The 72,089-nt window shown below is 40.5% G+C and overlaps 1 protein-coding gene across 1 annotated transcript; it reads left to right on the top strand.

The window, feature by feature from the left end:
- The first annotated feature begins 9,766 nt into the window (after positions 1-9,766).
- LOC122784483 (lysine-specific demethylase phf2) lies at positions 9,767-44,966 on the top strand. The gene is made up of 23 exons (XM_044049779.1): positions 9,767-10,366; positions 11,317-11,408; positions 25,761-25,846; positions 28,840-28,954; positions 29,350-29,510; positions 30,527-30,668; positions 30,766-30,952; positions 31,184-31,346; positions 32,441-32,528; positions 32,836-32,942; positions 35,239-35,330; positions 35,429-35,518; positions 36,351-36,701; positions 36,887-37,003; positions 38,570-38,685; positions 38,881-39,059; positions 39,447-39,514; positions 39,907-40,073; positions 40,896-41,221; positions 41,877-41,972; positions 42,064-42,173; positions 42,667-42,982; positions 43,790-44,966. Exons 1-23 carry the CDS (start codon positions 9,767-9,769, stop codon positions 43,876-43,878), a joined length of 3,858 nt encoding a protein of 1,285 aa, XP_043905714.1. The 3' UTR covers positions 43,879-44,966.
- The last annotated feature ends 27,123 nt before the right edge of the window (positions 44,967-72,089 follow it).

The raw sequence follows: 72,089 nt of genomic DNA on the forward strand, positions 1-72,089 counted from the left end.
TGTTGGACAAAACTGAATTATTACAAAACTACTAATGTGATTGGGAGGCAAATTACTCTTGCATGTACACATTGAACATGATTTTTGAACTAGTAGACAAGGAGATCACATTTATACTGTGCCAGTTCAAAAAATGCTTTAGTTAAATGACATAGTTAATACAAACGTAGCTCGTCTTTATTGTGCATGGAAAGATACTGTTTTTTGTTTGTTTTTTTTTGTCCTGATTGTAATGAGCGGTTTTCTATTAAGGGCAGTCTCAGCACTTTGGACAGTGGATGAGTCTCAAAGCTACAATTTTACCATTAATATATGTTCAGCTTCAGTTAAGAATTCAAATTTTACAGTCTTCCAATTACTGTAAACTCCCTTTCCACACATGTAAAAATGTGTTGTGCATCTCTAATAGTCACATGATACAAAAACAGCAGAGCTAAACTTGTGCAGTTGTGGGGAGGATAAAGATTATGAATTATGGCTGTAGTTGAACCCCCTTCACAGACTAGGGAACTGTGGGTCAGTGGTGTGTGAGCATTACTCCCTCTGGACCACTTACAAGGCTTCTTACAAAGCTCAACATGAAACCCAAGTCAGAAATCTCAGTGTCATTATGTAGTCAGACTTAAACACTAACTCCCACATCGGGTCTTCTACAAAATCGGGATCTTATGATCTTACCAATACAACAAGGCTAACACATTCAGTATAATCATATAGGGTTCTTTTCGAACTTGACCTGAAGCTGTCAGACATTCTATTATTTCTGAGCCCCTTTGCAGCTGTACTGAGTCTGACACACACCTGTTACCTTGGTGATTGCTTATTTCCCTGTTTGCAGACACAAGTCTGTAACTGTAAGTGATGATTGTTAATTGCTGCAAACCACAGATCAGTGTGAGCTCATATTTGTGAGCCAAAAAATACATTACTTATTGGAGGTGCATAACAATGTTAGCGTGTTTCAACCATTTGAGACAACATGAATTATACATTATAGAAATGATTGTCAGGAAAGAAATAATGATTCATTGAGTAACCTGTAGTTATGTGACACCTGGTTAAGGCTCATAGCATCACGACAGTCTCTCTTTGATAACACATTGGAACTTCTAAATGTTCTAAATGCTGACGTCAAAAGGAGTTCTTCTGCATGATCTCTCCACCTATCTCACAACTACCAAAACTCTCCTTCTCCACATGAGTAGATATACAAAAAGTAGAAATAGTTTTTTGGTTTGCAGGGTGAGTGTAACCAGAAAGTTACAATTTATTGACTAGCCAACAGTAGGCAATACTGCTAGGTGAAAAATCTGACTTTCAATGGAAAATGTGCCTACTTTTCTGGTAGTTGACATAACCCCATTATGCAACACTCAGAACCAAATCAATGCCATTTTGGCAGGAAGTGGTGCTGTTCACATCCATAGACATATAAAACATTATACTGAACCAGGCAATATGTCAGTATCTTGTCATTTCAGTGGCTTTTGTTTGAATGTCAGGATGTCAAAACAGTTGGGGACACAGCATTTGATAGCAGAGGTGATCGCTGCTACAAAACATCATCAAAGCAGACCAAGTGATGTAAACCCAGATTCCATGACAATGGCCTGGAATAATATCTGCTCTGACTGTTTCTATACTCATGAAAAGGATCAAATGTACTCAGTCTATCCGGTTCTGTGATATACCTTACTGTTGGATCTACATGGATTCCAAATGTTACAGCTTTAAACCAGTACCGGTGCCGCTCACGTTTTGAGAAAATGTTCCAGCCAATATGGCCGTGTAAGCAACCTGAGAAACGCTCTATTGATTACGATCATCAGCAAACCTTTTCTTGAGGAATCAATGGTCTTAATCGTGGCAGGTTTTCTTCAATAGAACATAATGACACCGTTTTAAAGAGGAAAAAAGACGATAATGCATCTATCTACTTGGACAGCTACACTTACAATCACAAATCTCGAAGCTTCAAAACGTGAGTTTGTTTTCCAACTGGAAGACTTCATCCATATTTGTATGGAATCTTGCCTTAAAATACTGAGAAATGTTTAAACCTTTCGCCAAAACGCAGCATGACTCCAGAAATGTTAACATGTAATGTGAGAGAGGGAGGAGGTCATACATATGCAACATTTCCCATGTATGCAGGAAAGGATAATACCAATGTAGAGAGACTAAGCTGCTGTAATCAGCCATAGCTGCTCTGTGCTTGGATATTGAAAAGCAAATTAACAAGATATTTTGAATCTGTTCATCGTTTACTTCATAGAATTAAGGCTGAGGATTTGTCCTCGCTGAATATTTTCTCATTCCCGTCGTTTCTGCGGTGAACGGAGTGGCCATTCAAGAGGCTTGTCATCAATAAGAAAAGACATACTGGCCGACTGGAGTGTACAATAAAATGGGTGGACGCACTGACAGACGGAGGTGATTCATGATGCGTGCGTCTGTTTGTGTCAGCACATCTGCGAGAGGAAAGAGGTGACGTGCCTTCCATTCACGCATCCACCAGTGCAACTGCTCGTAACCGCTGAATAACAGATGGTGAGGACAGTCAGCTCTTGGGGAGTGTTAGTTTTTTTTTTAATCAAGTTGAGGATTCTCTTATGTCTGCTACCTTCATTATCCTATTCTTTTAAGGACATTGCTCAATGCTTACTAATCTCCCTACAGGCAAAGTGATGTGTGAGGGCGCTGCTGATGCTCAGAGGCCATATAGATGCTAACTCTGCACAGGGTGCTCTCCATCCCCCACAAAGCAGTGCTCGACTTCTATCATCTACCTCCCAGGTTTTTTCCCCCCTTACTCTTACTGCTGTCTCTGTGGAATAAAAGTCCTTTTCATGTAGGTGAGAGGGGGAAGAAAACCAGAGGGCTCTCTCTCTATCTCTCTCTTGCACTTTCCCATACGCAACTTTACTCTTGCAGATGATTGTTACGCACTGCTGCTGAAAATCCATAAAACATGCTTCATACTACTGCATGTTTATATGCATCCTCCCTTTAATTATTAACAACGTGCATTTGCTGTTTCACATTTTTTTAAAATAAGAAAAGTGGTTTCTAGCAAGAGAGAGGGACACTATTGTGAATTTAAATAAACTTGTGTTACATTCAAAGACAACAATTAAAGAAAAATCCACCTTCTTGCCGCGGTACATAAAACCTGATATCCAGCAAACACAAATATAAACATTGCATTCAAAAGGAATCATTTTTAGCCTTGCAGTGTCAGGCTCCTAATTTCCACCTCACTCAACAACAATGACTCATGTAGCCATGGGTTGAATTGGGCTAGAAGGCTGTAATCAGTGCACGCACTGAGGCTTTAATGCCACACTCCAAGATAACAATTTAGCAAGTTAGCAGGTACACAAATTGATACAAATAATACAAGAGGCACTTACAAGTTAAAAGGAATGTGATCTTAAGTCCTGAAGAGTATTACTATGACCCATATAACTGAGAACCCTTACAGACATACTGCTATACATTCCCTTCATCGACTATATGGAATATAATAGGACATTGCAGATCACTATGCTTCAACCTACAGCTAACTTCTGACTTAGGAGAGAGTATAATGGCAGAAACTGTATTATCACCCATAGTTATGTGTGTACTGTATATACAAAAGCGTAGAACTGCCACAGGAGAGAAAAAAAAGATCCAAGACCTTTCACGCTTTAACAAGAAAATATTCTCATTTCCTTAAATCGGCTTAATTGATTGATTGTTGCGGGATGTTTACATCAGACAGTCTTATGGCGCTTTTTGTATACAGTTCTAGCACGGCTCAACTTGACTAGTCTCGTTTTTTTTTGCTTTTCCACCTGGAAACTGGTGGGTTTTTTTTATTATGTTTGCTCTGGCGAGGTTCCAAGCGAGCTCGACTCATTGGCCGAGTGACATCACTGGAAGAGTCATGAATGCGACGTCCGACACAGGAATCATAGCTTCTTGTTTTTTATCAAAAACAAGAAGCTACAGGTAATTACTTTAGTCTGTGAGAGCTCAGCATGATGGTCATTTAATGACAGCCAATCTGGGTTAAATGGGCTTAGTATGAACAGTGAGGACTCATTAGAGCCTGGTCTGTGGGGAACAGTGGAGTACAAACCGAATCAATCAGTGGCATTCGCTCCCCAATGCTCATTTAGCAAACACCCGCAAATATAAATCAGATAAATAGAAAGATGAGGAAAAAAAAATACAGGCTGCTAAAAATAGCTCTGCTTAAAAAACCCTATAAGCTCATTAGAGGTTGAGCTTGAGTGAATAAGAGCATAGTACAAAGGATAGTACAAACAGGATGCCTGTGTTTAAGGTCTGGACATAATTCAGCAGCACCTGTGTCATTGTGCATTTTAATATATAGAAGTTAATAACTGAGTCAATCAGCCAATAAAGCATTGCCTGCTTATGTACACCATGCACCAAGCAGATTCAGACATGCTGCCACGCAGGAAGAAGGGCACAGTCATCACCTGTCAGTGTTCAAAAATGTTATTGACGAGGCAGAGACTGAAATAGCAACACATGGCCTCATTATGCACAGGTATTTTGGGATACAAGTGACACTGCTGACGTTCCTTGAGCTGACTGCGAGCTATTTTAAGCAGTAGATGTTTGCTTTTCATTCCAGAATCAAATGCTGATGTTGTTTTTGTTAAATTAAATAGGACACGTTGGCAACTTTACAATGTCCAATAAGACAACTTTGGAAATAATTATAAAAAAAAATAGTGAGCATAAAAATACAACTGCATTTTTTCTATGATATGCCATCATTTGTTTGCTCCTACAGCACAGCCTGGGGTCATTTTCCCTTTTTTTTATTCTCATCTTCACTGTCTGTTATTGCAGTTGTCCTACACTGGCCTGTTAATTGCCACAAACAGAGATTTCTGTTTATGCAGTGGGTCAAACTAATGAAGAGTCGGCTCACATCTCACTTGGCTTCAGTGAGATGGTGCAACACTGAGCGAGTGTTTAACCATCAGGTTAATCTGTTCTGTTCAATGGAAACAATGAAACAATGAGCCCTGAGCTCCAATATGGACCAATATAAAGTGTCTGAGAAGTGGGTGTGTTGCTAATACCTGTATTCTCTTGAATGAACATCATAGGGCGACACGACTGTTTGCAGCATGATTCCCATTTTGTACATTATGGTTCAATTTAGAGTCACATAGTATGTATTGGAACATTGACAGCATGGGATCGACAGTAAATCCTGTCAAATTATTATTTGACGTATATATATATATGTATATGTATATACATACAAAATGCACACACTGGTTTACATTGGTTTACTCGTCAGTAAGGTTAGGGTCGCCAGTGTCAAAAAGAGTAAACCAATGTAAACCAGTGTGTGCATTTTGTATGTATATATATATATATATATATATATATATATATATATATATATATATATATATATATATATATATATATATATATATGTGTGTGTGTATATATATGTGTATATGTATATATATATATTTATATATTTGTATATATATGTGTATATATGTGTATATGTATATATATATATATATATATATATATATATATTTATGTATATGTATATATATATGTATATATATATATATATATATATATGTATATGTATGTATGTATGTATATATATATATATATATATATATATATATATATATATATATATATATATATATATATATATACATATACATACAAAATGCACACACTGGTTTACATTGGTTTACTCTTTTTGACACTGGCGACCCTAACCTTACTGACGCATAGATTTTGGTTTCCAAAGGGAAGCACTTGGCATCCAATCAGAGGCTAAATGGAATGTGGCCATTGTGTGGCCTTTAATTAAGTCCACCCAGACTGGAGGATTTACGGTTCTGGAAAGAGAAAATAATGACTACATACTGTAATATTTTCTCACTGAGTAAAGCCAGTAATCCATAAATCATTTGTGGTACCTCAAACTATGCGTATAGATGAGGATTCATGCTGAAGTAATGCATGTTAGTGCATAACGGCTTGGCAATGATTGGCTGGATTTAAAGTGATTATCACTGAAAGGGTAAAACATTAGATATAAAAGCAGCTCTGAAATAACTTGCCCCCCATTTTTGCCTTCACTGAATATTTGTTTTGCACTGGTTACCAATGGTTGTTTATCTGGGGTCAGGTCCTCGGCATTGAAGGCTGAAGAATGAGATTTTGGAAAACCGGTATAGTAACATAAAGTAATTATAAATGAACCTCAGTTGCCAGGATCACACTGTATGTTGCCTTTATTTGTTTCACAGTGTGCAGCGGTTGTGGTTCTCAGCCGTAAAAGGGTGGATTGCCCACTCCGGGCCAGTGGAGAGGTCCTGCCTCAAGGGGAGGAGTTTAGGTATCTCTGGGTCATTGGCCAAAATTAAACTATTAATTTTGTATTGAATAAACAAATGCATAACATATCCCAGCCATTTAAAACATAAGGTCCATTGAAACCGTTTCAATCTATTACAATGAACAAATAGAACAAGTGGCTCTGCTGTTGCATCTTTTTCTCAGGAGGCTTTGTTAGCAGACTTTACTCCTGCCAAGATGTTACTCAGGTGCAGAGTTAGTGACTGTGCGTGTCCTACTTTTTATGCCGCCTCACCACTCTCTCTTTAAGAGGCGCTGCTTGCAAAATCAGGCTCTGATAAAGTGTTGACGACAACAATGACATTTACTCTGCAACACACAGTGATAAACCTACAAATAAAGGGATTTTTCTATTACCCTTACTTTGTATGGTATCCCTATTGACCCTAAATCCAAGACAATACAAATGGTATTTACCATGTAACAACCAAGAGATAATCCTAATCCTTGACCGTAATGGATTTTTCAGTAATGAGATGTTTACTCAAAGATTTTAAGCCAGGACAAGGTTCAGTCCTTGTCCATGTGACTAGTCAATGAGCGGCTGGTTGCCTAAAAGGAAAATGCTGACACACCTAATGATGTGAGTGCCCATTATTCAAAGGGTTTCAATTCAGTGAGGTCAGTCAGGATACTGTAGCATCTCGGTCTTTGATTTTGTGCATTCTTTCAAGGATCAGTTCTCTCACGAAATACACACTTGCAATGTGAGACCACTTGAGAAATGTGAGGGACTCCAGAGGACGATAGTTCATGTTCAGCATGTTTGCCCTGATGAAGTCCTCGATGGCTGAAGCGTGTTGGTATCTTTACCGTTTATACGATTCAATATCCATGAATTATTAAAGCCGTTTAACTAACACCCTCTAGATTGCCTCGGATTTCTCAAGATGTCTCAGATTTTTTTGGATCTCCAAACTGAAGAGCACCAGAGGGATGTATTTACGACACTCCTGTTGTATTGTTACTTTCTTGACACTTACAATGTGCTTTATAGAACACAACTATTTAGTAAAGGTAAATCTATGGAGCAGTGGATGCCTCATTAAATGCTAAAGAAAGTCAGCCAATGAAATCATGTTTTACAGTTCAGCTAAAACACTACAAGGCTTAAATGGAGCTCTTGGACAAGGTTGTTCTTCCTGTTGCCAATGTTTTTGTTTTTCTCAAAGTGCACCTAGCAATTGGTGGACGTCACATCACCATGACCTTAGCAACATTAGAAACTCTTCCTGCGTAGTAAGCCTTGACAGACACTGATCTGCTAAAGTATGAGTCCAGTGTCTGTGCATGCACAGTTAAATTGCATTGGAGGGTCAGACTACAGTTCCTGCAGACTCAATCACACAATCTCTGTTTTCAACCAGGATTTCACCCCCAGTTAGATTGTTTTCTTTGAGCACTGAGAAGTACATGTAATGGTGTAGTCGGTGTGATATGAAGGCGCAGTATTATGTCTTAACTTTTATGGAAGGATTTCCATGTAATCACTTAGAAATGCAAGCATATTTAACAACATTGTTTTTGGACTGAAGCTATTTGTTTTTGCAAATAAAAGTCCATCATTTTCATTAATAAATGTTGTATTTTTGTAGGTAATTGCACTGGTGGTCTGGCAACCCATGCAGCTTTGAGATTGTCTTTGACGTTTTTATGTGACAGGAGTAGAGCGGGCTGGACACGACATGCTTGTATGTAGCACTTACTTGTGTATTGTATTGTATTGTACTTGTGAATCTGAAATGTTTGGTCTGTATTTGCAGATCCTGAGGTTTATCTCAGCGATGGTGGCTCAGTGGTAGAGCGTCATTTTTTCACCTGGAAGGTTGTGGGTACTATGTGTCCTTGGGCAAGACACTTGTTGCTCCAGAAGGCTGTGAGAGTGAATTGGTATATATGGATGTGTGAGTGAGTGAATGGCTTTGAGTGGTCATCAAGACTAGAAAAGTGCTCTATAAATACATTTATAATTCACATATCTCATTATATCAGCTTTGAACGGACTCTTGTTTAAAAAAAATATTTAGATGTCCACACAAAAAAAAACATAACATTACGGGGCCACTGTTTTTGAGGTGTCACACAGCACTGATCCATGGGTAAGTGGCTTGCACTGTTGCCTCACAGCATGAAGGTCACCAGTTTGAATCACAGTTCGACTGAGGGATAAAGCGGAAGACAATGAATGAGTTAATGAATTAATCATTAGTCAACTGAGCTGAGCAAGAGTCAACTTGGAGTAGACCGTGAGGAAGTTGTGGGCCAGAAAAAAAAGGTTTGTGGGCCTGATCTGGCCCAGGAGCCATATTTTACCCACATGTGTGCTAGAGCAGAAATGGGCAGATGTTGAAATATACTGCACGTCACACAGACCTCTGCCTACACTCGGACATGGGAAACGTTACCTGGGCTTGAGGCTGCATACATGAATAGAAGTCAGTGCTGTGTGAAATGTCCATGTGTGCATGTGTGTGCACATGTGTGAAAGAGAGGATAGTTGAGCCACATCACCCTGTCTGGCCTGCATAAAACACTCAGCACTGGGTTTTCCCCATTCATGAAGCCAACACTGACTCATCCCTGCAAGGGCTTCTGCTCCTCCAGCCACCTGCAGGAAAATTTTTACAACTCTCATCTTTGCCTGTTGCCTCCACTGTTCCTAAAATAACCAGTCACCCCCCCAACCTCTCTCTCTCTCTCTCTCTCTCGCTCTCTCTCTCTCACACACACACACCTCCCACTCCTCCTCCTCCAGTCATCCTTCCTTCCATCCTTCCTCCCTTCCTCGCAGACCTCCCTGCAGCACACATGGTAACAGTTAAGTACATAAATCAGGCGCCACCGCCGCCGCCGCCGTGAGAGGAGCTGTGCAGAGGCAGACAGACAGGAGTCGGAGCGCACACATGCACATCACGCCGCCGCGGCTCATCGTCGCTGCGGCTGCAGCCGGTGGAGCGAAGGAAGGGGGGCGCGCGGCTGTTGCTATTTATTTATTTTTATTTTTTTTTATGAATTTCACACACACATGGAGGCGGAATGGCGTGACAGGATGAGGCACACGGCGGAGGACGCGTCTCCATCGGCCGACGTTCGATGATGATCCAGTGACTGTCCCCCTGCGTGTGTGTTTGCGTGTGTGTGGCTCGCGGATTGCTGCAGTGCTGTTTTTCCAGGTGTTGTGGTGCGTGCGTGCGCATGTGAGTGTATGTGTGTGTGCGTGCGTGTGAGTGTGTGAGTGAGTGAGAGTGTGTGTGTGTGTGCATGGTGCTGATGTTGTTGCCTGGTGTTATTCTCTTACGAATTGGACTATAAGCCGGGGAACAGAGTCTGATGTCACATGTGCTTCATCGGAGGAAACGGGGCATCTGCAAGCAGGATTTTGTGGAGGATGCTGCGGCAAGTGATCCACAGAGGGCTCAAGGCTTCGTTCTACTGGCTGGGCTTATTCGTTAGCAGGCACCCCGTTTTCTTCCTCACTGTCCCCGCGGTCCTCACCATCATTTTCGGATCTACCGTCCTGAGCCGCTTCAAGCCGGAGACGGACCTGGAGGTGCTGGTCGCCCCGACGCACAGCCTGGCTAAGATCGAGCGGAGTCTCGCCAACAGCCTGTTCTCCATCGACCAGTCGAAGCACAAGCTGTACTCGGATTTGCACACGCCGGGCAGATATGGCAGGCTCATCCTGCTCGCCAAGTCCGGGGGGAACATCCTGGAGCTGGCCGACCAGGTCCTGCAGGTCCACAAGCAGGTGCTGGATTTACGCGTCAATTACAAAGGGTTCAATTACACGTTCGCGCACCTCTGCGTCCTGAGCTACAGGGACAAGCGCTGCCTGCTGGATGATATCATCACCATCTTCGAGGACATCAGGCAGGCGGTGCTGTCCAACAGCACTTTCCATAAGGTGCCAGTGAGCTACCCCAACACCACATTAAAGGTGAGGAGTTCTCCCCCCCCCTTTCGTTTTCTTTTTGACACTGCAGCTCCTCTTTACATGCACAACAACCAAAGCCTGCGTGCACATCCCACCCCACACACACTGACGGTGACAGTGCAGCATCAGTCAGCATGTGAATATAGCTGGCCCTTATTGGAGCTTGCCGTAATTTCTGAATGAACACAGCGGGCTTGTGCTGGGGGGGAGGGGAGGGGAGGGAGGGCTGCAGATTGCTACATGCAGCAGCAGCAGCCAGAGAGGGAAACCCTCCTCATAACACACAGACGGCCGGTTTGCAGTTTTCCACCTCCCTTGTTGGTGCAGGTGAATTGATTGGCTGCCTGCACACAGCCCCCCTGACTGCTGTGCTCTGCTACACCACACACATGCAACAGACTCTCCCCGCTCTCTCTCTCTCTCTCTTACACACACACACATGTATGGGGATATCCTCTCTTTTTTTTTTTGATGCAGTGTCTCCCTCTGGCTTTTTCCTGCCTGCACATGCTTTGCAATGACAAGGCTACTGTGGCTACACTCGCCTCACGTCTTCCTCTCTGTTGCTCACTGGGAATCACGGTGCACTCATCGCAGCTGTATTAGTTGCACACGAAACTGTTAAAATGTCAATATGCTGCATGTAGTAGGGGCTAGCGATTTTCCTAAAATCAAGCCGGAGTGAATGTTCTGTGGCACGCCGTTCCTTGGACGATATTTCCTCCTCCAGCACATACACAAACGTGATTTGCTATCACTCTTAATATTAGTCACGCAATGTTGAACACTCTGCCACTGCAGCACTTACGGCTTTGCTAACATGTGAGTCCACAGATTTGTTCCTCCGTGACAAAGAATCTGAAATACGACGACACACCACTTCTCAGATGCTTCGGTGGGCCCAGTTGTCTGCATAGCAGGATGATGTAGCCTCATGGTGTCCATTTTCACAGCAAGCCAACATCAGTCTTATGGTCCCACGAGGACGTTCATGTGAAAGTGTAGGCCAAGCCATGCTCACAGCATCCTCTGCTGGACCAAAATGGTCTGATGCACTTCAGGCTGTAGGTTTTGAACTTTTGTTTTTTTTCTTAGGTTTCCAAGTTCCCCCGAAAACATTTAAACATGCTGCATGCAGACATGCAGGTTCTCGTTCAGTAGACCCATAAACACATCAGGTGCAAATTGAGTTGGGCGCTATTTGTCCGATAAGGTGCTCGTGAGTTTCTGCGTGGTGTGATGTGAAGGTCCAATGTGTTAAATTAAAGAAGGTTTATTTGCAGAAATTTAATATACCATCCATGGCATGCATATGTTTGTTCAAGTGTATAATCGCTTTAGAATAAAAAAAATGTTTGGCCCCTGTAGCCTTACATTAAGCCTCTTAAATTTATCTTAGACAAGGGCCTTTCCTTGCGAAGGCTGCCGTCTTGCGCCACCATGTGTCTACAGCTGGCAGTACAGACAAACCAGAGTTCCCATTTTGCATTTTTTTAGGCTAACGCTAACTACGGAAACAGGGGGACGCCAAACTTTTTTGGTTTGAGAATAGGAAAGAGGTTGAGAGTACGGCCAAGTAGCAGCCAGGTGCTCAAATATAATGAATAGACATCAACGGGTGCTTGAAAATCATTGAAAATGCTTGACTTTTAAAGGTTTGAGAAGTGCTTGATTTTGGATAAAGTGCTTAAAAATGCTGACTGTATTTATTTCCCAAAAATAGCTTATTGGCTGAACAGTTTGCTTTTCAGATGGGGGAATAAATATATACCATCTTTATTAATATAACATGAGACTTTATACTTTATTTTAATTTACCACAGCTGCACAGTGCTGGTAAAGCATTACGAATAAACTTGACCTTGGGAAAGGTGCATGAACCATGAAGGCAAAACTACGGTCAAGAAAATGTCCATATTTATACTGTATCCATACCATGAAATATCACAAGATTTCAGGGTATCAATGTTTCTCACACCCTGAGACACCATGCTGGTTGTCTGTGTGACTGTCACTGGGACTGGACACGTGACTGGCCTAAATACATTTGATTTTTATTGCTGAAACGTCTGCCACATTCACTTCCAGATGATAATATGAGAAAACTGTCCTTGCACAATAGCATAGCCGTTTCCTTTGTGCCATAAATCAATCCCACATTCAGATGGCAGACCCAATGGTGTTATTTATTAGCCATTAAATGATTCAATCAGTATTTCACATAAAAATTGTAAGTTTAAAGCTGACAATTTGACTTTAACTTGTCATTGTGTGTGTGTGTGAGCAGCATGTGTAAAGCTGTTTTATTCTTTTAGATGAGAAGATGCATTATTTGTTGAAAAAATTACTCAATTTAAAGCACAAAGGAGCTGCATTTTACAACACTTGAAACAATGAAGAGTATAGTATATTCACCCGGTATCTGTATTTTCCTCCTGCGTGACTGGGGTGTTTTTTAACGGCACAGCACTACACTGTCTTCGAAGAAAAAAAATACCTGTTAATTTTCTTCAGCTCTATGAGGATCTTTGGGATCAATGCAATTAAAAACAAAGGGACACCAAGGGATATTCGGAAACATGCAATATGCGATAAAATTGTTGAAAATTGCGATCAAATGCCTGCAATAAAATGAACAAAAGCTGAATTATAAGGTGTTAATGTCTTTCTGCTTTGAGTTTGCTGCCAACATAGACTCAGATGGTGAGTTGCCCATGCAAAGACTGAAAAAAAAGTGGATTTCCAATCCAATAACATGAATTTTATTGAAAATAATAGAGCCATTCAATAGTCATTTACTGTAATCTAAAGAAAGTAATTATTTTTAGGTGGCTGTTAGTCTGAAAAGCAGCAAACTCGTTGCCATAACTACCACTATCAGTGGTTGTAAAAGTGTGCGATGCATTATTAGTGTTGCATATCTAAATAAAATACAGTCCAGTTTTTGTTCAATGTCCCCTCCGTATGAGGCTGTTGCAGTCTAAGGGGAGGGTTTAAACGTTATTTATTTATTGTTTATATAAGTGTACAGTACATTCACCTGATTGTGTGAATTGCTGCTTGGCATTATACCCCAGATTGAGCCTTTTATATTTCCGTCAGCAAGTGTGTGAGGTTGCCATTTTAGACTGCCATATTTTTACAGTAACCCACAATGGACAAACTAAACAAGTTGTGATGCTACCTGAAACATCATAGGTCCTCCAAAACAATAAAAAAGGAAGGATGAGGTGAGGGATATTCAGCTGCGACATTGGGACTTCATTCATTAATGTAACTTAATCTTACACATTGCACCTTTGATTTAAATTAGCTAAAGACACATAATTGGATAACATAGGAAAACTGCATTTATTGCAGTTCAGGCGATATGTACCTATATTATCTTTTGTAAGATGTTGCTCTTTTGTGCTACATTTTTGATGTATTGTGCAAACCTACTCTACAGCTCTGACAGAAAACAAACACAGCCACTGTAGCAATTAGCTTATTCATCAAATGCAAATAGCTTGTGAGATGCATGCCACTGCAGCGTCTGCAACATGGGCTCAAAGTGTCTCAATCACATATTCATTGTGTGACAAGCGTGGTCTCCAGCATGGCAGGCCGTAACTTCCTCTGAATGCTGCCACATCAGCGCGGCCTATTACTGCTGTATCAGTGTCCGAGTGGAGCAGTGAGACCATTCGTCATGATCCTGCTTCTTCTTTTTTTTTTTTTTAAACTACCGAGTTACTAGTTAATATTTACGAGATACAGTTTTCACAGAGGCTTTGACGACAATTTATGTCTTTAGCTGGCTGTGTGTCATAATACGCAGAAAGCTGCAGTTCATGCTCATGCTCATGCTGAGAGGTTCGACAAAGCAGACGTGAGGCTTTACTACTGGAGAATCAGGCAATTAGAGTGGTTATACAATCTTCTGGTGTTGCAGCTCCTCGAGCAAAATGAGGCCAGTGTGTGCTGAAATCCAACAAGTCCGTTCGTACAAGTGTTTTGGCAGCCGCATAGGCAATATGCTTAGTTGGCAAATTCACATTGATAACCTGCGCTCGAAATCATAACTCAGCAGAGAGCGTATTCTCTAAGAAGGCTTAGGCTGTGTAGTGTCGCCAAGAGATTCATGCTTCTGTTCCATCAGGCAACATCAAATACAGATCTGTGATGGCGACCTCTACTTCCAACTACAAACCGGTTTCCCATGGGGTCCTGAAAATTCTTAATTTGTAAATTTCAAGTCGCCCTACATAGAGATGGGTCATTAAAAGTGTTTGGATTTCATGCAACAAAGGAGTTAAGTTGATCATCATCATCATCTAACCGCTTTAGCCTCCACCAGAGGGTCGCGGGGGGTGCTGTGCCAATCTCAGCTACATCGGGCGATAGGCGGGGTACACCCTGGACAGTTCGCCAGTCCATCGCAGGGCCACACACAACTAGAGACAAACAACCATTCACTCTCACACTCACTCCTATGGTCAATTTAGAGCACATGTGTCAAACTGGTGGCCCGGGGGCCACATGTGGCCCTCCAATCGATTACATGCGGCCCCCCGGCCCACTCACCACTGTGCGAGGTGATGGAATAGAGACAGAATATAACTATGACTAAATGTATTTGCCGGCAATATTTTTATAATAGTGATAAGACATTCGGTTGTAATCATAACTTTATTAAATTTATTACACTCAACATGAAATTACATATATTTAAACTGTCTTAATCTCAATTATCCTTGTCATTATTTGCTAAATTTCGAATTTAATTCTCGGTTTTTGTGCATCATGTGAATCATTTTATATCAAAACAAGCACTTTTAATTTGCAATTCTGTCTAATATCATAATGAATATCTTACATTGCCCACCTGCTACTTAATAGTAGTTTTTTCCACTTTTTTTTGCCCTCAATGTCGGCCCCTGCTTGACCAGACTAGATGCTCATTGGCCCCCAGGTCATTTGAGTTTGACACCCCTGATTTAGAGTGTCCAATTTACCTAATCCCCACATTGCATGTTTTTGGACTGTGGGAGGAAGCCGGAGTACCCGGAGAGAACCCACGCACACACGGGGAGAACATGCAAACTCCATGCAGAAAGGCCCTTGTTCCAACTGGGGCTCGAACCCGGGTCTTCTCGCTGCAAGGCGAGAGTGCTAACCACTACACCACCGTGTGGTGTAGTGGAAGGAACAGCTCCTCTTCAGTTGCCGCCATGTTTGATATACAGTATACAGAACCTGCTAGACGTCACTTCTCTGTCAACATCATGTTAAACCCGCCTCTACCACACCAGAGGTTTGTTATTGGTTCCTTTCGTTGGAGATTCAGACTTATCTGCGGAGCAAAACCAAATCACTGGCAGACTCGGCTGAATTCACCCAGGCTAGAGAAGAACAGCGCCTCCAACTTGTGTATGAACAGTCTGTACTCAAGGGACCACAGAGGATACTGTCAAAGTACAAACCTGTATCCTGAATATGGACTATAATCATCTGGCAGACAATTTAGAGTTAAGCTGCACAACAATATATCAAACATTTCAACATCTCATCAACATCTGCAATACACATTCTTTTAACATAAAGATAGTTTCTCCCAGTATGGCAGCCTTGCAAAGTTTGCTTATAAATTGGCAGATAAATGAGCAAAGGACTGGTCAGGCTTTTGCAATAAAAGATTTGCAGTTGTAATTAAATTCCGTTTTCATATATTTAAAATTTAATTTGTGTTGAGATTGTTTTTTCCAGGCCGTAAGCGGTGTTCTTGTTTAGAGTAACATAAACATTGGAAAATATGTTCTTCTCTTTTTTTTCTTTTTAATAAAACTATCTCGTTTGAATGGATTTTTTAAACTGTCTGCAAAAGCCACCCACTGTCTGGGTTTTTGTTAGCAGCAACCCAAGGCACACTTTCAAATTCCATTTGTAGAAATGCTGGGACACTTTGAAAGCTTTAAAACCTCAGTTGTGCCCTTCTCATTCAATATCCTAAACAAACAGTGAATCAGTATCCATGTGCAAATTGGTTTTACTGTAATCCTCATTGCAATACCCTGTCTAAATACTCATAGCAAACGGGATCGTTTTTGAGATTTTGTACATTCTTCAGCAGGAAGTAGTTCCAACCTTCCACTGTAGTTCTGGGAGAAACCAACAAAGTGTGTGTCCCAGCTAGTAGTTGCTGTTGAAAAAACGCAGCAGTAAAACCCATGTGTATGCAGTGAATTCTGTTTGCCGCTGTGTTTGGATCAGAAACAACACAGTTCTTTTCTTTTTTTTTTATCTTAATCAACAAAAACCCAATCTTGATGGGCAAACACTGTTCAAGACTGGATCGGTGGATACTTTCCACCAGTCCACCAAAACGTCTTATTTAATTAAAGAATGAACTTTTATTGCCTTTTCCAGTGATGCACAAATTGTACATGTTTTTCTACAAGTATGGACCGAGTCACATATGCACATTAATTGCAGCCTCTGTGCAACATGAAGGACAGTAATTCACTCTCAGAGGCTGTTGTGTGACCTCTTTCCTCTGCAGCTCTCCTCACTCTGCATCAGGCTTCCTGTTCTCTCCGTGTCCCTGAATCCTTTTTTCTCTCCTGTCTGACAGGCTGTCTGGGCTTATTCCATTTGCCTGACTTCTTATTTCTCATCCTGCTCTTTGAAGACACAACTAGGGGTTTATTTCTGTGCTTGTTGTACAGACGCAGTCTTTGTAAAAAAGTCCTACTTTTTGGTGCACTGAAGTTTAGTTCTGTTCCCAGGAGAAACTGCTTAAAATATACAGTATACGCTTTGCCCCCTTTGCTGGGTTTTGCAGTCGATTAATCTCTTATGTATCGCAAGACTAAAATGCATTAATGGAAACTAACACTACAAACAAATCTGGGAGAAATACTATCATAGAAGAAGCATGATGTAAGAATTGCCCCAAATATCAAATGGTGTGAGTTTCCTAACTTATATAATTGCTGTGTTTAAAAACATAATTCTCTGTTCGCTTCAAGTGAACCAAATGCTGGAAGCGGACTACAACGCAGGGCATTGTGGGTAAACACAGCCAGAAAATACACACGAGTAGAACGATTACCACATGGTTTAAATCACCTTTTGGCATTGAAGATACATATTGTTGCTGTTTCACATGGGGTGTATTTGCCTAATTATTGCTGTCAGCAAGATTTGAGCTGCTCAACAGTCTGTTTTTGTCTGATTCTCCTCTTCACGATGCACCAAACATTTTCAATAGGAGACCGATCTGGACTGGCAAACACTCCCTCTCTCTCTCTCTCTCTCTCTCTCCATCCATGAAGCCACACTGTTACTGTAACTCATGCAGAATAAGGCAGTTGTAGAGTTCCTTGTAAAAGACGTCGTCTTGATATGTGTCGATAAAATTTCAATACAAGCCATAAGATCACCCCTATCCCCCCCCACACTACCATCATGTTTTTGCACGTTTTGTTTATTGCAGTCTGGATATTTTTCTTTTTTATCTTTGGCAACTAGAGTTGCATCCATTCTTCCCAAAGACAAGCTGGACTCGTTTGACCACAGAACATGTTCCCACTGACTTTCAGTTTGTCTCAGACAAGTTTTATTTCTTTTCATTTTGGGTTGCATTTCTTGATGCAGCAGCAGAAAGTGACAATGATTATCCGAGACACTCCTGAGCTCATGTGGCGTTGTCCATCATGGCAGCATGACGGTTTCTCATACCGTTTGTCCTGGGGGTTCGATGTTCCCACATATTCAACAGCAGTTACTGCCCTTGGTCATTATACACTGAGATTTCCCCCGACTCCCTGAATCTTTCCACAATATTATGAGCTGCAGATGATGAAGGACCTAAAAGTTTTTGAACTAACTGTGAATTATCTGAGGAAGTTTGTCACAAAATGGTGAGCCGTGACCCATCCTTGCCTGCATAGACCTTTGGTGGATGCTACTTTTATCCCATGTTTTAACCTGCTCACCTGTGACCAGTTAATCAAATTGCAGAACAGTGTTACTTGTGTAACTTTCTCATTCTTGCAAACAGTCCCAACAGGTTTTATATCTACTCAAAAGTATAGATTCAAGTGATTGAACAAATTACTAATATCTGAACAAATTACAGATATTAGCTTTTATTGCATTTTGAGAACATGTCCCAACTTTTCTGAGAAAGGGGTTTGTATTATGTAGGCTATTTACATATGCATCCTCAAAAAAATTATAATTTATTTGGTACAATATTATTGTAGATTTCTATTCATATTCATTCACTCACATAGTAAGTAGATTCTACAAACTGAGTAAATACTGTGCATATGCACATGTTTTTTTTAGAGTTTTCAGTTAAAAAAAAATACCATGGGCTTGACATTTACAGTTGAAAAAAAATGTGCCTCTGTGTAATGGAGATATTGATTCATCATCAAACAAGGTTGGGTGTAATGTTATTACAGTGCTGTGAAGAGACAGGTGCATGGGGAACGAGAGGTTGGAGATACAAATCTGACTGTGTAGTAAAACCAAGGTTATCATTTTTTGCATCAGGACCATGTTGTTTTCTTATTATCTCTAAGTAGTAGTGCTCTCATCTAAACTCCTCCACAGGAGGTGAAGGCACTCATTTAGTGTGATGCGCATCTTGAAGTGGTGATAGTTTGCAAAATGTTGGGTTGTTTTGGAAGCCAGTGGCATTTTGTTCATCTAGGTAAGAGGACTTGTTCTATTTTCTCCAGGTAGACATTGATTTGTTGGCAGAGTTTTTAATAATTGGCATTGGGCGATTGTCATTCTATGAAAATGTGATTGCGAGATTACGTATTTATGTTGACTGTTGAAAATGAATACTGCTAAATGCATGAAAACGTACATGTTCTTCAGTGGAGACACACAATGCTTGAGTGTTGCTCAGTAAATTTTATCTTTCCCAATTTTGTGTATCATCAGTTATCAATAGTGCAGTACCTGTTCAATGTGTGTATTTTTGTGTGAGGTGGTAGAAGTGGCTCATTTTTTTGTATATCTGTCACATTCCTACCAATATACAGTATCTTGCATTTCATATCCAAACCATCTCGAAACTGGCACTGCACACACTGGTGTCCGTAATAAGCCAGGTTTTAAAGCCTGTCAAGTGACCTGTTAGAGAGTCATGTGATTAATGGGCACATTAGATTAGATTAGATTAAACTATTGTATTTTATCACATGGATGAAAAAAAGAAAACATGCCAAACATGTCATCCAAAAAAAATGATGATCATACTCTACATCAAACATCAGCTTATTTCTTTAGATTGGCATCACCCATTAAGATACCCATATTGGACTATTTGTAATCTTTTGTTTCTCCTTTATTTATTATAGTAAGTCACATCAAAATTAAGAAAAAGCACTGTCATGTATTATTCCTTTAGACTGAAGTCTGCTTCACCTGATCCATTGTGATTGTCTCGTCTGTGTACACAGAGCAAAGTTAATTGGACGTTCCAAGAGCTAGCCCGTCAGTCAGACTAAATTGCCATTTTGCTTCACCTCTTTAGTCAGTCTAATTATAGTGGTCTCCTTAATTGGCATTATATGCCTGTGGGGTTGGCGTTTTACTCCTACAGGTCAGAAGAGAAGACCTGTGCCAGTCGATGTCATTATCAGTCAGTGAAAAAATCAGTTTGTGGTAGCACTGGCTTGAATCACTAACAGTTATTTATGCTAATTATATAATGATGTTGATTCAAAAAGGCACTTTTTCTGTCAGAGGAGCAGCTGCGTGGTTCTGGTTAGAAGAAATCTAATTCACATCTCAGAAATACAGGGTCAGAATACAGCAAAATGTTGACTTTTTCCACTCACGAAATTGGATTTCTCCTGAAAGAGATAGGTTATATTTAAATAGATGTAACATATCTTTAAATAAATGTGTTCTATATCAGGATACTAAGGCCAAAAATGCAGCATTAGCTTCTCTGGGCTCTCACAGAGCTCTGGTGTTCAAAACTAATTCATATAAACACACACAGGTGAGGCCATTTCTGAATCACACTCATCCTAACACCAACAATATTGCGTTAGGCAAGACCAAGCACCTTGATACATTCATGAGAGGACAGTGAAATGGAGTGCTGGATTGGATTAAGTTATTGAGCAGTCCAGGTCATATGCAGCATGGCAATGTCAAGCCAAGGTCAATGTTTGTTTTACACCCCCGTTGGATTTAATAAATCATAAAACGAAGGTGAGAGCGACAGCGGTGTGGCTGTGGGGAAACAGTTGATATGCTGGAGCAGGGCTGTGGCACTTAAAGTCCGGCTGCAGGAGAGCCGACGAGATTGGAGGACGGGGAGAAGAGACACGGCACAGCAACTGGCTGATGAGGTTACGCATGTGTGTGTCAATAAATGACTCGCCCCAGGGTGCATTTGGGAACTGGGCAATAAAAAAATCAGTCGATAGTGTCCTCAGGTGTCTCCTAAAACTAGATTAAGAACCCCAATTAAGCATTTTAGAGTTTAAACTGCTTAAATAGATACTGAAATTGGTGTAAGGATATGAAGATGGCTAATTTTTCTAGCTCATCATCAAAATTAAACTAAGCGCCTGCGCAACCAATGAGATTTAATTTCAGCATGATTAACATCCCTGCTTGCATGAGTTGGCATTGCCATTTTGTCTATGATGTACTTGTTCACTCACATTAGCCCTTTAGTGGGTTTATTGGCAGCAATTTGCAGTATAATTGCTTTAAGATATATATTTTAGGTTAGATTAAGTATTTTCAATGTATAGCCAAGTCCACCATCTTGGGTTGCCATGTTTCTACAGCAGCCCAAATTGACAATCTAACCAAAGTATGAATTTTGTATTTTAATTTTTTTTATAAAAATGGAAGCTAACTATGTGAACCAGGAAGATTTGCTTCACAAACATGAACCCACTATTTGCACCAATATCTGCTATCCCCAATGGAAGCCCCCAATGCTAATTGGTAATTTGCCAGCCGATTGGGTCTTGAGTCAAAGAAAAAGAAGAAAAAAAACTTGTAATAATTGATTAGCATTCCTGAACTGATTTAATTTATTTGTTTTTATTTAGAAAGCCTGTAAACACTTCTCCTTCAATTCACATCCATTCTTTTGTTCGAAACCTCGAGAGGTGTCACATCCTCCCTTTTCACACATCACTCAGCTCCTCACACATACTGTACACGTCTTTGTCGGGTGCCCCGTCACCACCTACTCTCTCTCTCACGCACAACAGCACTGAACACTACACTTCATTTTGTCTTTCAGAGGCTGCGTCCTGTTTTCGTCGTTTAAAAAATGCATGAATCCAGCCCCTGATATGCTTGTCATCTCCATTTCCCTGACGTAATAGAGTCCCAAAAAACAGAGAGGATTAAAAATTCATTTGAAAACTTCCTGGCTGCATTTTTAGCAGAGACGGACAAAATCACCGACCCTTGGAAACAACGATGCAGTCGCCAACATTCACCTCCTGATTGGTTCTCAGCCCAAACTTGACTGTCGTCTGCAAATGAAAAGCTTCCTTTGCACTCTCTGTTTCACTCCATTGTCAGTTTCACCACTGTTGTTTCTCTTCAGTAACACTCTCAGGAACTAAGCAAACAACTGCAGAGGAGGGAATCAATTTTGTTTAGTCTGGATGTATCCTAGAAGCTGCAGCAAACAAAAAGAAGAAACAACCCTCAGGTCATTTATTAATTGATTCTATGCACAGAGCGTCACTTACAACCACAACTAAAATATATGATAGGGCCTTATCTTTTGATCAGTTGTTGCTAAGGAGAAACACCAGAGCTCTGCCGCAGCATCTGCTTCTATAGTTCTTCACAAAAGGCTCTTGGTAACTTCTGCAGACACTGATTGTAGAGCATCTCAAACAATTTTCCACTGATCCACCTCACGTGTTTCCCTTGGAATAATTTAATAATAGATTTCATTCTTAATGATGGTTTTGTTTACCACGGATGTTTGCAATCACAGAAACAGAGAAAGAATGAACCAAGCCATGGGGACGAAGGACAGGAAACAAAGGTTATCATAAAGGGTATAGACCAAATAAACTCTAAACACAAGAGATACCAGCGATGATTAACACTGCAACGGCAAACACCAGAGTAAGAAAGAGGTGGGACTGTGACATCAGCGTTTCCTTGTCTTCACGAAAAAGGCAAGGGTGGCGTTTTGGCATTTTCTCACTCTGGGACCTGTTTTCAAACAAGAGCGTTTCAGTGCTCCCAAAACATTGGCACCATGTGGATAGAAAGCCGATATAATAACTACAGTTCCACATACAGGCCTGGCAGTGTTACTGTACGGCAGCGTTTAGAGTCATCAAGATGTATCTTTTCTAGCAGCTCAGATGTTTCAGAGATTTTCTGGTTGATACCAGCGACCTTCGCTGGTATAAATATGAGTGAGAATCTCTTCTGATTTCCTCTTGAGCCACTAACTGATCTGGTTATGTGCTTTGAATAAATGCGTTACTCATCAGGTACATATTCATTTTACATCCTCCATAAAACGTTTTTTTTTTTATGTTGCCAGAATATTGACCAGACCCAGAAAATATGACCAAATCACACCCATCGTGGCTTTTGGGATTGGTTTTAAGATTTTATTGCTGACTTTTAAAGCTCTGCACAGCTTTGCTCCAGGTTATTTAATGGAACTTTTAACACCAGGCACACACACCTTTTTTCTCAAGGTTTTTTTCTCAGATCTAGGCTGAAACAAATCATGTGACAGGGAAATTGCAATCAAGGCTCCCAGACTGTGGAACAGCCTGTCTGAGGAGATTAAGTATTCTGTTCTGTTCCTTTAACATGACTTTTCAGTGATTTTACTCCCGTTATCCATCGCTTTTAATGTGCTTGTTATGAGTTTGTTATTGTTGTTGGTTTTAAAGTGGTCGACATTATAATGTCATAATGTACTGTGATATGATGTCACAATTAATCGCAAAATAATCGAAATCGCAATAAGAACATGTGTAATATCCAAATCGGAAGACATTTCAGTAAATTTGATGAAAGACAAAATGTCTGTCAGAACAGATTATGATGAAATTCTGCAGTGCTGCAGGAATGTAACGCCCAAAAATCTGTTATGAATCTTATATCAAATGTGTTTTATTCGTTGACAGATACAAAGAAATGATTTTAATATATTTTGAAAGTGATGGTGATGAAGATGCTGCAGAAATTGTAAGTTGCACCAATAACAATATGATTTTCAGACAAAATCAGACATATAACAAGATAATAGTAATTTGTTCCATCACTATACCAGTGTCTGAAGTATGTGTGAGGAAGAGGAGGAGGATGAGAGAGCATATTATCTTATTGGGAGTAAATCTGCCTCCTGTGAAAAGTCTGTAGCTGACTTTGTTCGGGCTATTTTACACCACTGTATTTTCTCAGAACAACTCAGAAAGACAGTTTAAAAGGATTGAGAGAGACCAAAGTAAAAGATGCTAAATAGTAACCACTGTAACATTGTCAGTAAGGGCTAAGGACTTGGTGTTGTTTTCTATTCGGCACATCTGTGACATCACAATTCATGCACAGAGGTTGACGCAGGGGTGGAAAACAAACCACCACAGAGCAGAACAACCACTGGCAATGCTGTCCAGTGCAGGTCATTTCTCTTGTACCCCCCATGGGAAGGTAAAAGGTCAAAGTCAGTTTCAGTAGCATTCAAGTACACTACTGCACTGCAGCTCCTAAAGTGATGACAGCGTTCAGATATGTGGTTTCGACTTCGCCCAGGTTTAAAAATAAATCCTCTTTTCATAAATCAGTCGTGAAATCCACCGAAGCAGAGAAAAGTTAAATGTGATATCACGATGTGCGTTAAAGTTGGGGAGCTGTGCCACAGTGACATATTTATATGAATCATACTGAAGTGGCCGCGCTGCCATGCGGACTACATTAGCGAGGCCCTCATGGTCATAACATGTCTGTGTTTATTTGCACATTTTTACTCTGAAGTTTAGGGGAAAAAACCTCTATGTATGCTACAGATGTCATTTCCACTGTGTCCACTCATCCACCTCTAATCCACTGGTTCAGTGACGGGAGCAGCAGGCTGTGTTGTGAAGCTGCTGAGCTTTCAGACGGCCAAAAATAAATAAAAAAATAAAAACATTCTGGGAAACTCCTAGCCCATTAAATGTGGGAGCAGCAGCTCTGAAGGGGTGGAATGTGCATGTTTGCGAAGACATGGGTGTTTACTCTCGTCATGTCAAAAAGGACAAATGCTTTATTTTCTCATCATCATCGTCATCTGGTGCTTGTCTCTTTATTTTGAATCTCTGCTGAAACCTTTAAACGTTACTAGGATGTTATTATTGATTTATCTTTTGATTATTTTCTCACTTAATCAGATGCTTTCCCTTTCCCTTTTAATGTCTCAACCAAGTAATACCAAAAAATAATAATCAATTGTTAAAATAGATTTTTTTTTTTTAATTAATCAATTAGTCTTTGGTCCTTAAAATGTCTGAAAATATTGATTGATGAAAATGATGATCTCTATTTTCATGATTTTTTTGTTATATGGAGCAAATAAACCAGAAAATACTCAGAGAACTTGTTTAAATTATTCAAAAATAAAAATGTATTGATTATCAAAACGAATTCAAAAAAAATTTATTCAAAAAGAATCAATTAATAATCGAGTAATTGCTGCAGCTCCTTTTCCTTCTCCCCAACAGCCATATTGAAAACCCCAGTGCTGACGTGCAGAAAGTGTACAGTACATGTACAGTGTGTAGAATGGTATTTATAGCCTACTGTCTCTTCTGTCTGATTTGTCCTGTCCTTCATTGTCCTACCTCTTCTCCTGCTCTGACCTGCACTTTATTAAATAGTCTGTCCTTTCACTGTCATTCACTATGAACCAGGAGTCACTGTAAGGGATTATTGCAGTGTTTGTTTCCACACTTCATGTTTTCCTCTAATACAAATTGGTCAAAGATATTTCCTGTTCATGTCACTTTAAACAACCAATGGATTTTCTTTTTTTTTTTCTAATTTTTTTTTGGATTAAAACCTCAAAATTCTAATCAAATATTTCATATTATATGTTTTTCTGGTCAGTAGACTCATTCATAGTCTGTTAATTAAGTTTATTGAGTGATAAGATTTGGTGTTTTTTTGTTCTTTACTGTTTTCTTGCATTTACTTAAAGGATTAACAGATCAAGAAAATCTGATTGGCAACACTGCTGTGAAATGAAAATGACATAAATGAACAAAGACGGATTTTGAAACAGCTAAGCTGTACAGATACAAAGGGAGATAAAATAGAGAAGACGCTACGCTCTCTGGAAAACAGATCTCTAAGGTCTCCCTAATTAAATGGTTGTTGTTTGTTGTTTCAGCTGCGTTGAAGTGGATGAAGATGACGCACCAGATATCGACATATATCACTGTCCAAACTGTGAGAAGACCCATGGCAAATCCACATGTAAGTAGCATCTGAAATGCAAATGACAAAGTAATTGATTTACTTTCCCCTTGTTTTGTTATTGTGTTAATTATACAATAACTCAAAAATGAATAATACTGATTAGCGTTTGCAAATTATTTTCACACGTTATTGTTGGTTATTGGCTTGATAAACAACAGTCAGTTAACTGTTGACAATAGATTCTAGAAACTCACTTATTTTTCTTAGTTTAAACATTGTACAGTAGCGGCACAGATTTTGGTTCAAATGATTTTAATTTGGCAGAAACTGAGTATAAAATATTTATACTATACAATCACCTGATTGTATGCATTGTTGTTTTTCATTTATAATATATTTTATATTATCAGATGCCATTTGAGACCATGGCATCTGAGCCCACAGTTGTTTTGATGCTAACTGTAGGCTACATACTGTAGGTTCTCCAACACATTTAGAAGTGAAAGGGTGAGGTGATTAACCCTTAGAACACAGATCACTTTGGCTGCCTTTTTCCATTACTATGTTTAAATATACAGAGTTTGTAAGAATGTGCAACATAGACTGTCTTATATCCTTTTTTTTCAGCTCAACTTAGGCAATCTGATGAAAAAAAAATAAAAATGAATCAACGCTGTAAACACACCTGAGCAAAAAGTATGCACGGATTGAATTTGTGAAATTTGGAAATATGTCACAGTTCAACTTTGACTCAACAACACATAAGAAGAAGAAATAAAAACTGATTTTCTTTACGGTCACAATATGTGACCTATAAACACACACCTCGAGGATGTCTATATAAGGAGGTCTGTATTATTCCTACAGCAATTTACCATGGGTGCATCTGTGCCACAGATCTGTGCCGTGTGAGCACTAAGGGTTAATATTCTGCTGCAAAATTCACCAGTAAATGCAATAATAGTCAGGCTGTGAGACTGTGTGATGACACAGATGTTCCTGTCATACACAGATATTAACTGACTCATTTGCTTTCCATCAGTCAACTGAGTTTATAACCAGAGGAGGGAGGTTTCTTTATATTTCTATGTCTGTGCTCTTCTGCCCAAGGTGCAGCTCAGAGGCAGAGCTGTCTCATCTTGCCTCACATTTGCTCGAGGCATTTTGATTTCTTCTTCTGCTAATGACATCAGTGCTTTGATTCATGTGTGTGTGTGTGTGTGTGTGTGTGTGTGTGTGTGTGTGTGCTCCCTGCTGGTGTAAATCATAACTGCACAGTATGTGAGGTCTAAAAATCCTCTGAGGTCCAAACTGGGCCCAAACCTTAAAACAAATGAGACTAGGATCAATAATTCCCCACATGTATAGTATTGTTTTCTTCACTTTATTTCTGAACTTAAATCTAACATGCATGTGGTCATTACAGCTGGGCTCCATGTCATATTTGAAAGGTTTGGCTTCACAATATAGTGCATAATTATCATCCATCAACCATCAACATGAATAACAATTTACAGATTACAAGTAACAAATTAACAATGTACACTTACTTGTGAATATAACACATCATTTAAACACCATGGATTTGTTTTATTCCTTTTATAAGTGCTGTCTATTGTGTCCATATTTTACAGCAATTTAAAACTTAATCACAAATATTAAAAACACATTAAGTAGTGGTTAGCACCCTTGCCTTTGCATGTGTGTGTGTGGGTTTTCTCCAGGCTCTCTGATTTCCTCTCACAGTCCAGAAAACATGCAGATTTGAGGAATAGGCAAATTGGACACTCTAAATTGACCGTAGGTGTGAGAGTGAGAGTGGATGGTTGTTTGTCTCTATGTGGCCCTGAGGGTAAAGCAGTGGAAGATGAATGAGTGAGTAAGTGAGTGAGTGAGTGGTCTAAAGGAATTACACAGAGATGAAAAGAAGCAGAAGTTGTGGGTTAGTTAAATCCTCTCCCTCTGTGTAAGTGCAGCATAACTGTTGGCAGTTCATCAAAATAACGGAGCATCATTAACATCCCTAATCCTTATAATTAACACCCTATGAAAAAGAAAATGTCGTTATTTTTGGCATTCAACTGGACGTGGTGCACTGGGTGGAACAGTGAGTCAGTACATGTTTTATAGATTTGTGCTATTACTGTTGTTTGTTGCCAAATTGACAACAGCTTCCTTCAATTTATTAGGGTTAGGAGTCGTGATGCTCATGTCAGTCTGAGAGAAAAGGTGATCAAGATAATCTTGAAGTGTAACAGATGTAACTTGTGTTATTAAACTGTTGCAGAAGAAGCACAGCCAGGTGACATCTAAAGAGTGCCAGTCATTCATGCAGCAGTTGGACACTTGGTGCTAATAGTGATTTAAAAATATGACATTTTTGCTTAATCTGTGATTCATACAAATAGTTGGAATTTTACATTACATTACATGTCATTTAGCAAACGCTTTTATCCAAAGCGACTTACAATAAGTGCATTTAAACATTTGGGTACAAATAAGAGCTAGAAGTAAGTAAGAGCTTCAAGTAGATCAAACTATGAAGTGCTAGTCATAAGTGCGATGTACAAGTTTTTTTTTTGTTTTTTTTGTCGTCTTAGTTGAGGTAGAGTCGGAAGAGATGTGTTTTTAGTCGGCGGCGGAAGATATGGAGGCTTTCCGCTATCCGGATGTCGATGGGGAGATCGTTCCACCATTTGGGAGCGAGGACAGTGAACAGTCTCGAGTTCTGCGAGTGCCTCTGCGATCCTCTCAGTGAGGGGGCAGCGAGCCGGTTTGCCGATGCAGAGCTGAGTGGGCGGGCTGGGGTGTAGGTTTTGATCATGTCCTGGATGTAGGCTGGACCGGATCCGTTTGTAGCATGGAAATGGAAATGGAATTAGACGTTAATGTAATAATTGTGACACTGTTTTTAGTCCTGCTGTAATGTAATGTAAGGTTTCACCTCTCACAATGATTATGAGGTATATTTCCTTGCTGTGTGATGCATCTGTTTGTTGATGTATGTACTGTATGTTAATATTCTGTACCTTTTTTTTTCTGCTCGTCAGTGAAAAAGAAAAAGAATTGGAGCAAACATGACACAGGGCAGAGCACAGATATCAAGGCTGTTCAAAATGGCAGTCAGGTTTTCATCAAGGAGCTTCGCAGTCGCACATTCCCAAGGTAAAAACCTTTTTATGCACTTTTTTATACATATGGGGAATAATGTGTGCTACTGTGATACTGTGATTTCTATTTAATTAAAATAATCAGGCTAATCTCACTCTAACTGGGCATTAAATAAATCCAATTATAATAAAAAATTGCTGATTCCTTAACTGATTATGCCTCTTGTAATTTAAAAAAATTCAAATCACTTTACTACTGTTCCCAGTAGGGGGCACTGTCTTTCCACTTTTAAAGTCACCGCGCTCAGATACTTTTACATGGTGCCAGTGTCGTGATCAGATGTCATTTCACTTCCTCAGTTTACGACAAGATTAGAACGTCCAGACTCTTTCCTGACATCTGTGTTTCACTGTGTGTGTGTGTGTGTGTGTGTGTGTTGTTGTTTTCAGTGCTGATGACGTGGTGGTGAAACTGAGCGGCGGTCAACTCAACATGCATTACCTGGAGGACAACGGCTTCAACGACCCAGTCCTGGTTCAGAAGAAAGATGGCCTGGGTTTGTCCATGCCTGCTCCCACCTTTTACATCAGTGATGTGGAGAACTATGTTGGTAAGGAACAGCACTGCTGCTCTCACTGCATCCCATACTGTTACGACTACTACTACCACTACTGCATTTTTGTCTTATTATCTTCCTTTTTTCCGCTATGACTACAAACCCTGCTGGACTTCTCCTGCACCGTCTACTGCAGTGGTGTTTGTTATTGTTATCTTTGATAAAGTTTCCCGGGGGTTTATGGTCCATTCAGACATTTTTTTTTTTAACAGTAATAGTTCCACACAAATACTAATTTTATTTTCATTGTCACAATTATCATTTTTAAATGGTGGTGTAACCAAATCCAAGCCATATAGTATAATACCAAATGCAAAAAAAAAAAAAAAACAGTTTTGCTTTTCTTTCCAATCTTGAAATTGGTTGTAAAAATTCATCCCCTCACCGTTATATACATCATATATTTTTTAAATAAATAAATAAAAAAATGTATACACTCCAGTATTCACTTCACTATCATCAGGAGTTGCTTGAGTTGAGTTCCGACCCTTCACAGACAAATAAACTTTTTTTTGTTGTTTTTACACTTTTAATATTTTCATATTTTATAATACATTTAATGAAGATACTTTTCACTCTCATGCACTTGTATTAATTGATGATTTATTATAGCGTGGTATTCCTTAAGTGAAGGATCTGAATACGTCTGTACACTATACTCTATTTGCAGCTATTTATACCATATTATTGTGTACTGATTCTAATGCTTATAATAATAATAATTAAAATGGACTAGTGCATGAGAGAACTATGAAAAGTCACAAATAATTTAGTAAAAAGTAAAAAAAAGCGATTTTTTTCTTTTTCGCTCTTTTCACACCACTAGGGGGCGCTTCAGTCCTCTTATATCCCCGTCTGCTGGTGCTCTCTGATGAGATCATTGTTAGATATCAACAGTCCACTGCAACAAACCTAAGTAGATAAACACTGCAGGCTAAAGCAAATGTTTGGATTGTGGGTGGTTATTGTTTCTTCAGCTTGTTTCATTGCGTCTCCTGTTGTCCTCACAGGTCCCGACGTCGGCGTGGACGTCGTGGACGTCACCAAACAGACTGACAGCACGATGAAGCTGAAAGAATTTGTGGACTATTACTACAGCACAAACAGAAAGAAGGTGTTGAACGTCATCAACCTGGAGTTCTCAGACACAAGGTAGACGCTGTGTTATAAAAACGAGCTTTGACTTAACAAAAATGTCTGAACAACCTGTGGTGCTGAGCAGTTTTTCTGTTTTTTCCCCGGGGGACAGGATGAACAGCATCGTGGAGAGTCCTCAGATTGTGCGGCAGTTGTCTTGGGTAGAAAATTACTGGCCCGACGATGCGCTGCTCGGGAAGCCAAAAGTCACCAAATACTGTCTCATCTGTGTCAAAGACAGCTACACGGACTTCCACATCGAATGTGGGGGTGCTTCAGTCTGGTACCACATCCTGAAGGTCTGTATCTCTCCAGAAATGACCTTGTCATAAAAAGTGTGCATGAGTCAGTGTCATCTGCCTCTAATATGATGAGAACATTGTTTATGCTTCACTGATTTCCTTCAATTCTGAAATGATTCTCTGGCCATCGAGGGGAAATGTGGAAGACATTATTATACAGTATCTCTCACATGATTACGACGACGATGATGATGATGCCAGAAAATCTGATTGCACTTGTGTTTGCAGGGAGAGAAGATCTTCTTCCTCATCAAGCCCACGTCTGCCAACCTCTCTCTGTATGAGCGCTGGAGGTCATCGTCCAATCACAGCGAGATGTTCTTCGCTGACCAGGTGGACAAGTGTTACAAATGCACTCTGAAGCAAGGCCAGACTCTGTTCATCCCATCAGGTCAGAACTACAGTCAAATGACACAAGGCAGGGCGATTCACTCACAAACTCAGCCGGACCACATTTTCAAACCCAGTTTAAAACCAGCGCAAATGTATGAAAGTATAATGTACAATAACAATATTTTGCTCATTCTGTCCTCTGTCCACCTCAAAGTGAATAAAAGTTTGTCATATTTAACACAGGTGCATTTCAAAGTGCATAAAATCTAACAGGTGCACAGTATTAGCAACAGCATTCATTTCTCTAAATTAAGATTTTTCACATATGACCCACGCATGGTCAGTGCTACTGTTGGAGTATTTGAGGGACAGTGAAAGGTGTTTGTCTAGTTTTTAGTTTCTAGTTTCTGGTGGGGACACCTTACTAAATTGAATAAGTAAGTGTGTGTTGGTTTGGTTATTTTAATGTCTTTGAATTTTAGCTTGGGAAAAAGAATTAAACAGACTTTTTCCATCACTGGTTTCTGACACTGACTAAATGATAACAACAAATTGATGCTGAATAATTTTTACTTTAAATGGAATAAGCTCAAGGGAAATCAGCCTTTACTTTATTTATTTTTATTATGTATGATTTTTATGTATGATTGTGATTTTCTTAAAGATCAGTTGAGCAGGGAATTAAATATTGTTTAACTATTCAACAAATAAATACCCGGCAACTCAAAGTACTTCAGCACAGCAATGCACACACTGAATTGCCATTAACCAGTGCAACGCTCTAAATCCATGGTTCTCAAACTTTGGTGGCACTTGTCTCTACCAGGGAGTGTGATCAGAGTGGAGCTGAGAGATTTTGACCAGAGTGCGTAGAAAATGAAACATATAAGAAAAATGTATAATAAATGGAATAATAATAACACATAGAGTCACCTTATCTCTCTGTAGCTGACTTTGCGCTACCTTTTTACACCACTGTATTTTAACGTTGTTACTGCAAGAGCTCAATATTTTACTCAGGTGATAAAAACTTTGAGTATTTGAATGTAACATAATATAATATAAAAAAGTGTAGCCAATCATTTAATTCATGATTATATTTAATTATTGATAATAATAATAATTCTGTCTTCCTGCGTGTAATCTCTGCAGGTTGGATCAATGCAATACTGACCCCAGTCGACTGTCTGGCGTTCTCCGGACACTTTGTCCACAACCTGAGTGTGGAGATGCAAATGAGGTTTGGACGACTGTCTCATCATTACACATACACAATAATTCTGTTATCGTCGTTGTTGGCTTGTTTTCATTGCCGTGCCTCCTGCACGCTGCCATGTCTTGATTTGGGGGGATTTAGTGGCTGATCTTCCTCAATAGTTTCCACTGACTCCTCATTCAGGATTTGTTTTTAGCTCCAAATTCCACCCATGTGTTTATAGAGTGCTCCACATTTGGAAATACATAGTGAATTACATAGCTTGTTGCCATAAACCTGTTGGTAATACATGACAGTGTTTAGCTAAACGATCTTGGTTTATTTTCCTCAGAGCGTATGAAATCGAGAAGCGGCTCAAGGTCAAAACGCTCACCCCCTTCCCCAACTTTGAGACGGCGTGCTGGTATGTGGGACGACATCTCCTCGAGCGATTCAAAGGTGAACTCCTACATCAGTTTCATGGATCTAGCGCTTGCTCGACACCGGTGGTATTCGCGTGTAAACTTTACATCCTCCTTTCAACGAGACATTTTCTGAAGAAGAATGCACCAAAGCAGAGAAAACACAAACACTGTTAGAACTGTCTTTCACCCTGAGCCGGGCAGGCGCAGGGTTGCATGTCTGCTGCACAGATGAGGAGCTGGATGCTCGAATATTATTTCAGTCATTAAATCGATGAATCGCTGAGTTCACAGATGATTAGCTTCAAAAGATTTGGCCCAGTTAGAATCATTTGCTCCATTACACGCCTGTGTTTAAACTCTCCTCAGCTGGCCTGGGCCAACTGTTTATGTTTCCACCATTTTCTATGAATGTGTGTGTTGCTGTTGTGTGTGGTGCACACTAATCCTAACCCACAAGGCCGTGCCGTTAATATACTGTTATTCATTTTTGCTTCATGGTCAGGTTTTACAGAGCGGGAGAGACTCGCTTCTGTCACTGCTATTTCGTCTTAATTATTTCCCGCTTTGGTTGTAAACCTTTTAAATGGCTGCTCACATATTTGGACCGTTTTTTTATTTACTATTACATTAAAGAGGAAGCCAGCATTAAAACTGGGTTTGCTTCATTTCAAACAATCAATCAAGTGTTTAGTTAAAGCATCTCATTCCAGACTGTTGAGTCTAACCTGCCAGAGATGCAGTGTGTAGGTCACTTACTCCAAATTGACAAATTAGGTTTTTAAGCACATTATTTTATCGTAGGCGTATTAGTATAAACACATATTAGCTTTTATTCCAGATGTTTGAGGTCACTCTACTCTCCGCCCTGACAAGTCTCTTTTATTAGAAATGATCAGATTTTCTTTTAATGATCAAACATTGATCACGCCCTCAAACATCCAGTATTTCTGAGGTTATAAATGTGTGTGAATGCAAATCAGGAGTAACTTGCCTTTTTGCATAACCACAAACATGACACAATGTTAAGATAAGCTCTTTCATTAAACGATCCCCACAAATAACATAGAATGACATCTACAGTATATTTTAATACATGTTCGACGTGTTATTTAAAAAATGAACTACATTGTCCAGAGCTTGTCGTTACGATCTGATTTTCCATTGTAATATTGAATGTAAACGTGCGATCGTCAATATTTCCATTGTTCTATTATGAGTCCTGTTTCCACAGTGTAATCCTCTTTATTAGGTCAATTCTGCTCAAAACAATGCCCTCACCTCTACTCCACACACATTCCGTGTGACACAGTAATGTTATTGAAAATCTGTAATTACTGTGCGATGCTCATCACTACAATAGCTTTGTCAGTATCACATTTAGAGTGCATTAGTGGCAGTGGTGCTTATTATGATATGACATTACCAGAAGAAAATGACCAGTATCCTTACCACTGACCAACATATTACAATAACCTGGAACCACTATGGGAACTAAACCTTATAATGGACTTCAACAACAAATCTTGGCACGACACTCACTACAGTTTTTTACTAAAATAAACAGAAACGTACAGAAGCCAGAAATATAAAAATGTTGCACTATTGTTTTCTGTGTATGGAGAGCCCTCTGTATATGTTGTTTGTAGTAAATGGTCTAAAACACGGTAGCTTTTTTAGTGTGAACCACCGACGTTCATATCATGTGACAGCAGCGATGATGCAGGCTGATGTCATTTTGTCAGAACTCTACAATACTGGGAAAAATTCACCATTAGATTTGTTGTTTTAACAATGCCATGTGACCATATGGTATCATTATTTCTCAATTACCTTATTGGAAAATATAAAATAACACATTTTCTAGAAAAAAAAAAAACGCCTCTACAGGTTAAAGTCTCAAGTATTTAGTGTGACATACACTTAGACTTGAACAATAGCATGACTCCGACTCCCTTAAAACCTGGAGTGGAACCCTAATCAGAAGTTATTGGTAAAACTTACTACTATTTCATGTTGACCTGTGTAAAAGGCTTTCGGTCAAATCATTCCAGTCCAAACGTCAGTGGTCACAGAGTTTAACAGATACAAAAACACAAAGCTGGTGTTGCCCTGAGACTTTAGCAGAGTACGGCGTGAGTCGTCACTCGGCTGTTTTAGGACAGTTTGTGTAGACACACGCTTACTTTGTTGAAACACACACTGCACTCCTCATCTGTTCAGTTACATCCTATAAATCTCAGCTGCACAGGAGTTACATTTAAGGTTGACTTTCCAAGTTTAAAGGTCAACGTTGATTCCGTGATATAACGTTTGCATTTCTTCTTCTGTAGGTTTACATAAATCAAATAAGCAGCCAGCTCCATATCTGATACATGGTGCCAAAATCATTAATGGAGCCTTCAGAGCTTGGACTAAAAAGCAGGTATGAACCTGAGAGGACTTAACGGCACATTCAGCGCCAGTTGTCTTTGGGTGGTGGTTTAAGGGTTGATGATCTGGTCTGTTCTCTCTCTCTGACAGGCCCTCTTGGAACATGAAGATGAGCTTCCAGAGAACATGAAACCATCACAGCTCATTAAGGATCTTGCCAAAGAGATCAGACTGTCAGAGGTATTTTTATTTACTGTCAGCATTGAAAAGAAGCAGTTGGAGTTTACTGTTGGATTAAATGTCACACAAAAAAAGAGCCATCTGAGTGTAAGTTGCTACAAGAGACATCATTATTATTAGGTAAAAGTATTTTTATTACCTTTAAACCTGAAAAGTAAGTTAGATTTTGAGAGCAACTTTCTCTGGCTTTATAATATTTCAGCAATCAGCAGCACAGCAGACAATGCAATACAAGCAATGTTGAAATAGTGTGTAATATAGAGACATTCATTCAAACTGTATCTTATGTAACATTATTTTAAGCGGATGGCTAAGCTGTTATCAGGTGATTTGCAAAACTTGTATGTAAAACCGTTTCCTTTTGCATTCCTGACTCAGCTTCAGAAATGTATAAGTGATTCCAGATGACAAGATATAACATATCAGTCAAACTCTTCACATCTAAAGATACAAAGATGTATTTTCTGATTTTATTTGAATTCAGATTTTTGTTGGCCATTTTTGATTTTCCTCAATTTTCCTGAATTTATTTGAATTTTAAATTTTATGTCTTCCAGTCTAACATTGTAAGTGCTGTTTAAATTATGTAAGTCTAGGGGAGAATTAACCTATTTCCCTTGATGTATAACATTACTAACATTTTGCTTAGAAGTGTGTTGACACCTGGTACCGTACCTAATACCAATAGGTGCAGAGATACAGGTGTCAGATGAGGCATTTCATTATCAATATTGTCCGTGATCTTTTCAATCATGCATTTCAGTTCATGCACCTTTTCCTCGTCAAAGTGATACTAAATCCTTCCTTGACAATTCCCTGCCTCCACATCTAGAATGCAACAAAAGCCATTAAGAGTGAACCCAACATCAAGGTGCCAGTGGAGGAACCACCATCCACCCACTCCGAGCCTGAGGAGCCCATTTCCCCGGCTCACGTTCCGTCACCCAGCAGAGAGAAAGTACGAAAGAAGTCCTCCAAACCGCCCAAGCCTCCCAAACCCCCAAAGATGCCCAAGGCCCCGAAGCCTCCGAAGGTGCCGAAGGTCAAAGAAGGAGGAAAGAAGAAAGCGAAAAAAGCAAAAGAGCCGTCGCCGTCACCGCCTCCTAAACCCTCCAGCTTCGCCGCGCTCGAGTCCCACGCAAAGGAAATCTTGAGTAAAATGGACCAGCCGAAAAAGATGAAGGTGAGTAGACGTTAATCTTGGCATGAATTAAAAGACTTAATTGAGCCATTTTGTATCCCTTCCAGTAGACAGTCATATTAAAACTACTTAAATGTAAAAAAACAACCCATATTGTCGTTTAATCTGGCAGATTTGTTTTTTTCACTCTGATAATTGTGTCTTTGTTTAAATATTTTCCATCTCAGGCTGTTAAAAATGTCCTGAGTACATCAGAGAAGGAAATATCCAAGCAGAATAATGTGGAGAAGTTTGAAATCCGAGAGCAGAATAAAAACAAGACTGAAGCAAAATGGAAGTATAAGGTAAGATCATTTCTGCTGGCAAGGTCTGTCTTTCTGTAAAACTAATGGCTGCTTGTTACAGGCCAAAGTAAATAGTATCACAGTCTGAAGGTTTGTTGTCATTTAGAAAAAAAAAAGAAGTCTTGAGCACTTTTGAAGGCTACGCAGCCGAACAGGAAGAAAATGCAGAAGTGATTTGCACACTTCACTTCAAAGAAATCATCCAAAATAATGATGTGGCTTCAGCCACACGTTATCGGTCTGCAGCTCCTTAGTGCTGCTCCAAAACCAGCCGCTGTTCCACAGTTTACCGAATAAAATTACACCATTTTCATATCCACCACATTTCATCAAAGTATGTTCACATGCCCTCATCTTTTCAAAAACATTTTCTGTATCACTGTTTCTGAACGACATGGGAAGGTTTAACCAGAGCGAAAGTGTAATTTTGTTGAGTCGAAGACATTAAAGGGTTTTCGTTTCATGGGAAATTCAGTGTCAGAGTTGTGTTGTATGTTTGCAGTCTCTGCAAGGATGTGCATCGAACTGCTCCGTCACATCAGGCCAAACACTTGCAGATAGAGTCGAGAGCCTGTTAGATATTTACCAAGGTCGCTGTAGACCTCAGCTTTACTCCATATCACAGCTGATTCCACTGAGCACAGTGAGCATGGAAACTCCACGGTCAAGGCATGTTATGGCTCATTTGTACTCCACGCTAAAGAAGGAGCCGTCTCCGTACTTTGCGAGCAGTACCACTGGAAATCATGGGGGCGGTGTAGAGTCAATAGTCCAATCGGTCAGGGAAACGATGAAGTAGCAACCTACAGTTGCAGTGCCCAGTTTAAAACACGCTGCCAGAGGTTGCTGGCTTTTCACCTTCACTCACTGGCATGTCGTGGTTTGGTTTGAGTTGTCAGAACTCGCGTTGGACATATTTTTCAAGCTGTAGAGGTATGGTGATTGGATGTCCATACCCTGATACACAAAAATGGAGTATAAATGGGCCTTTGGTATCATTAAAAAACATGACGAAGATAAAATATCACTGTTAGGATTATACATACTGTATGTTGTAATGTGCCTTTACAAGTGTGGATGTACAAGGAACTGACACACAGAGTTTAAAACCTGTTTTTCACCACACAAAGAGCCAGTGTGTTACAGTAGAATGCGAAACAAGCTCATTTTGTCCATTCAGGCTACTGTAGAAAAGGCTAAATTGTATAAAAGGCTTATTGTGAGGCTATGAAAAATAAACATATATTTTTTTATTTTTAACCAGTAATGCACTTAAACAGTCACACTTATTGATACTATGTTCAAGTTCTATCAATAACCCCCCCATTAAGAAAATGTAACTGAAAAGTTGTGTAATAAATCTCTCCTTTTTACATTAAACTTAATAATGTAAGCCCTTTTTGTAGCATGAATAATATTAAGAAGTGCAGCTGCAAATAAAGTATTGAAAAACTATTGTTAAGTGAGTCATTAATATCAGCTTGGTCGTCTGTCACTTAACCTTATGGCACGTGTGTGTGTGTGTCTGTGTGTGTGTGTGACATGATTTCCTCTTTGACCTTACAGAACAGTAAACCTGACTCCCTGCTGAAAATGGAGGAGGAGTGCAAATTTGACAGAACACCTCTGTCAAGCAATAAAGACAAATTCAGCTTCACTGTATCTCACAAGAAAATGCTCGGGTATGTATGGAATGGCGACATAAACGTCTCATGAAAGAGCATGTGAACCTTCTCGTGTGGAGCTTTTCAGTGATTATAGAGCTATGTAACTATCAGCACCAGATCCATTAGAGCTAATTCAAGGACTCCTCACTCTGAGCTGCCTGACTGAACCTTCTATCACCCCATCCCATTGTCCTGTGGTTTCCCCTGCAGCTCCAAGATGCTGAAACCTCAGACCAACTCAAGTGTTTTTGGATCATTACAAAACCTAAAAGAGGACAAAAGCAAGCCAGTGAGAGATGAGTATGAGTATGTCTCAGATGAGGGGGAGCTGAAGATTGACGAATTCCCCATCAGGCGAAAAAAGAACACAGTGAAGAGAGATCTTTCCTGTGAGTGTTTTGGACTTATTTCATGTTGGGTTTCACCTCATTTAATCTATCAACTATCAACCCTCATCACTTCTAGTGTATCGCTTTGAATGTGTATGCGGCTTTGAGCGTTGTAAAGTGCAAAGAACCGTCATTTTATCACTGTGGGTTACTTGTTCTTTGGTGCCACCATTTCTGAGTCAATGAAATGATTTAACTTTAAGGTGTTATTTATTTGGATAAGGGTGTCTTTGTAATACAAATGCTTGAAGTAGCCTCCAAACCGTCAAATTACATCTCTCATTTGTTTAGTGATCAACACACAACCCTGCAGTTAACAATAACAAGTCATTCATATAAACCAAATGTTTTGCCGTGTTGCTCAATCATGAATTCCTCTGTCTCCAGTCCTGTCAGATCTCAGAGAGCCCATACAAGCAGCCAAAAAACCAAAGTTTCAACCCTTGGTGTCTAAGGTACGTGTCAAAGTTGTTACTTTTTTCCAAAGTAGCTGATGTTTGACCAAAATGTAATCCCAACATTATCCTATGCTGCGTGCAGTATTCAGTAACTTCAGAAACTCATTTGCCCACAGACTTTCTCTCCATTCAAAGTGAGTTCTTTTTTGCAACCTGAAGAGTCGCCGCCTAGTGGCGCCCTTAGCTGAAGACTACATCCATCTTTATATACAGTCTACCGACTAAACTGGTCCAGGACCTCTGAGGTCATTTTTGCAGCTCCCCTGATTATTCTTGCCAAAGTCACACGTACAAGCTTAAAACTTAGGAAACAAAAAGGAAAAAAACAAAACGTTGTTGCCGTGTCTCTCGTGTCTGTTTCTAATCTGTCCTTTCTCCTCCACAATCAGAGCGCTGACTCCTCAGATGAGGAGACTCTGCACATAGACACAGAAGCCAAGCCTGAGGTCAAAGGTCGCAACTCTAAGGTCAAGAAAAAGGGCAGCAGCGCTGCAGGGATTCTTGACCTGCTGCAGGCGAGCAAGCAAGTGGGTGGGATTGACTACAGCACCAACAGGTAGACTGTTCTCCTCATGTCTTTACTTTCTACTCCTTCACTCCATTTCCTTTAACACCAGAGGAACGTTCCCGTCTAAACACGCTTGGTTTATAGCACACGCTCTGAAAATGGCTCCCAGTGGGCCAGTTTTCCCCTGAGCAAATTAAATTTAGTTTTCACTAATGGGGGTGACGATCTGACAAAGGACCCACTCACACCAGATACAACTGGATGAAAAAGTGGAATTTTATAACAAAAAAAACAACTCAGTTTACGCAGAATCTGTCTGCAGTTTGTGTTAAGTCAGTGTTTGTTTCATCCCGCGTTAATCTATCAAGGGCTTCGTGGCTCCAGGCTTTTTCCCTTTTCCGGTTGCTGTTTGCTGTTTTGTTCTGCTCTTGATGGTCTATTTCCACCACACTGAAAGCTACAAATGAGCCTAACACTGGCTGAAATATGTTAATCCCACAAATTGTTTTGGTGCTTTGAAGAGGGAACTTAATGATCGCAGAGAATGAAGCCCACCTCCAAACCAGTCCAGCGGGTTTCACTCACTTTGCTTACAGGTTTCCGCTCAGCAGCTTATCACCTTCGTAGGTGTGTGAAGATATTATCGTAGCTGCTTCTTAACGCAATCACAAATGTGTGATTGATTATTTAGATCTGGCAGTTTGACTTTTGACTTTTTTGTTTCTTTAAATCAAATGATAATCTTGTTTAAAACAACAACGACAGAGCCTGTGTCAGTTAAATTTCTCAGTCGCTCTTCTTCTCTGCCAGCATGTTGACCGCTGTGTAATGGCTGCATTGTTGTGTATTTCTTGTTGATGTACTTAACAGTCAGCCACCTGCATCTCCCAGCACACAGGAGGCCATTCAGGGCATGCTGTCCATGGCCAACCTGTCCTCTTCAGACAGCTTGCAGCAGCCGTGGAGCAACAGCCAGTCCAAAAACAATAGAGATGTGAAGAGCAACTCGTACAGCTCGCAGGTCAGTAAGAAGGGCAGCGGAGGGGCCGGCGGCGGCGGCGGCGGCGGCAACAGCAGCAAGCGGCCAACCAAGCGCCTCCCGAAGAAACCCAGGAAAAGCAGCAGTATTGAGAGTCTGGATTACGACGACGACGAGCAGGATCACATGGACGCATGTTTCAAGGACTCAGATTATGGTAAGTGCAAAAAATAAGACCCATTCATCTAGTTTGAGTGTTATTTGAACCCACCCCTGATAAATAATTATCCACAATAATTCTTACTGCTGCTTAACAGGTGCTCTTAGAAGCAGATTGAGCTTAGTGGATCAACATGTGGGACTTAACCTCTACGTTTAATTAGAAGTAGATGATAGGATATTTGTTGATTAGTCTTGAATGTCTTTCCAAACCCTCCCTTTCCTGTAGCTCTAAGTCATGAAAAAAAGGTCCAAACTCTCCTTAACAAGCCAATAACACGCATTTTCAATTGTTATTTTAGTTTTTCTTTTTGAACTTTTAATCAGGGCCTGCTCACGTTGTTCGTAGCAGGAACTTTCTTCCTATGAAATCCTCAGGCTTGCGTGAAGCTTTCCTCGCACGCTGGCACTCACCTCGCCTTTTCTAAATAGGTCATTTATTATCTTAATCATCCAATTATCAGATATTAAAAGGTCCAGATTGCAATGTTTGTGCCGTGAGTCAGCAGAGAGGAGGGGGGCATTCGGCAGCTGTCTCACAGCTGTCCAACAATGTCCACCATTTTAGATAAATGGGTAATGCACTTTCTATGTTCTGTGCACCGTATGCACCAATGACTGATTATCCTCTCTTTTAAACCCTCCGAATGTAGTTTACCCCTCCCTGGAGTCCGAAGAGGATAATCCTGTTTTCAAGTCAAGATCGAAAAAACGGAAAAGCAGTGATGACACTCCATACAGCCCGACAGGTAAGAAGTATCTGCATTACTACTAAACAAAGAGAGTGTGTTGTGTTTAATGGATTAGATAAATCTAAACCTTACATGAATCTTGTCACAGCCCGCGTCGGACCCTCAGTCCCTCGACAAGAGCGGCCGGCAAGAGACGGAGCTCGTGTGGCGTCCATAGAAACAGGACTGGCCGCAGCTGCCGCCAAGCTTTCACATCAGGTTTGTCAATTAGAAAATATTAGTTAAAACTGCAGTGTGTAACTATTAAATGTTAACGATTCCAAACAATGTTCCACACAGGAATTGATTAGTTTTATATTGAGACAGATGGAGGCAACAGAGACATTGCCCTAGTAAAGCAAGACAGCTGCACACAGTGAAAACACAAAGAAGAGGCCACGAAAAGTAAAAAAAAAAAAAGCCTTGCCCCCATGCGCCCCTGTGCAGCTTGTGTATAAACACAAACACTCCCCCAGTCAGGTGTAACATGCTGTGTTTGCATCATGGTACGGTTCGGTTTAGTACAGTAGAGGAGAGTTTGGAATGGTAAAGCCCTGGCTCCAAAACAGACGGAGTAAGTAATAACAACAACTGCAAAAAAAATATAATCGGTACATAATCAGTTTACTACTGATCATTTAATCGATTGATCGTTGCAGTCCTACACAATACTACCCGAATGTTTGCTCAACAAAAAAATGTGTGTCGACAGGAGGAGCAACAGAAAACCAAGAAGAAGAAGAAAAGCACCAAAAAGAAGGCAATAGTAATGGAGGAACCCCCCAAAATCTCTCAGGACAGTAGCTCGCCGGAACACAATCTGGAGTCCCAAGATGGCAGCCTGACAGACCACGAGTTCAACACTGGAACGGTCAAGTCGCCGGGGGGGCCGCAGCCCATGGCACCGGGAGTCTTTCTCAACCAGAGGCGACCGTCCTTGTCCTCTCCCCACAACAGCACCAACTCCACGAGCACCAACAGCAGCGGCGTGGTGAAGGGAGACCGTGCGGGGGCAGCAGATGCCAAAGGTGAGCTGTGTCAGGCCTGATCAGGCTGTTTACTCTCAGATATCTCCTTATATGTGGAGATATTTATTTTTAACTCTGGCAGCACGGCTCCAGAAATATCAGGTGATGTAAGACAAATGTGATCGAGACTCTCTTGATTAACCTGATTTAGAATTTTAAATTAACGTTTACTGAGATTACAATAGGAGTGCAAGACACTGAGGCTTCTATTCAAACATTTAGAAGATAAAATGTCTACCTCCAGACCAATTACTGTAGGTACTTCACCCTTAGGCCTCCTCACCATTCTTCACACCAACCTAAACTAAAGGCAATGCCACTTGCAACTGTGAGCGGAAAAATCCTGACGACATAACTGTTGTGTTTATGAGACAGTTTCCAAACCTGCAGTTCATGTACAAGTCTTTAAAGCCTCAGTAATCTGTGGGAAAATTGGTAACTGGAAACTTCTAATGAATTTTACTTTAAACCCATATTTTATTATTATGAATTAATTATGAATTATTTAGCTTGTGCATGAAACTGCCAACCCCCACACCAGAAGACTACCAACTCAGCCACAGCTATTACAGTCAGAAATGAAGAGACTGGAAATGTTTAATGGAAGGTTACTTTTATTATGTTTCAGCTTAAATGCAGCCTTTGCACCACTAGTGGCGCCATAGAGCATTATTTGTATTAATAGACACAACTTGCTTTCTTGGTTAAGAGAAATAGCAAACACGGGCGAGGGCTTACGTTGTTGTACTAAACCAGTGGCACTAACTCTGTTACCTCTCGTCTCTTTCTTATGTTGATCTCTTACAGCGAAGCGGCTAAAGAAAGGCATGGCAACAGCCAAACAAAGACTTGGAAAGATTTTAAAGATCCATCGAAATGGAAAGCTCCTCCTGTAGTATGCAGCAGACTGTTGTAGGACTGGGAATTCATGAGCTGGGTCCCATCCCAACCTCACCACCCCCCACCACCCCCAACCCCCACAACCCCCCATTCACTGAGTAAAGCCAACAATGGAAAAAAAACACACACAAAAAAACAAAAAAACTGAAATAAGACGGGAGAAGAAGAAAGAAAATCATGCATTTTTTCAATTTCTAAGAAGAACATCGCTCAAAATAGGTTTTTGCCTCTACTTACTTTATAACTTTCAGATATTAAAGTGTACAGAACCTACTATAAATATTTTTTCAGAGAACATGTCATTTTACTACAGCTGTCAGTTTATCAGGGGTTGCTAAAACATGAAGTAGAAGTACATTGCAGTCATTCCAAGATTTCTGAAAGTATCCCTTGCATGTATTCACTTGCATGTGTGATTTGGCCAGGGTTTGGGGATTTTTTTACACATTAATTCCTACTATATGGATGCAGCTTATCATTGCGACACTGATGAACAGTGGCGGGCGAGGGCCAAGATTCCCCCGCGTGTTGTCTAGCATGGTTGTGATTGGAGTCAACTCGAGCATTTATCCCTTTATTATGTTAATACTCAACATTTGCAGGGCACCGTCAGCACTGATATTTATCTATTCGTGTTGTGTGTCATCGATAGGAAAACGAGAGGGTCATGCAACAATTGTAAAGCACAAAGTGAACCGCGGGTAATTGGCGTCCGGATGTTTTTCGTGTATTTATAGGATGACATGGCTGTTAGGACACGAGGAGCATAGGAATGCTGACACTACGTGGGACCTGTAGCGAATGATAAGCCTCATCCATGTCAGGTCCGCAGTTGCATGGGGATACTTTCGCTCTTCTTTTGCTTTCGCAGGCAGCACCGACAACTTAAAGAGTCTCCTCTCTGCATTTTTACAGCTTCACACAGTGCAGTATATAGAATGTAGCCTGTACATAGCCTTTTAAATGACTACTTTTTCTATCTTTTTTCCTTAAGGCTTAATTCTATTTTTACCAGTTTTGCTAATTATGAGTAAATGACAAACATATATATATATATGTATATATGTGTGTGTATGTATGTATATATAAATATATATGTGTATGTATATGTATGTATGTATGTATACACACACATATATGTGTATATATATATATATATAGTATGTATATATATATACATAAACACACACAATATAGTCCTATTATTTGAACTTAAAGGTTTACTTTACCGATTAGCATTTAACTTTGTATCACTAGAATAGGGGAATTATTTTAGAAAAAATTGTGCTTCCCCACCTCAGTTTCCCCTGAGTGGAGAAATATCTTTTATATTTTCTTTGTTACATGCCCACAGTGACACCTGGTCCGAGGCTTGAAACTGCAACGCTAATCCCGCACTCTTTAGACCCACTTGTAGGGGGGCGGGACCTCATTCCCAGAATGTAAACAGTGTCTGCCATCTTTGCTAACAGTTACGCTAACAGGACCAAGTGTCAATGGTGGGCACGTAACAAAGAAAAGAATGAAGATGTTTCTCGACTCAGGGGAAACTGAGGTTGGGAAGCACAATTTTTTCTAAAATACTTCCCCTATTCTAGTAATACAAAGCTAAATGCTAATCAGTGAAGTATTCCTTTACATTTAGTTAGTTTCTGATTTTCATATAGCAGAGGTTCATTTTTTTTTTACTTTTCTTTCCCCCCTCTCCCTTTAGATTTAAAGGTACAGTGTGTAAAATGTATTGGTGAAGTTGCATGTCGCAGCTGAATATCCCTCCCCTCATCCTTCCAAGTGTGCCGGAGAACCTATACACAATGTATTCAGTTAGCGTTTAAACTCAAAATCATCTCAAAACTAACGCCAGGGTAATAAGAATCAACAATTTACAACCACCAGGTGATTGAACACTTGTAAAACGTCAATTTCAATTTCTGCCTAAATGAAAACAATTTTTTACACACGGGATCTTTAAAGGTGTTGCCTGGAAAACAACTGAAGAATTATACATTTTATTGTCATATGGCCTTACATACACAAAGCTAATTGTATTGTTATTCTGTTCAAACAAGACACGAAGCTTTGAGGAAAACTTATATAAAATGTAAACAAAACATAACAAAAAAAAGAAAGACTTAAAGTTTCTATGACCAGCCTCTTGTTTGAGTTCTAGTATCCTGAAGGTTTCAGAATTATTTTACTAGCACCTTGTGAAGTGTTTATGTGTCAGTGATGTAATTTATTAATGTTTGTAGCTTTTTTATACTTGTACAATTCTTAAGAGTTATTGTTTTGAATATTTCATCGACTTGTGAGATTTCCCTCAGCAGACAGTTTTTGTTTTTATTTTTTTGAATGTGTGTGTGTGTGTGTGTGCTTGTGTGTTTGTGTGAGCGCGCGCTTGTGTGTGTGTGTGTGTGTTGGGGGATTCACAGATATTTTACACACTAGAATCTTCATTAGCAGACTTTTTCTTTACATCTCCCCGTCTTCACTCAGTGTCAATGTTACCGTGGCATCATCATGGTAAACATTTCCGATGTGACATGTTATTATTGTTAATATTATAGGACTGAGCTGATGTGTCCTCGCCGCCCTCACGCCATTTCGTTCTCACCGGGGTCTTTTGCGCGCTGTGCTCCACAGCAGCAGCGTTTCAGTCGCACGCACTTAAAACCACGCGTCCACTTCTCAGACATGAGACGCACTCCGATCTAACTCTGCCGGTGGGACATATTTCACATTTTTATTTGTATAATATATGTGTTGCTTTGTTGTGGTTTATTTTTGTATGTCCAACCTATTAAATGCATCCACTGTGCCAGGACAGTGAATGATACCTGTTGTAGCTGTCTTCCCTTACTGTTATTTACAGTACTAGTACAAGTATTTACAATCCTTTTTGACCTGAATCTATATTTTTCTGTATTTACACGATTCTGTTTGAGATCATGGCTCACTTTTTTAAGACATTGAGAAATGGCAAACTCCAAGGAGCAAACATATTGTTGTTGAATTATATGATTGTCCGCCTTGTTTACTTTTGCAATACAGTTACTGTGGAAAACCTCCTTTGTAATGTGTTCCTCTCCCATTTGCATTGTGACGGCTTCTGTGGTGTCAACTAAAAAAAAAGAAAGAAGACAGAAAGTGTTTTCCTGCTTCGTATGGTCATATTTTAAAGTTGCACCAAACCCAGCACCACACTGGTCACACACTAATCTGGCTCACAAACTTGTTGTGGTATTATGTCTCCTTGAGCTGCAGCAGCTACTTCAAGCCAAGTCAGAAATTAAAACCATGCCAAATTCAACACCATTAAAAGTGTGTTAATGTGAAAGTGCTCTCCAGCAGGCACAGGATGCTCTTTCACCGTAGTTTAATTCTCATAAACACATAACATTTGCATTCGCTCCTGTGCTTCACTTAATTTTTATTCTAAAACTGTGGTCAGTCAGTATTATTAGTATTATTATTAGTCTACGCCACTAGATGGAGTCAAAAAAACTAGTACAAGTTAATGCAGTGATGTTCAAACACAGGACTTAGTGCAGAGCTGTGTGATCTGCAGTTTAGACCCATAGGCCTTGTGGTGTGAGTCAGATTTTAATATACATGTTTATCATATCTCTATGTCATCCAGACTTGTCAATATAATCACAGAAGAGTCAGGAAAAAGTCGTTCTGAAGACAGAATGGGATCATCAATGAGGAGATCTTTATAAGATTAGTTTCAGGACATTTAAAATCATTGTCTCCAACAAAAACAAGTCGTTCTTTGTGAGATTAAAGGCAGTAATATAAATTGGTAAATTATGCCATGCCTTCATGCATTTATGCTGCTTGTTTCCCACTGTTTAAGTCCTGGCCTAATAACACATCTGGACACAATTGATTTCACCCCAAATAAAACATGCACTGTGATTTTCATGGGAACCTGAATCTCCCTTTCAATTGTGTTTTATTTTAATTACTCAATCAGATCTGTGAGTGTGAATGGGATCCGGGGTGTGGTGGGGGTGAAAGGGGAGCGGTTGAGGGAGTTTGCGCTGAACCCACATGGATGCTGGAGGTCGTGACCCCCCGTTTCCATCCTGGTGAGCATCAGAGTGAGTTGTTATTGTTAGCTAATTGTTAACACAAGACCGCGAGGTGCACCGACATCAGCGGACGAAAAAACAATCACATAATTTGTCGTCTCGGGATCATTTTCACACACTGACATCAAAGCACGTTCACACTGGGAAGAAGAAAGGGAAACGTTTTGATGGATTTACTGTCGGACTGTTCTCAGTGGACTCACAGTTTATACTTTGGCTGCGTAGAGTCTCAGCAAAGAACAAATAGATTAATAAAAATCTAAATTTATAATACATTTAAAGTTCACTTCTGGTTATTTTTCATTCCAGATGATTTGTTACAAACAAACACACTATTATTCAATGTTTAGTTATTTTTAATATGTTGTCATTATTTATATCAATCAATCAGACTTCATAAAAAGCAATGTAAATCAAAGTGTTTCATGGGATAAAATCCATGGAAAATCATCCATCCCTACCGACACAAAACATTAAGAATTGATATTACAATTGTAGTAGCAGAAAAAATCATAGAGCTCAGAAATAAGCGATGAAGAAACACCGGAGAGTAAAATACTAATAAATGAAGATAGTTACATAGAAACTAAGATAAGTAATACAAATAATAATCATATTAATAGAGTTTTAATGATTTATCTATAATAAAAAGGGTGTACTAATGAGGTAAAAATGGAGGGAAATGTAACAATTCATAAATGTGGAAAAACTTACTTAAGCTTAAATGATAAAAAATAAACTCTAAAATGTGACAGAGGATTAAACAATACAATTACAAACTGAAATAAGTAAATGAGAAAATAAACATGCATGTGATTTCCTGTAAATATTTTGTTGTTTCAGTAAAATACCTGAAGCACATTGATTTGTTCAGTGGACTGGTTCAAATATTTGTTTATTGTATTTAGTTTTTTTGTTGCCTTAATTAAGTAGAACTTATGTGATTGAGAATGTAGGAAAGTTTGATCACTAACTGAAACTCTTTCCCTCCTCTTTTGTCCACTCCACCAGCGCAGTTGGTCCCCACAGGAGGGCAAGTGGGATCACAATTTAAATGTCAGTGTATTAAAAACAACGCCTGCAGAGTGTTACAGTTTAACTGCATTCATGGCCACACTGCACATGCTTAGTGATCACAGATGTGAACGGGCTGCTCTCGGCCGCTTTGAAAAGCCTCCAGTTCTGTAGTGGAGCCCCAAGTGGTCAGGAGAAACGTGCCGTGTGAGGGATGTCTTAATTAGACAGGAATGTCAGGTTAAGCTTTTGCCTTTGTGCCGTTACTGTCTTTATTCTTCCCTTTTCCTCTGAGTTCATGGCTGTCGTTTGTAATCACACAGTCATTCCGTTGCCAACAGATTGGTGAAAAACTATTGTGAGGTGCAACCGCGTGCCGGTTGTTGCTGTGGGGCAAACTCCTCACACAGAGTGTCTGAGGTGACTCGTCGAGTGTCGGTGATGAAAAGTGACAGAGGTGGAGTTTGTGCTTCTCTGCAGTTCGCTGTTGTTCCCGACTGTGTCTGGATTAACTGTTCTGTCAGCCGACAGGAACTCCTCTGCTGGGGCTTCATGGAAACTCGGGAGTGTGGAGTGACACTTTGGCCTCTGCCAACACACACACAAAAAACACACACAGCTTTTCTAACCAGGACACTGCAATGTCTTCTATTCGTTTGGACATCCTATAAACAAAGTATTATCCCCTAACCATGCTCACAACCAGTTAATGTCTAACCATAACCTTCACCTAACCACAATTCTAAATCTTAGCCCCAAGCTTAACCAGTTCCCTTACAAATGAGGCGCTGCCTCATTAGGATCAGGTTTTGGTCTCCATGAGGACTACAGGTCCTGACAAGGTCAGTGTTTATGCCAGAAAAAATCACACACACACTACATGAAAAAGTTACATTCTCACACAGCAGCAGTTTCCCAAAGAGCGTATTTTGTAAAATCAAAGTAAATTGCTTTTTTTTGTCTCTGCAGACGTGTTGGTGTTTAAAAAACTCTGGAGTCTCAAAACAAAACATTATATTCATGTTTTGACTGGAGTCATGACAGTTTTTGAAGAACCAGAACTTCACCCACAACCAGGCATCGTTTGGATGAGACCAGCTGTCAGTCACACGTGCTGTGCTTTACTGTCTAATCTTCAGTAGAACCCCGTGTTCTGAATCTAGTCATTAGCCTCTTTTCCACTGCACGAACTGTTCTCATTTACCCGGGATTTTGGAAAAACCTTGGCACGTTTCCCCCGAAATTACGCCGGGGAAAAACTTCACCTCAACCCCAAACTTTAGGTATGAAATAAGTATGTACTCGTGACTACGGACTTTTCAAATTACCAGGATCAGGACCTTTAAAATAAGACGAAAGAAAGAAGAACTTAATCATTTCGCTATCAGTCATTTTAAAAAATGGTGTTATTTTATAAACAGCGGAGTCGCCCCCTTGTGGCTTACTACTTCTTGGATCAATTGGGCGATGATAATACTCCGGGTTAAAACTTGTCGATGTAACAGCTATCAGATTTCTGTTTTTTTATCATTATTTAAGGATAATTTATGGCGCATATTTGTATTTCAGTGAACAGGTAGCAGGCAAAAATGTTCTTCTGTAACATTCACGAGACAAAACACAGCGTTGCCTCAGCATGAAAACGAATGTCCGACAGCTCAAGAGTTCAAGTGTGCAGTGTAAACGCAGCCGAGGTTCAAGACAAACACGGAGGCTGTGTTTTTTGGTGCCGTGTTTCCTTAACCTTTGGCAGCCTTCGATTTTTGGAACGGGAAGACAACACTTCACCGTTAATTTTTGACACCCGTCAAGGAAGTGACTGTCACAGCTGAAGTGAGAGCCCACCCAAATGAGAGTATTATTAATGTGAGCGTGATCAAGGCCTCCTGGAAAGGTTGTTTCTTTCACGTTGCCTGCTGCTGAATCACTGACAGTTACAGCAGGGCAGACATGCAAATGTTTATTTTATTTCATTTTTTTTTTCCAGAGGGTCAAAGTTTAGTTGTGTATTTTTAAAAGGTGAAACACTCCCAGTGCCAGAGTTTAATTTATAAAGATGTATTCAATCACATTTTAATGTGCAAAAATGTATGTCCTATGGTATTATATTGTTTCAGTAACATTATTTCATTACGACGTCCAGTGCCACACATCATTTAAAATAATAATGCACTATATACACATACAGGCCAGACAACCCTGCACCTCCTGCTGGTTTAGTCAAGTAGCTGTGCTCTCATTTTCCTTTCATATATCACAGGACATGTTGTGTTTACCAAGAGAATCATTTCTTGTGTCTATTTCACCATAATTATTAGTTTTACAACAAATCAGAGACAGACCTGTACTCAGTATAAGGAGGAGAGGACGCTGTAGCCAAACACGCTCAGTTTCTCCTGCATGTGTTTAGTGACACATATTTTCATAGCTGCAGCATAATTAACATTTTTCCACAGATTCTTGAATGAATGACTTTCATTTCCTCCCCCCCCACGTCATGATTAACAGACCTCCAGTATCTTTTTTCATTTCAATTGTTTTATCGTATCCAACTCCAACCTCAGGACATGGGTTTAGTGCGTGTGCAGCTGCACATGGTAAATAAATGCATTGGTTTCAGACATGAACAAAGGTTTTTGAGGGTTGTTTTTATTTAGTGAGTCAAGTATTCAACATTGTTATTGCACCAAGGCCTTCTGACATGAACATCTATAATCTGTGCTGTGTAATAAACAGAGCGGCCAAACAACACATTTAACTCTGCTCCACACAAACGCAAACATCTGTGAGCATCACATGGAACCTCTACTCGAGGGCCATACAGAAGACTTCACTGAAATAATATTATTGTCATTAATTCATTGTTAAATGCAATGACAGTCAGACAATTAAACCAGGAAGATTGATTTAATTAATCAAAACAAATGTGTTGTTAAAAACATATATGAGTAAAATTACACAGAGTCTATAATAGCAGCAATAGTGTTCAGTGAGTCACGTGTGTTCTGCAAATCTACAGCGTAGCATGAAGCGTTTTTCATTTTCCAGAAGTAATAACAACAAACACACATGATTGAAAAAGAAAAAAAACAACAACAAAATTGTCAGGTTCATTTTCAGCCTCTGATGTTGTAAAGTTTTTATACTTCATTGCAGCTATAAACATTACAAATGCTATGTTTCGTCGTAATTCATTCATCCTGCCAAATGTATGCATTTTCAACAGAGGCACACACATTCAACTGCCAAATAAACATTCCAAACATTTAAGAAAAAATAGTAAAAAGTACATTTTAACTGCCAAATAAACAAAACATTTTTAATTACTTAATTAAAAAAAATTATTAATTCATTCTTTCTTTTATCTCCAGGGCTCAAAAAAGTGTGTAAGTGATTCTTTCCATTTCTTTAATCTAATGTACTGTTAATCTCCAAGCGCCAGTGGATTGTGGCTCAACGTCTAGCCATTTTTTTTTTTGATCATTTGTTTAAATGTGTATTATTAATTTCTAATGGAGTTATACCCCCCTAAAAACACTACCCTTTTCTTCTTAAGTTAATGTGAACCAGTTTATCTAATGTCTAGTTCCGTTCAGACCTATTAACTTTCATCCCGAGATATCTGGAGTGGACAGAACTGTTTGCACTTGTCTCTTCAGTGTGTCTCCTCAGTGTGTCTCCACTCAGATCTCACTTTGCTGCTGTGGACATCATTAATGAGGAGAGAGTCAGAGGAAGCACTGATATATTAAATTTTTCTACATAACAGGTTTTAACTAATTGGGGAAAAAAGTCAAATGTGTTGCAGTCAGTTAAGAAACTAAAGAGGACGTTGAGGACGCAGTTGTGTCCACACCTGCACTTGTCTGCTCACATTACACCACAGATCGGGTTGTCTGTCTGAGCCTGAGCTGGTGGTGTAATTATCATTTATGGGCCTCTGTATGAGGCAGTGCTGCTTCATTAATTTCCAATTCCTCGTGTCCATCTCCCCACAAGCTTGAACTGAAGCCCAGCAGGCAGATTTCTAACCACTGAAACCTTTCACTCACAACTTTTCGTTGGCAAAAATCAAATAAATTGATGATATTTGTGTCCAGCATGTGGATGTGAGGGCCTGTTTTTAAACTTAAGGCTCCTGTTATGTATTTAAGTTTGGAACATTTGGCACCCGCCATTCTATTCCCTTTTTCATTCTGTTTTTTTTTTTTTATTTCTATTTCGTCTTTTTAAATCTCTTTTTTCTCACTCAAATCTGCTGACATCACTTCCTGGTCTTTGCAGCCAAACAAACATTGTATCATTCTTTCTTTAATAATTACATTCACACTATGACTAACTAAAAAAAGTAATTATTGCTGTGATATTGACATTGATTGTATAAGGCTACAGTTTAACAGGTTTTTTTTTTGTTTAGTTTTTTTACAGCAACCCTACTGGGCTGTGACAGTATTGCAGGTGGACAGTGAAAGGTCATTCAATTTAAATAAATATTTCAATTAAATTTTTAAGTTTTATAATTAAGTTTCAAATTGCTGTAAAATATGCATGAAGTTTACATTATTTTCAGGTCATATCTCCTGCCTTTTAAAGCCTTTTAATTTTAATTTGTTATTTATGTTGATGGGTAATTACGCACTCTGTTGTGAAGCTGAACCTTTCAAATACAACATGGCGCCCAGCTGTAACAACCGCGTGCATGTGTTGAAAGATACGCAAGTTCAGAAATAAAGTGAAGAAATTATTAATCTGTACTGAATTTTCGTCTCCGCTTGTATACATTTATATGGCAATTATTTATCCTAGTCTTATGTGTTGAGCACAGTCAAGATTTAAGATTTGTGTTTGGACCTCAGAGGATTTTTCTGTTATATTATATATTCTTAAACATATTTGTTATCACTGTGTATCTTTGAGGCCTTAACAGTGATGTTAGCAGCAACAGTAAAGATAATTATTATTTAGAGATGTTGCTGCAAACCCTCATGTGGAGGAGAAAGCGGTAGAAGACAGAATGAACAAGATGTTGTTTCATTTCTGCAGCTCATGTGTCACAGTGGCTGAGATTTCATTACAGATGACATGAAAATAAATTACCCTCAGATGGCACTGTGAGTCTCCAAAGTACAATTAAAGTGTTTACATGCAGAAGTAGGGAAGGAAAACTACTTTTGAAAGCGCTCTTTAATGTCATGGTTTTGCTGCTGTGCATAAGCCCAATGTTTACCAGAGCATTTTAAGGAAAACCCTGAGCCGTGCCACGCATCAACAAGCGCCTTAAACGACTGCATAAAAGGCCTGTTTTTAGCCCAAATACACAAATGCTCACCTAATCCTCCAAAGAGGCCCCAGTGGCGGGCCCCGCCATCAAAGCCTGTGTGGGGCCTCTCAAACAAGGTGCTGAAGTCACTTAAGCACCGAGCAAACAAACAAACAATTCAAATCACTCGCTGCATTATTTCCTGGACTCAGTTCTTCGAGCGGCTACACGCACAGCGCAGCGACCGGCAGCGCATCTGAAGCTGCAGCCTGCTCATGTGTGTGTAATTATAACATCATTCGAGATGGGAATTCCAATGACGTGCTGCGCTTGCGAGGCAGCTTTACCCCTTTTTTTCTGAAACAAGTGGGGTTTATTTTTGAACCTCTGCTTTTTCTCCACGGCCAGATTGCCCGGAGAGATTGGCTTTCTCCGGGCTGTGTAACAGATACCATCTAAATCATTAGGGCTCATTCATTGCCATGTGCCACTCTGCAGCTCAGGTTCCTGTGACCCTGAGGTCAAGCGGCTGAGAGCACCCTGACCTCCAGCACTTCCTCCAAATATTAACAGGGTAGTTATGTAGTCAAAAGCCCTGATATAGAACATTGGTTCATTTAGATAATAGCCAATCAGGCGAAGCGGCGAGGAGTGCAGTGATCTCCACAGGATGGCTGGGCCTTTATGTGGCTTACTGAGGGTATAATGACAGCTAACAGAGGAAGCGTAGGCCTCTCTGGCTGAAATTACACGGCCACATGCCTGCTGGCTGTAATGCTTTCCTTTAACCCAGCTCCTTATGTTGGACAAATCCATCTAGGCTCTTTTATGAAAATGAATGTTGTGCAGTCATCCTAAAGACACTGGGCTTTAATGTAGAAGACAGGGGGGAGTTCAGAGGCCACGGTAAAAGAAACACTCACAATACAACTACTTCACATCATCAGTGATAAAATATTCAAATGATTTTCATGAAGTTTCCCCTCGCTGACTTGAATCTGGAAACGATTAGACTGCGGTATTTTGTCTTTCTTCAGATTTGTGTATTTTATCACCCCCTACTTTTTCAACCGTCGTGTAGATGTGATCCTTGATTGGAAATAATTTGAACTGGGATATTCACCAAACTGAATCTCTTTGACATCCCTGCCTTTTTTTTTTCTTTGCATGAAATCACAAACAGAGAACAGACGTAGAGCAATTAATCCGACCAATTTGAATAATCTGACCCATTATTTGTAATTAAGCGGCTGAGTATTACTTTGATTATTACACATTTCGGTTGTTGCTAAGTCACAAAGACTTTATTTTTGTCATCAAAAATTGTATTTGGCACATTTTTTAACCTGTTTTCACGTATGTAATATTTAGTTAATAGATCATCTGCAGCGGAGACACAACGTGCTGACAGAGTTGATCAGTACATGTTTTTTCTGTTTTTGTTGAGCAATTTTGTGTTTCATTTAAAAAATCTGCATCACATTTCATTGGCTGACTGATTTCTAAAGATAGCCATAGAATAAAATATCGGTTGACTCCTACTTTAGAATTTTGGAAATGTTATGACTGCGACAGTATCAGTGACTGTGTTCAACTAAACAGCTGTTGCTCCTTCAGTCAGGAAAACATCGGTGTGTGTGTGTGTGTGTGTGTGTTAGTGGAGCTGAAACGAAGCGTGCTGGGACGGACGCTGCTCTCAGGACATTTAGACCGCGGCCACATTGTCACCTCTTTGTGCTAAATTGTCCATGTGGTGGAGGAGCAGAGGTGTGAGGGATGGAGGTACAGCTGCTATTACCGGTGGGCAAATAGTTGCTTAGAGGGCAGACAAAGAGAAAAACCAGGTGGGTTTTTTTTGTGTGTGTGTGCAATGTCTTACATTTGTCCTGCAAAACGTTATTGTACCATGTCAGTGTTAAACGCAAATTAAATGTAATGAGGGCAATGGAGCAAATGCCAAATTTCTTCCTATATTTTTATGTACATTCTAATTTTCATGGACATTTTTATTTCAGTTTGAATTGTACAGTAATTTGACCCTAAGATTGTTTTTATTCATCAATTTAAAATGGTAAAACAATGATGTGCTGGTTGTGCAAGTCCTACAAAATGAATGTGATCTAAAAATTGAGCTGCAAGATGCAAAACTTGCACCGACAGTGGAGGCCGGTGTAGAGATTGTACAGCCTCTGTCACAACATCAGTGTGACAATGATCTGCTGGTGTCACCTTGAATATTTTTTTACAGAACGCTAATTTGGTATTTTACTCTGAGGTCTGTGGTGTGCCCCTGAAAGGAATATTCCATTTACACGTGTACTATAAGGGAAATGCACGGTAAGTATGGGAACAACGATGCTCATGGTGTCTCGGTGAATGTGTGATTAAACAGCAAGTATATCGCTGGCTTTAAAACCATGTCTTCAGTAATGCGGCACTACACAGTTACAGTTCTTTTGTAGCAAAAGCATTTTGACCAACCTTTACTTTTATGAACATTCAGAACTCCCATAGTACTGTTGCAGAGTCAAAGTCTCAGACCGATTTCATGGAATCTTAACAGAAAGGAGCGCAGGATGAAGGTTGAAAAAAAGTTATTTCAGCCTCCAGCAACTACAGTGAACTATATTCTAAAACAAAACAAAACATCACCATAACACAACAACCTGACATAGAAATCAAGTGGAGTGGACATTTATACTGGCAGATCAAACCATTGTGAAACAGCAGTGGAAAACCTCACACACAACAACTTTAACCCAGTACAAAGAAACTCAAATCCCTCCCATGATAACACAGCTGTTGGTATGCTCCAGTTTTTAAACCTGAGGCCCCGCCCTCAGCCTAAACTCAAACCAGGAAGTTGGACCACACCGCTGCATGCACGGTAATGCAACAAACACACACCTTGTTTAGAATACAGAGTGATGTTATTTAGTTTTCCTTCTGTATATTCTGTGTCTTTGGGGAAAAAGTCTGAACTGAACTCCATATTCTAAAACAATGGGAAGAATTTAAACAAACATTTAAGCTGCTGTTTAACTGACATAGGATTTCAGGAAGTTAACCCAAATTATTCCCATTCTTAGTCCTAAATTAAAGTCAGTTGCCACAGTTTCCCAGCAACAGCAGTTCAAGAAGAAGTCTGTGGCTGACACAGTTCGAACTCCTCTGCAGGTGGATGTTAATCTAGTCTCCACTGTCCCACTCAGACGAGACATCCCAACTGAAGGGCAGAACAGTGAGAAACCTGCTGTTTTGCCAACACTGCAGAGGACGGCGAGGAAGCCACATCTGATGTAGAAACACACTCGCTGGCCACTTTATTAGGTACACACGATAACTAATACAGTGTCAGGAGTGCTCTTCTCCTTAAAGGTCTGACGTGTGCTGTGTTCAGAGATGCTCTTCTTCATATGTCATACGTTGTTGTGTGAGCGACTGATGCCTTTCTGTCTCTTGGAACCATTATTTTCTTGCATCAAGTCCACCCAAAGAACTGCTGCTCTTTCTTTTTTCAGACCACTCTCTGTAAACTCTAAAGATTGTGAATAAATCCCAGTAGATCAGTAGTTTCTGAGATACTTTAATCGCTGTTCCTTCTTCTTTCACATGCTCAGTTTGAACTTCAGCACGTCGTCTAATTCATGTCTTAAATGCCTTAAGTTTCCGCATTGTGATCGGCTGATTGCGGTGTAACTCAGGTTATTCACTTATGAAGTTTGTCACGATAAGTCCACAGAAGCACTACCCTACTTTGTGTTTTTGTGTAACCTCCTCATTTTCTTCACATTTAAGGACCTTTGTGTCTCATGCAGATGAGAAACTAGGGTTTCTCTGGGATTAGTCTGAAGACAAAAATACCTGGGTTCATTACATGGTTGGAACATGTTTTCCCTGTATGTGTGTGGGATTTCTCCTGGTTCTCCAGTTTCTGACCACAGTCCAAAAACATGCAGAGGTTAAATGAATGCTCTAAATTAGGTGTGAATGTGAGAGTGAATGGTGGTGCGGACTGGTCCTGTCCAGGGTTTTCCCCACATTTACCCTGTGTCAGTGACCCGCGACCCTCTTGTGGAGGATGAAGCGGTGGACAATGGATGGTCCACTCTGGCCCATACGTCTCGACTGCACTCATGTCTGACATGTTCCACCGGTGTGAGTTCATGCACCAGCACCTAGAGATCTGCACACATTAGACATCAAACTACATCATGGAACAATGGGAAGTGTTTACTCTGCGGGGAACACAGGTTTCTGAGATAATGTGCGTTGTTTGCTGCTGTCAGACACTCCCCTGCAGATCCCCAAGAGTGTCACTTCAAGATTGAATACTTGTCACTCTGGCCCTCAGTAAGTAAATAAACACGCTTAAACCAGTCGATTATCGTCACAGCCACTTTTGAATTATTGCAGAAAATCTAGATGACACATGGAAACTGTGCGAAGGCCTGCCCTCCTCTATAAATAGTCGGCAGCAATCAAACAAAATAAATGAACTGTCAGGGCACAAGTATTTACAAGCACGACAAAATTCAAAGTAATTATAAGTAAATTTGTTGCATTTGTGAGTAAGTGGTAGCAGATAGGCCTCTGACAGGGAGGCAGTGGAGTGTGACGGGCTGATTTAGAGCTCTAAGGCTGCTCAGCTCTATGCAAACCCTCAAACCAACCAACAACAAAGCCCACTCCATGTCCCACACTGACCACATCTCAGTGAGGAAGAACACTAGAGACATCTTAGGGGCTATTACACACACTTAGCTGCACACCAAGGAGCACTTGGCCCCTGTGCCACTGCTGTTAAACATCTTCCAATTGGCCGTTGGGCCCATTGGGTGGTTTTGGACCTCGTCAGCCTTAATTTTGTTCTCCGTCTTCACCTCTGCTGAATTCTTCCAAACGCTGACAGTTGTTTACAGGAATAAGCAAATTCTCATTGACATGAAAACAATAATAAAACACGTAATGGAAAGTTGATGAGCGTGACCTGGCGTCACGGTTATTTTCCGCGGAGGTGCGAGGAAAATGCATCGTCCGGGCAACTCAAGATGTTAACTGCATTACGGTGTTTGTTCACCGTATGACGTGATGTGTAGACGACTGTGATCATTTTCATGTGATGGCCTCATTCTGGTGGCAGAGGGAGATCCCGCCTCGCTGATTACAGAGTGAGTTGTGCTGCTAAAACAATGTGTGCTGTCGTCAGTGTGGGCAAAGTGAAGCTCTTTATAATCAATGGCTATTTTTAGGCATTTTGCATCTTTTCATTTAGCGTAGCTGTGGCATTTATTTAGAGTCTCTTTGTTGGAAAATGTTGAAAAGACAAATAAACAAAAGGCCTAAGTGAGCAGGGAATGGAACACATCCCACACGCATTTGGATAGATGTGTTACCTGCTGCACAAAGTCAAACTGCTTGACTAAAAGAGTGTAAAAGTGGCACTTTTACACTCTCCTCCCCACGGCCTCGTTTTTGAAGCTACTCAATGTGACAATAAGTAAATGACAGATAAGGAATCATTTTCTAAAAGCAAAAACCTCAAAAAAATAAACAAACCATTACTCCTTGCCACGGGAGAGCTGGGTTAGCGCTTCTAATTCAGGTGAATTACAGACAAATTTCCCCCCGGCTGGCACACTTACAGCTGTAATAATACAGAGAATGACTGGGCTGCAGGCTGCTCTGCACAGTGTCCACACATGGCCCGAGTCTCACAGAAACACCTCACATGGCAGAGCTAACTGTGAAGAGAAAATAGCTCATATTTTATGTTTTACACGATGTGAATTTGTTCTTTATGGGTGTTTTTTCCCCTCAACACGGGATGTTGTTTGACCTGTGTGTGTGTGTGTGTGTGGGTGTGTTTCTGCAAGGGGAAAAAAGTGGGACAGAACCAGACATTAAAATAAAGCAGGGTAAATTTGTCCATGTTTTCCTTACCAGGAGTGCTGTGTTTATTTTTTGTTTCTTTGGTTTCAAAGTGTGGGCACCGAACTGCAAAGGGAACAAGAATGATTAGAATTAAAGTGCTTTGATTAAATGCTGTTTTTCCTGCCTGTAACACAAACATTTGCAGCTTTATCCTTTTATAGGGACTTTAGTGACTTGAACACTTGGTCCTAAATAATGTGCTGCAGCAAACTTCAGAGAGCACACGCCTCACTGTTGTGCTGCGTTGGATAATGTAAAGCAGGCTGAATGGGTTTGATGTTTACCACTGTTAGCATCTGAAAACCTCAAAAGTAGCAACATCCTGCAGCTCTCAGTTGTGAGCAAACTGAATGTGATATGTGGTGTGCAAAGTGGGAGTTCTGCAAAGAGGCCAGAACACATCCAGGAGCAGTATAAGGACATTTTCACTTTAAATCCTGATCAGTGAGGCCACACACTCCTCTGTACACTCACCGTGTAACAGCTAAGGGAACCTCACTCATCCCCGCAAAGAGCAGTGCAATGACACGGTCCTGAGCGCCTGATTGCAGGCATCTTGAAAAGATCTGGCTCGCTCCAGCGCACCACAGGTCCCCTTTCAGTGGGCTGTCATTACCGCCGAGGTGAGCTCTCACACGCGGACCCATACACACACACACACACACAGGGAGAGGGGGGGGGATTGAGGGTGCGGGATGAATGAGTGCACTGAGGCCTGGGCCTGATCAAGCGAGCAGTGGCCGGGAGTTGGTGTAAGGAAATCCTCTGGTGGGACTATCAGAGCACATTAGATTGAGCAGGCCCCAGCTCTGGCACACACAGCTGCAGGCAGAACACACTGAGGCAGTATTTCAGCTGCTGCTAAACGGTGCCGCTTAAACTCTAATATAAATATGTTAGCCAAATCGGGAAAAAGAGGACTCATTTAGCCATTTCACAAAGACTGCGCGTAATGTGGATTAATTAGTCCTCAGTCAAATAAAATATTTAATATTTTTTGTTGTGTGCAACATACTTGTGTAGGCGTTAATCATCAAATCGTAATATGAGGCAGAGGAAAACAAGGACTGAGCGCCTTCATCTGGGAGCTGACAGAGCAGATGAAGTTGGCCGTTTATGAGCTCACGAGGGTTCATGGATGTTCTGCTTTTTGATTTCCTGTCACACAGGTAGAAGTCGTGATAAACACCGAGCGTATCGCTGACGACGCGTTCGCACAAGTGCACTTTGCGTGACCGCAGTTACACGCCGTTTACTGCTATCAGAAAAATTCCAACGATTTCTGAAAGCGGCATGTCAAAGCCAACGCGTGGTTATTACGGTAATTTCAGAATCAACATCTTTGTTGCCAGAGAGGAGAGAGTGGGAAGAACACCTGTATGTAGTTTAATGTTTTTGGCCTGTTTTTGCACATTGAGAGAGAAAGAAACCAGATAGTAGACTCAATGTTATTGTAAATATGTTTTATACTGTTGCTCTTGTTTTTCTAAATAAACCTTTTTGTTTTTCTTCATTTGAAATTGTTAAAAACAATATTTTAACATGCAGTAAATTGTAGATAACTGCCAGATAACTGCAAAAGCACTTAGTTACAGGCCATTTTATGGTTAAAATAGGGTTAGGTGTTAAATTCTGTATCATTTCAGATCGGTGTGTGTGTGTGTGTATGTGTGTGAGAGAGAACAACAGGTGTTCCTCTTCTCTCCCTCATACACTAACACATGCAATCGGAGACAGTATGTAGTCTGTCCAATTTCAAACGTGCATCAGAGATTTCCTTGAGGAAGTAAAATTGCGGCAATGCAACATAATTTGGCATGCTTGAGTGAGTACAATTGGTGAAGTTGTGGGGGAGACGGTGTTGCTATCTCTCGACATACCTTCCCCTAATAACAAGTGCGAGTGAAATTAAACCTGCTCCATGTTTTCAGCGAGAGGTGATTAGCCTGAGAAGTTAGAATTTCAAACAGCCCCGGATCGAGCTGCACTCTTTGCGTCAGTCGGAGATTTATCATTGAGTTTATGATGCATTTTAAAGGGATTAGCCCCACGCATTCGGTTTCAGAGCAATTGTGCTCAAGTGGAGCATGCACGACAACAGATTGGCTTGGAAAAGTGGGTTTTATTATTGGAATTATTTGCTATTTGCACAACAGGGGGAGAGTAATCTCCCTCTTCTTGTTGTCAGTGGGGAAACTGAGGATGTTACCATTGGCCCCCTGTCAAGTATGATGTATGCGCTGCAGATGTCGCCAACTGCACTGCACAAACTGGACAGCGGGCCTTTGTGTTTGCACTTTATATTGTGTTGGTATGGCTTTAATCGCTAATGTCAGTGGAGTGGTTTGATCTGTGTGTGTGTGTGTGTGTGTGTTAGCAGATGTGACCCGGCCAGCCACAGAGCCTCACTTCAGGTGTCAGGCAGACCAAGTCCAAGCTGTCAACAGCAATGCTTTATGGGGGCATTTCCTCTGTTGCTCTGACATGTGCTGTCACCTCAGTGTGGTAGACACTTCCATCTGCCTGCTAACAGCCATGTTAGAACACACACACACACACACAGGCATATGCATGTTTGTTTTTTTCACCCTCTTACACACACAGGCTAACACCCACTATCAGATATCCGCAACACACACCCATGCCAAGAAAGTGATCAGGATGTCCTGGATTAGAAATATTCCAGTTGCTGACAGCTTTTCATCAGAATAAATTTAAGACTTGGCTCTGGAGCCTGAGACATTTTTCATCACGTATCACTTTTAAATTTTAAAAGAATGTGTTGTCTTTGCTCTCATGCACGGTGTGTTTGGTTTTCAGTGAATGAGGTCATTTGAAGGCCTTGTTGTCTTTTCAAAAGTCTGATACACATATCAGTATCTTCCCATAAAATATTAGTAGTAGTTGTTTTTTAAGTCATTTAAAGTACTAAGCTGTTCATGGCATGATTCACTTAAAATGCTGTTGCTGCTTTTTATTTTCATTTTTACAGTCTGTGCTTGATTTATGTGCATTTATGTGATATTTAGGCCTTTAGATCATATTTGATTTTATTTGGTTTACATTTTCCAATCTCGATGCAGTGATTTTCAGATATCAGTACTAATACCAATCAATATCCTCATCCTTACTGATGTCTATAAATTATTTCATGTAAATGATAGGCCACAGGTGGGATTGAGAGACCTTTTTTGTTGTTGCCGACCTTTTCTAAAAACAGCACAAATAACCTTTTCTATATAAACTGTCTAAGCTTTATATTAGCTGTATAAGTGATACGTCAGCCTATCGCCGTGTGTATACTTGTGCGTGCTTTGAACAACATGCCTGACAAGCGTCTGATACAAGGGTCACCTCATCCCATCTTTGGAAGGATTGCAGAGGAACAAAGGGAGCAGATGATTCATGTAGTCCGAGCGAGGCTTGGCCAGGGGGCGTCAGATGGATGTTGTGTGTGCCGGCTGCAGGACCACCCCTCAGGAGTGACGGGGACACGCTGTTTGTCTGGCATGATGAATTGACTGCATGCTTGAACCCAAAGGTTGGCAAATTAACAGTTAATTAGCGGTTGATAAATGTCAGATCAACACAAGCCCCGCCGCTGCCTTACAGCCCTCTATCTCACTGAGGCAAGTGTTTATGTGCTTGTAACAAGTGTCAGAGCAGACTGTTATGTCTGCATTTTGTCACAAAGTGCAATTGCTCTCAGATGCTATAGCCCCCCCTGCCCCCCAACCCCCACCCACCATGCTCCCCCGACTCCTTCACAACCACCCACCCACTAACCAAACCTAAACTTCTTTTTTTCACACTGGTCCAGCCTTAATAGCCTGGCCCTCCTTTGTCTCTTTCTGTGCACTTATCAGTCTGTCTTCACACACACGCCCTTTCAGTAATTTATACTAAAACAGTCTGGGTCCAGATGATCATTTGAACTTCCTAATGTATGTTCATACTACCACCAGCAGGAAGCAGATTTCCCCCTCAGTTATTATTGTTGTTGTTTGCTTAGCTCCAGAAAATACTACTTATTCAGATTCAGACAACTTTATTGATCCCCAAAGGACAGTTCATTTGCAGCTCACCACATCTGCATCACATTCAACCATGAGGGAAAGTAAGAGCAGACATTTCATTCAGTAGACTAACCCTAACCCATTCAAAAAGAGAATGTTCTATCATAGACTGGATATAAAAATGAACGTAGTCTTCCAGTTTGAAAAGTGAAGCCCACAAAGTAGGTTGGAAGTAGCAGTCAACCACCAGGGGGCAACCTGTGGAGTTTCCCCCTGATGCACAGAATTGAATGAGAAAATGAGTCTACTTCTTACTTGATTTAAAACATTAGCAAACATTTTATTCAGGGGTTAGTGGTCTTTATTGCTAGTTTCAGCTGATGTTCCCATTTAGCGGAAAATAGAAGTCAAATTATGAGTGGACAGCACTGTGATTGACAGGTGGTATCCTCCAATAGGTGTCTTGTTGCAAACATTTGTAAATTTCCAGTTTTAAAACCTCACAAATTGCGAATCTTGAGGCTTCACCAGTGAAAGTGCCAGGAAAAGACTATGACCATTTTAATATATACAGTAATTTTACAGACTAAAAAGCTGCCCCAAAGCTGTCAAACTGAAACGGATCCAGAAGTATTGAAAAACTTCTCCATTCAAGGTTTTAGAAAAAGTAGTGTGGATGGCAAGCGTATCCGTCGCAGATGCGATGGGTTTAAAATGAAAACATAATGATGTTAATTTTATCTGGTTCCAGAAATTAGACAATCCTGTCAGCGCTCTATAAAAAGACATCAGCAGCCCAACACTGTCCACTAGAAATCATTCTGGCCATGATAATTGCCTTTCTGCTGTTAAGACTGACGTTCTCGTCATGACTGAGGGAAGTAATAATTTCAGGCCAATGTAAATTAGAGGCAGGTCCTGTGTGCTTGACATGGATGTAATGAGTGCACAGGAAGACATATATAACCTCACGATACTGCCTGTCGCTGGCAATGGGCTGGAAATGGGCTCATATTTAGAGTGGTCCTGGCAGAAGTGAATAAGTAGAAAGACCTATTACTATAATGGTACGAGTCCAACGATTCATTTCACTTTAAACTTCTTTGTGTATTTTTCATTTCACAAAGAATTTATATGAACATGGAGGCTTTTACTTACTTGACCTTCTAAGAAAACAGAAAAAGAAATAATAGATATGTTGCTAATAACTGCATGAATTTAACCCCCCACATTTACCTCAGTGTAGGACAGGGAAGTCATTTCCAAATAAACTGGACAAAATGACACAATAACACTGAATGTACCTTTCTGTATTTTACCCTTCTATGAAAATGACATTTGATTGAGTGGCTCTGAGGGGAGGAGAAGGCTTTGTGAAATATGCCCTGAACTGCGTTTGAGTCATTCATGTTTCAACAGTGGCGGGGGAGGCAGCGGAAACAGCAGCATGTATGTACATTCATTACTGCAGACATGGCATGGGAGGAGAAAAAAAAAATGAGTGACTGCCAGAACAAAGTTCGTATAGTACTGGGGCTCCGTGGGTTCACCACTGATCCTGGAGGCCTGGAGCTATTGGCTGCAACACCCGAGCCACAGTTTCATCACAGGATATGAATTTGTGTGTCTTTGATGCCATGTTTTTCAAAGATTCAGCAAACAGTTTGTGGGAAAGTGAAGGAACCACACCTGAATGTAGCAAGAGAATCTAACCTTCTGTTCATTCTCTACTTGGATCATTTCTTCTGAAAAAGGCTTATCAGGGACATGGCATTCATCTCTTAAGAAGTAGCACCAGTGGGAAAACTAGCTGAGCAGAGACCCTGTAGACCTGGAAGGTGATTATTATCATTATTAATAAAAAAGCCTCTGACTGATATCACTCAACCTCTCAGGCACCGGATCAGGTCCAGATCCTGAGGAGGAAAATGCAGCCACAGCCTTTTGCTGTATTCATTCCAGCTTGTGCGTCTGTAGATAGCTGATTGTGTGGCCGCCCGCCGTTGCATCTAGTGAATAAGAACACGAAGCCTGTCAGTGACGCATTGAGAAAAGAGCGGCCCCTGCCAAGCTCCCGAGCCAAGCATTCAAATGTTTGTATCCCCTTTCCCATCTGAAACGGAAACAATTTGGTTTATTCCTAACAGCACTGTCCGCCTCGGCTTCAGAATCCCCGCTTTGTGTATTCAACTTTCTGGGTGCCATTTTGGTTGCTGAGTGCTCAGAGCCAGCATGAGTCACACAGTTAATGTCAGCAGCATTACTCTCATTATTTCATGGTTAGTTTGACACACGGCTAATATTCAGATGGCAGCAGTTGAAATGAGCAGGCTGAGGAGTATGAGGTGAAAATATGCGAGTGGGAGGTCTGGTCGCAGTGTGTGTGTCCTTGTGTGTGTAGGGGAGGGGCCTCTGGACGCTGCCAAACAGTTCCTGACAGAACAGTGCCTCTCTCGGCCATTTCCTTCAAACAGCAATCAGGCCAAATCAAAGCAGCTGCTCTGTTCTTGAATACTCCAATTGCACTAATCAACCCCATTTAGCAGCTTCTGGGCCAGCACGAGGCCTACTGATCTCTCTCTCTCTCTCACACACACACACAGGTTTGTGCTGCTATTCTTTTTAGGACACTGCGTTGACTTCCATTCATTTGTGCAGCCTACACAACAGCAGTATCCCTAACATTGCCTAATCCTCACCCTAAAACCAGGTCTGCATCCTCAAAGTTGTGAGCACCAGCCAAAATGAGGTCAAAAAACTACACACACATGATTATTCGAAAGTCCAGTCAGAGATGATACGTATTTTAACAGTGCTGCAGCTGGAACGGAGCCAGAAACGTTTAAAAATCTTAGTCATGTTGAATGAATGCACGTATGGAAAGAGTGAGACAAATCATCCCCTCATTTCTGGTTGTGTAGCAAGCGAGGGTGAAGCGGAGCAGAGCGCGATAATGCAGCAGGAGAGGGGAACGCCACATTATTCTCCCGCATCTGTTATTCTGCAGCAGCTGTTGTGTCTATTGTATATGACAATTCCAGTCTAAACAACATGGCACTAATCCGCCAATTTACATTAACTCGGATGAAAACAATTCAGGTTAATCTTGAATGTTGAAAGCTGTGCAGCAGGGATCCAAACAAATGTCTGGAGAAGACTTTGCCTAAAATCGCCCTGGATGCTCTGGTAAATAAAACAGTGCTAATTGTTCTGACTCGCCTGTGGACTTCAGAGCTTCGTCAGCCTGCAAATTCATTTTGTGACTTCAGCTGCGCTCGCTGCTTGCTGTGATCACCGTTACATAAATCCTAACATTTAACTACACAAAGCGGAGGAAGTAAAAGCACACAGAAAGTGTTTCAATGTGGTCTGGCCGCGCAGCCTTGGCCCTCGGAGAGACTTCCTCCGTGAAGTATTTAATGTTGGAAGGTTTCTCTCTCCAAACACGGAGCACCTGGGACAACAGCGGCTGTTCCAGAACCGGTGTTAATCAGAGGCAGTGTAGACTGGCAATCAGCAGTACCCACAAGAATACAATTAATTTGGTGTGCTGGCACTCTATACGGCAACGCTGCCTCACTTATGAAAACAAAAAATTACGCCGTTAGAGTGCTCTAAACATTTGGGAGCGGCCGTATGGAACATCCAGAGAAAAACGTTTTGATTACTATAAGGATTTCAAAGATTTTGGATAGGAACAGGATGCGAGAGGGAAGGAAATTAAAAAGAAAAAAACAACGTTTCAAAAGCATTCTTTGCATCACTGCAGTCACACTATTTTCTTCTGTTTCAGTCAAACAAAACATCTCCCGAGGAATTTTCAGGAGGAAAGTTTCAAACGACATTGCACATCAGAGGCATCTTTGACTGAACATGGCCATTAATTAAATAATTTAATAAAAGAAAGACTCGGATATAAATATAAAAGACTATTTCACTTAGCAACCAAGCAAGATGAAGAAAATACCCAAAACATTTACAAATGACCGGTGGGACATTTGTCATCAACAACAAACAAAGCATTTGTCAACAACACATTGTGTGTATGTGCAGCTCAGTGCTCCATTTTCACAGCACACTCCAACATAATCACCAACACAAATACACAGTCTGTGAGATTACCCAGAATATAAAAAGAAAAAGACAAATATTACCCTGAGAAGTAACTGCCGTCAGTTGATTTTCTGCTCTTCAAGGGCACGGCACCTAGTGTACATTAAGGTCTATTGGTGCTTTATTGTTCAAAGAAAGAAAGGAGGAAGGAAAAAGAAAAATGACAGAAAGCACAACCTTGTTGGTAAAATGAAAACCATCAGCTGTAAGATGATACAGTTGTCTGTAGCTGGTAAATTCTCTGCGGCACATCTGACAGTAACCGTTCCTCTGCATCTAGCGCTTCAATAAGATCCTGTCCTGACATGATCCATCGCCATTGTTTACAAAAACATTACTGTCGGAAGCTCATTTAAATGACTGTTGACGTTATGAAGAGAAATGAAGTGGAACATGACCTCATGACCAGCTAAACTTCAGTGAGACCACTGAGAGAGCACTTCTCAACTCTGTCATATTCTAAAGGCTGCAGACTAATAGCCTGGTTTAAAAAAAGGTGCACACTGGCAATGTGTGAGAGTGGTCAGTCTTGTCATTAAGTTAATGCTCGTCCACAGTTTGGTCTAAACACAGAGCCTTTTACGGAATTATCCTAATTAGTGTGACCATTAGCTTTAATGGGGAGTAATGGGCAGTTAGATGTTATTTGGTAAAACAACACGCCAGAGGCAGGAGGTGTTTTATTACAGCTCTATATTAAGGTCATTTCTGGAAGGTAAAGAATGTTTCCAGATCGCAGGCAAAATTGGTCAGGCGCTAATTCAGTTTCCACGTCTACCGCGTGGACCACCCACCTCGAAAATAACACGCAGCAAGATGCAGGATGCATTAATGCTAACAAGTGGCTCGCAATGACAGCTTCACTCAGCTTTATGTTTTTTTAATACTACAGAATAGTTTTGGTTTTTTTTTGTTTTTTTTTAAAAGCACTGCCGCTGTATCATTTGTGCAGTTACTCACAGCTACACATGAGTAGATGCTTTAAAAGAGGCTCGGCACAATGCTTCCATTTCCAACTGCGGTTATACCATTTGATTTAGGGAAATTACAAAAATGGCTCTGTTTGCAACCATGACGCTCTGTCAGAGAGAAGCTGAGACGGCTTTGTTTGCGTTCTACACCACTCCGCTTTGCAGAAGTTACTGTGATGGAAAAAAAAACAAAAACACAAACCAGAAGCAACAATGAAATTCATATTTCACAACGGCAAAGTAGATTCTTTTGTTTTTAAGTTTAAATCTGTGTGACAAAACATTGTAAAATCTGTGTTAGCAGCAGCTTGGGTCATTAAGCCTGGGAACATAATAACCTCTGGCACTGCTCTCACGTTGTGGGGACTACAGTAATGTTGATTCTCCAGAGCAGTTCTAATTGCTGTGTTTGTACTGCTCTGAATGTGGGATGCCACACAGTCTGAAGTCGTCCATGTGATCGCAAAACTGAGGCAAGATGGAGCGCACTGTTATAAGACAACATAGGAGGAATGTGTATAAAGTGTCCTCTTCCAATGATTTCCAGATCACGCAGTCCTCTCCATTTTCAGTGGAATTCCTCCACACCAGAGCTTCTGTAAACATACCCAGTAACGAGTTAATTGCTTTACAGCATGAATGGTAACCAGCTATTTAGCGGCGGTGAATTCCCAAGTGTGAAATGTGGATGAAGTGTCACCACGTATGGTGTCTCTGAGATTTATGACACATGTACAAACTTAAATCCTGTGTCGGTGTTTAAACTGCACCATGGGCCATTTGACTCGCACAAGCACCATCACTCCGGTGCTGACGGTGTATTATCTCTCTTTGGCTCAAATACAGTGAATAGGGCTTTTTCAAAAGGTGTGTGCTCCCCCTTGTTTAAACTTTTCACATCGGTGATGAATGACGCTACAATCACGTTTCAGTAACAGGGTCACAAAAAGGTTACTGCGTCTTCAATTGAGGTTTTCCTCCTGAAGACTTTTTTTAGTGCTTAATTATTCCACTTAAAAAAGAAAATAAATTAAAGTTAAATGCATTGCGCTTCACCCCAAAAAACATTGTTTTTACTTCTTTCTTCTTCTTTTTTTTTACACAGAATCTATTTTCAGTACAGTTCAGCTTGAATCAGTGTGGTGTGAAATGGTACAATCTGATCTGGCTTGCATTTACACTGAGCGGTGTATGGGATGGTCATAGCTGCGACAAAAAAAATCCACACAGAAGAAGAACACAACACAGTAAACAAAGGGTAACAGTGGAGGAGATTCACTGGCAATGTGGCTGTTCATCACAAAAAGTCAAGCGGTCGTTGTGTTTTTCCTTTCTCTCTCACAGAAGGGACAAGTCTCTGTCCACCAATCAATGGACTGCAGTGTTTATGCCCTAATAGAAGGTACAGACATGTTATTTTCTAACCCTCTCAGTGTTTTACAATAATTGCTGAACAAAGCCAGTGAGTGTATTTTGGGAATTGGGCTTGTAACCAGAGGGCTGCTGGTTCAAATCCCAGGACGGGTCAAGGGCCGGGATGCCCCTGAGCAAAGTACCCAATCTCCATTGCTCCCCAGGTGCAGATAAGTGCTGCCCACTGCTCCTGTGCCTGGCTTGTGTGTGTTCATTACTGGTGTGTAATAAGGATGGGTTAAATGCAGCGGTCAAGTTCACTATCACTCACTGGTGTGTGTGGAAAAAGAATTCTTTTCAATTCAAACTAATTGAAATTAGAATGTGTGGTCAGAATACAGCAGTCATGATGAGCTGTTCCACTCCGGTGCACTAGTCTGCGATAAGGAAACACATTTTCTGAGTGCAGCAGTACAACCAATGCTACAAGCTCCGCCTCAAAGCTTTATTAGACATTGTCAGAGTACTATCCCCCAGCAAGGACTCTTTGTTTTTGGTGGTATAAAGATCTCCAAGGAACCTAATTTAGACCCTGGTCCCTGTGGTCCAAATGCACTGAGCTCCTGCAAATTTGTTCCTAGCTCCAGGGTAGTCAAAATATTTTCAGCACGTTAGTCATACTCAGCTTTGTCAGGTTTGAGACGTGGGACTGGATTGATTTTAAGAACCGAGTTTAAAGGTCCAGTGTGTCAGAATTAGTGCCATCCAATGGTGAGACTCTCTGTCATTGCCATCTTCTTCATTATTAGTGTACTAAGCTGCTGCTTCAAAACGTGAAACATACATACACCTTTTATAAATAAACCCTGCTAAATGTTACCCACTGGACTCAAAATGTGAACTTTGAACACCTAACACTAAGTTGTTCATGAGCACTCATCTCCAGAGATGGAGTTTAAATACATACATTTTCCATGCCACATCGTAAAAACAAATCACAGCACAGGAAAGCATGTGACAGGGTGGGTACGCTTCTGTGTGGAATAGTAAATAGTATAATAGTATATTAGTACTCATTTTAGTGAGGGCCAAGGCTTTTTCACTGTTCCTGTCAGAAGGTAAAACTAGCAACTGTCTGATCTCAATTTTGGGAACAAGAACAAGACAATGTGTGACAATTGTTTTTTTTTTCTGTTGCCGCTTTTCCACTCTAGCAGCACTCGGCTTGACTCTACACTGTTTGGTGTCAGGCACGTTGTTTTCCAGTACCTCCTCAACGTGGGCGAGGTCATCCAAGCACGAAACTGCCGTGACGTCAAACACACAAACAAGTGACTTGTAAAGCAGTTTATTTTTGGTGTAACTGAATCATTACGATTAGTTCATTAAAAAGATTAGTGCACGATCGGAGCACAGACTCCGTCTGATACGGTCACTAGCTGTCGCTAA

The sequence above is a fragment of the Solea senegalensis genome, linkage group LG17, assembly GCF_019176455.1.
Source record: "Solea senegalensis isolate Sse05_10M linkage group LG17, IFAPA_SoseM_1, whole genome shotgun sequence".
Taxonomy (NCBI): Eukaryota; Metazoa; Chordata; class Actinopteri; order Pleuronectiformes; family Soleidae; genus Solea; species Solea senegalensis.

Excerpts from the sequence above, each read along its gene's own strand:
- LOC122784483 (XM_044049779.1), top strand. The coding sequence starts at position 9,767 with ATGTGCTTCATCGGAGGAAACGGGGCATCTGCAAGCAGGATTTTGTGG. Across the intron at positions 25,847-28,839 it reads GACCCATGGCAAATCCACAT|TGAAAAAGAAAAAGAATTGG; the intron begins GTAAGTAGCATC and ends TCTGCTCGTCAG. Across the intron at positions 42,174-42,666 it reads CCGCCAAGCTTTCACATCAG|GAGGAGCAACAGAAAACCAA; the intron begins GTTTGTCAATTA and ends GTGTGTCGACAG.